Source organism: Heterodontus francisci, chromosome 24 (assembly GCF_036365525.1).
Source record: "Heterodontus francisci isolate sHetFra1 chromosome 24, sHetFra1.hap1, whole genome shotgun sequence".
Taxonomy (NCBI): domain Eukaryota; kingdom Metazoa; phylum Chordata; class Chondrichthyes; order Heterodontiformes; family Heterodontidae; genus Heterodontus; species Heterodontus francisci.
In genome coordinates, this window is record NC_090394.1 from 682,672 (window position 1) to 754,760 (window position 72,089).

Sequence of the window (72,089 nt, forward strand, 5' to 3'; positions counted from 1 at the left end):
AAACTCTCTTGACACTCTGTGACACTCTCTGAAACTCTCCGACACTCTCTGAAACGCTCTGACACTCTCTGAAAGTTTCTGACACTCTCTGAAACTCTCTGAAACTCTCTGAAACTCTCTGACACTCTCAGAATCTCTCAGAAGTTCTCTGGAACTCTCTGACACTCTCTGACACTCACAGATAATTTCTGAAACTCTCTGACACTATCTGACACTTTCTGAAACTCTCTGACACTCTCTGACACTCTCTGACACAGTCTGAAACTCTCTGACTCTCACTGACACTCTGTGACCCTCTCTGAAACCCTCTGACACTCTCTGACACTCTGTGACACTCTCTGAAACTCTCTGACACTCTCTGAAACTCTCTGACACTCTCTGAAACGTTCGGACACTCTCTGAAACTATCTGAAACTCTCTGAAACTCTCTGACACTCTCAGAATTTCTGAGAATCTCTCTGGAATTCTCTGACAGTCACAGATAATTTCTGAAAGTCTCTGACACTATCTGACACTTTCTGAATCTCTCAGACACACTCCGACACACTCAGATCTTCTCAGAAACTCTCTGGCACTCTCTGACAATCTCAAAAAGTCTCTGAAACTCTCTGACACTCTCTGACACTCTCTGACGCTCTCTGAAACTGTCTGACACTCTCTGACACTCTCTGAAGCTCTCTGAAACTCACTGACACTCTGTGACACTCTCTGAAACTCTCTGACACTCTCTGAAACTCTCTGACACTCTCTGAAACTTTCTGACACTCTCTGACACTCTGACACTCTCTGAAGCTCTCTGAAACTCTCTGACACTCTGAGACACTCTCTGAAACTCTCTGAAACTCTCTGAAACTCTCTGACACTCTCAGAATCTCTCAGAAGCTCTCTGGAACTCTCTGACACTCTCTGACACTCACTGATAATTTCTGAAACTCTCTGACACTATCTGACACTTTCTGAAACTCTCTGATACTCTCTGACACTCTCAGACATTCTCTGAAACTCTCTGACTCTCACTGACACTCTGTGACACTCTCTGAAACTCTCCGACACACTCTTGCACTCTCTGACACTCTCTGAAACTCTGTGACTCTCACTGACACTCTGTGACATTCTCTGAAACTCTCTGGCACTCTCTGAAACTCTCAGAAAGTCTCTGAAACTCTCTGAAACTGTCTGACACTCTCTGACACTCACAGATAATTTCTGAAGCTCTCTGACTCTATCTGACACTTTCTGAAACACTCTGACACTCTCTGACACTCTCTGACACTCTCTGAAACTCTCTGACTCTCACTGACACTCTGTGACACTCTCTGAAACTCTCTGACACTCTCTGACACTCTGTGACACTCTCTGAAACTCTCTGACACTCTCTGAAACTCTCTGACTCTCACTGACACTCTGTGACGTTCTCTGAAACTCTCTGGCACTCTCTGACACTCTCTGACTCTCTCTGAAACTCTCAGACTCTCTCTGACACTCTCTGACACTCTCTGAAACTCTCTGAAACTCTCTGACATTCTCTGAAACTCTCTGAACATCTCTGACACTCTCTGACACTCTCTGACACTCTCTGATACTCTCTGAAACACTCTGACACTCTGTGACACTCTCAGACACTCTCTGACACTCTCTGACACTTTCTGAAACTCTCTGACACTATCTGACACTTTCTGAATCTCTCGGACACTCTCTGACACTCTCTGACACTCTCTGAAGCTCTCTGAAACTCTCTGAAACTCTGACACTCTCTGAAACTCTCTGAAGCTCTCTGAAACTTTCTGAAACTCACTGAAGCTCTCTGAAACTCTCTGGCACTCTCTGAAACTCTCAGAAAGTCTCTGAAACTCTCTGAAACTCTCTGAAACTGTCTGACACTCTCTGACACTCTCTGAAGCTCTCTGAAACTCTCTTGACACTCTGTGACACTCTCTGAAACTCTCCGACACTCTCTGAAACGCTCTGACACTCTCTGAAAGTTTCTGACACTCTCTGAAACTCTCTGAAACTCTCTGAAACTCTCTGACACTCTCAGAATCTCTCAGAAGTTCTCTGGAACTCTCTGACACTCTCTGACACTCACAGATAATTTCTGAAACTCTCTGACACTATCTGACACTTTCTGAAACTCTCTGACACTCTCTGACACTCTCTGACACAGTCTGAAACTCTCTGACTCTCACTGACACTCTGTGACCCTCTCTGAAACCCTCTGACACTCTCTGACACTCTGTGACACTCTCTGACACTCTGTGACACTCTCTGAAACTCTCTGACACTCTCTGAAACTCTCTGACACTCTCTGAAACGTTCGGACACTCTCTGAAACTATCTGAAACTCTCTGAAACTCTCTGACACTCTCAGAATTTCTGAGAAGCTCTCTGGAATTCTCTGACAGTCACAGATAATTTCTGAAAGTCTCTGACACTATCTGACACTTTCTGAATCTCTCAGACACACTCCGACACACTCAGATCGTCTCAGAAACTCTCTGGCACTCTCTGACAATCTCAAAAAGTCTCTGAAACTCTCTGACACTCTCTGACACTCTCTGACGCTCTCTGAAACTGTCTGACACTCTCTGACACTCTCTCAAGCTCTCTGAAACTCACTGACACTCTGTGACACTCTCTGAAACTCTCTGACACTCTCTGAAACTCTCTGACACTCTCTGAAACTTTCTGACACTCTCTGACACTCTGACACTCTCTGAAGCTCTCTGAAACTCTCTGACACTCTGAGACACTCTCTGAAACTCTCTGAAACTCTCTGACACTCTCAGAATCTCTCAGAAGCTCTCTGGAACTCTCTGACACTCTCTGACACTCACTGATAATTTCTGAAACTCTCTGACACTATCTGACACTTTCTGAAACTCTCTGATACTCTCTGACACTCTCAGACATTCTCTGAAACTCTCTGACTCTCACTGACACTCTGTGACACTCTCTGAAACTCTCCGACACACTCTTGCACTCTCTGACACTCTCTGAAACTCTGTGACTCTCACTGACACTCTGTGACATTCTCTGAAACTCTCTGGCACTCTCTGAAACTCTCAGAAAGTCTCTGAAACTCTCTGAAACTGTCTGACACTCTCTGACACTCACAGATAATTTCTGAAGCTCTCTGACTCTATCTGACACTTTCTGAAACACTCTGACACTCTCTGACACTCTCTGACACTCTCTGAAACTCTCTGACTCTCACTGACACTCTGTGACACTCTCTGAAACTCTCTGACACTTTCTGACACTCTCTGACACTCTCTGAAACTCTCTGACGCTCAATGACACTCTGTGACACTCTCTGAAACTCTCTGGCACTCTCTGACACTCTCTGACACACTCTGAAACTCTTCGACACTCTCTGACACTGTCAGATACTCTCTGAATCTTTCTGAAGCTCTCTGACAATCTGTGACACTCTCTGAAACTTTCTGGCACTCTCTGACACTCTCTGAAGATCTCTGAAACTCTCTGACACTCTCTGAAACTCTGTGACACTCTCGGAAACACTCTCACACTCTCTGACACACTCTGGCACTCTCTGACACTCTCTGACACTCTCTGATACTCTCTGAAACACTCTGACACTCTGTGACACTCTCAGACACTCTCTGACACTCTCTGACACTTTCTGAAACTCTCTGACACTATCTGACACTTTCTGAATCTCTCGGACACTCTCTGACACTCTCTGACACTCTCTGAAGCTCTCTGAAACTCTCTGAAACTCTGACACTCTCTGAAACTCTCTGAAGCTCTCTGAAACTTTCTGAAACTCACTGAAGCTCTCTGAAACTCTCTGGCACTCTCTGAAACTCTCAGAAAGTCTCTGAAACTCTCTGAAACTCTCTGAAACTGTCTGACACTCTCTGACACTCTCTGAAGCTCTCTGAAACTCTCTGACACTCTGTGACACTCTCTGAAACTCTCCGACACTCTCTGAAACGCTCTGACACTCTCTGAAAGTTTCTGACACTCTCTGAAACTCTCTGAAACTCTCTGAAACTCTCTGACACTCTCAGAATCTCTCAGAAGTTCTCTGGAACTCTCTGACACTCTCTGACACTCACAGATAATTTCTGAAACTCTCTGACACTATCTGACACTTTCTGAAACTCTCTGACACTCTCTGACACTCTCTGACACAGTCTGAAACTCTCTGACTCTCACTGACACTCTGTGACCCTCTCTGAAACCCTCTGACACTCTCTGACACTCTGTGACACTCTCTGAAACTCTCTGACACTCTCTGAAACTCTCTGACACTCTCTGAAACGTTCGGACACTCTCTGAAACTATCTGAAACTCTCTGAAACTCTCTGACACTCTCAGAATCTCTTAGAAGCTCTCTGGAATTCTCTGACAGTCACAGATAATTTCTGAAAGTCTCTGACACTATCTGACACTTTCTGAATCTCTCAGACACACTCCGACACACTCAGATCGTCTCAGAAACTCTCTGGCACTCTCTGACAATCTCAAAAAGTCTCTGAAACTCTCTGACACTCTCTGACACTCTCTGACGCTCTCTGAAACTGTCTGACACTCTCTGACACTCTCTGAAGCTCTCTGAAACTCACTGACACTCTGTGACACTTTCTGAATCTCTCGGACACTCTCTGACACTCTCTGACACTCTCTGAAGCTCTCTGAAACTCTCTGAAACTCTGACACTCTCTGAAACTCTCTGAAGCTCTCTGAAACTTTCTGAAACTCACTGAAGCTCTCTGAAACTCTCTGGCACTCTCTGAAACTCTCAGAAAGTCTCTGAAACTCTCTGAAACTCTCTGAAACTGTCTGACACTCTCTGACACTCTCTGAAGCTCTCTGAAACTCTCTGACACTCTGTGACACTCTCTGAAACTCTCCGACACTCTCTGAAACGCTCTGACACTCTCTGAAAGTTTCTGACACTCTCTGAAACTCTCTGAAACTCTCTGAAACTCTCTGACACTCTCAGAATCTCTCAGAAGTTCTCTGGAACTCTCTGACACTCTCTGACACTCACAGATAATTTCTGAAACTCTCTGACACTATCTGACACTTTCTGAAACTCTCTGACACTCTCTGACACTCTCTGACACAGTCTGAAACTCTCTGACTCTCACTGACACTCTGTGACCCTCTCTGAAACCCTCTGACACTCTCTGACACTCTGTGACACTCTCTGAAACTCTCTGACACTCTCTGAAACTCTCTGACACTCTCTGAAACGTTCGGACACTCTCTGAAACTATCTGAAACTCTCTGAAACTCTCTGACACTCTCAGAATCTCTTAGAAGCTCTCTGGAATTCTCTGACAGTCACAGATAATTTCTGAAAGTCTCTGACACTATCTGACACTTTCTGAATCTCTCAGACACACTCCGACACACTCAGATCGTCTCAGAAACTCTCTGGCACTCTCTGACAATCTCAAAAAGTCTCTGAAACTCTCTGACACTCTCTGACACTCTCTGACGCTCTCTGAAACTGTCTGACACTCTCTGACACTCTCTGAAGCTCTCTGAAACTCACTGACACTCTGTGACACTCTCTGAAACTCTCTGACACTCTCTGAAACTCTCTGACACTCTCTGAAACTTTCTGACACCCTCTGACACTCTGACACTCTCTGAAGCTCTCTGAAACTCTCTGACACTCTGAGACACTCTCTGAAACTCTCTGAAACTCTCTGAAACTCTCTGACACTCTCAGAATCTCTCAGAAGCTCTCTGGAACTCTCTGACACTCTCTGACACTCACTGATAATTTCTGAAACTCTCTGACACTATCTGACACTTTCTGAAACTCTCTGACACTCTCTGACACTCTCAGACATTCTCTGAAACTCTCTGACTCTCACTGACACTCTGTGACACTCTCTGAAACTCTCCGACACACTCTTGCACTCTCTGACACTCTCTGAAACTCTGTGACTCTCACTGACACTCTGTGACATTCTCTGAAACTCTCTGGCACTCTCTGAAACTCTCAGAAAGTCTCTGAAACTCTCTGAAACTGTCTGACACTCTCTGACACTCACAGATAATTTCTGAAACTCTCTGACTCTATCTGACACTTTCTGAAACACTCTGACACTCTCTGACACTCTCTGACACTCTCTGACACTCTCTGAAACTCTCTGACTCTCACTGACACTCTGTGACACTCTCTGAAACTCTCTGACACTTTCTGACACTCTCTGACACTCTCTGAAACTCTCTGACACTCAATGACACTCTGTGACACTCTCTGAAACTCTCTGGCACTCTCTGACACTCTCTGACACACTCTGAAACTCTTCGACACTCTCTGACACTGTCAGATACTCTCTGAATCTTTCTGAAGCTCTCTGACAATCTGTGACACTCTCTGAAACTTTCTGGCACTCTCTGACACTCTCTGAAGATCTCTGAAACTCTCTGACACTCTCTGAAACTCTGTGACACTCTCGGAAACACTCTCACACTCTCTGACACACTCTGGCACTCTCTGACACTCTCAAGAGGAAGAGGGCGGCTTATGTTAGGATGAGACGTGAAGGCTCAGTTAGGGCGCTTGAGAGTTACAAGCTAGCCAGGAAGGATCTAAAGGGAGGGCTAAGAAGAGCAAGGAGAGGACACGAGAAGTCATTGGCGGATAGGATCAAAGAAAACCCTAAGGCTTTCTATAGGTATATCAGGAATAAACGAATGATAAGAGTTAGAACAGGGCCAATCAAGGATAGTAGTGGGAAGTTGTGTGCGGAATCAGAGGAGATAGGGGAAGCGTTAAATGAATATTTTTCGTCAGTATTTACAGTAGAGAAAGAAAATGTTGCCGAGGAGATTACTGTGATACAGCCTACTAGGCTAGATGGGATTGAGATTCACAAGGAGGAGGTGTTAGCAATTTTGGAAAGAGTGAAAATAGATAAGTCCCCTGGGCCAGATGGGATTTATCCTAGGATTCTTTGGGAAGCCAGGGAGGAGATTGCAGAGCCGTTGTTGTTGATCTTTAAGTCGTCATTGTCGACAGGAGTAGTGCCGGAGGACTGGAGGATAGCAAATGTTGTCCCCTTGTTCAAGAAGGGGAGTAGAGACAGCCCTGGTAATTATAGACCTGTGAGCCTTACTTCGGTTGTGGGTAAAATGTTGGAAAAGGTTATAAGAGACAGGATTTATAATCATCTTGAAAAGAATAAGTTCATTTGCGATAGTCAGCACGGTTTTGTGAAAGGTAGGTCGTGCCTCACAAACCTTATTGAGTTTTTCGAGAAGGTGACCAAACAGGTGGATGAGGGTAAAGCCGTGGATGTGGTGTATATGGATTTCAGTAAGGCGTTTGATAAGGTTCCCCACGGTAGGCTATTGCAGAAAATACGCAAGTATGGGGTTGAAGGTGATTTAGAGCTTTGGATCAGAAATTGGCTAGCTGAAAGAAGACAGAGGGTGGTGGTTGATGGCAAATGTTCATCCTGGAGTTTAGTTACTAGTGGTGTACCGCAAGGTTCTGTTTTGGGGCCACTGCTGTTTGTCATTTTTATAAACGACCTGGATGAGGGTGTAGAAGGGTGGGTTAGTAAATTTGCGGATGACACGAAGGTCGGTGGAGTTGTGGATAGTGTCGAAGGGTGTTGTAGGGTACAGAGGGACATAGATAGGCTGCAGAGCTGGGCTGAGAGATGGCAAATGGAGTTTAATGCGGAGAAGTGTGAGGTGATTCACTTTGGAAGGAGTAACAGCAATGCAGAGTACTGGGCTAATGGGAAGATTCTTGGTAGTGTAGATGAGCAGAGAGATCTTGGTATCCAGGTACATAAATCCCTGAAAGTTGCTACCCAGGTTAATAGGGCTGTTAAGAATGCATATGGTGTGTTAGCCTTTATTAGTAGGGGGATCGAGTTTCAGAGCCACGGGGTCATGATGCAGCTGTACAAAACTCTGGTGAGGCCGCACCTGGAGTATTGCGTGCAGTTCTGGTCACCGCATTATAGGAAGGATATCGAAGCTTTGGAAAGGGTGCAGAGGAGATTTACTAGGATGTTGCCTGGTATGGAAGGAAGGTCTTACGAGGAAAGGCTGAGGGACTTGGGGTTGTTTTCGTTAGAGAGAAGGAGGAGGAGAGGTGACTTAATAGAGACATACAAGATAATCAGAGGGTTAGATAGGGTGGATAGTGAGAGTCTTTTTCCTCGGATGAGGATGGCAAACACGAGGGGACATAGCTTTAAGTTGAGGGGTGAAAGATATAGGACAGATGTCAGAGGTAGTTTCTTTACGCAGAGAGTAGTAGGGGCGTGGAACGACCTGCCTGCAACAGTAGTAGACTCGCCAACTTTAAGGGCATTTAAGTGGCCATTGGATAGACATATGGATGTAAATGGAATAGTGTAGGTCAGATGATCGGCGCAACATCGAGGGCCGAAGGGCCTGTACTGCGCTGTAATATTCTAATTCTAATTCTAATTCTAATTCTCTGAAAATCTCTGACACTCTCTGAAACTCTGTGACACTCTCTGAAAGACTCTGGCACTCTCTGACACACTCCGACACACTCAGAAACTGTCAGAAACTCTCAGGCACTCTCTGAAACTTTCTGGCACTCTCTGACACTCTCTGAAGATCTCTGAAACTCTCTGAAACTCTCTGACGCTCTCTGACACTCTGTGGCACTCTCAGACACACTTCTGACACTCTCTGACACTTTCTGAATCTCTCGGACACTCTCTGACACTCTCTGACACTTTCTGAAACTCTCTGACACTATCTGACACTTTCTGAATCTCTCAGACACACTCATACACCCTCTGAAACTCTCTGAAACTGTCTGACACTCTCTGACACTCTCTGACACTCTCTGAAACTCTCTGACTCTCACTGACACTCTGTGACACTCTCTGAAACTCTCTGGCATTCTCTGACACTGTCTGACACAGTCTGAAACTCTTCGACACTCTCTGAGATTCTCTGGCACTCTCTGACACTCTCTGAAACTCTCTGACACTCTCTGAAACTCTTTGGCACTCTCTGACACTCTCTGAAACTCTCTGACACTCACCGACAATCTCAGAATCTCTCAGAAGCTCTCTGGAACTCTCTGAAACTCTCTGACACTCACAGATAATTTCTGCAACTCTCTGACACTATCTGACACTTTCTGAAACTCTCTGACACTCTCTGACACTCTCTGACACTCTCTGAAATTCTCTGACACTCTCTGACACTCACTGACACTCTCTGAATCTTTCTGAAGCTCCCTGACACTCTGTGACACTCTCTGAAACTTTCTGGCACTCTCTGAAGATCTCTGAAACTCTCTGAAAATCTCTGACACTCTCTGAAACTCTGTGACACTCTCTGAAACAATCTGGCACTCTCTGACACTCTCCGACACGCTCAGAAACTGTCAGAAACTCTCAGGCACTCTCTGACACTCTCAGAAAGTCTCTGAAACTCTCTGACGCTCTCTGACACTCTGTGGCACTCTCAGACACACTTCTGACACTCTCTGACACTTTCTGAAACTCTCTGACACTATCTGACACTTTATGAATCTCTCGGACACTCTCTGATTCTCTCTGACACTTTCTGAAACTCTCTGACACTATCTGACACTTTCTGAATCTCTCAGACACACTCCGACAACCTCAGAAAATCTCAGAAACTCTCTGGCACTCTCTGACACTCTCTGAAACTCTCTGAAACTCTCTGACACTCTCTGAAACTCTCTGAAACTGTCTGACACTCTCTGACACACTCTGAAACTATCTGAAGCTCTCTGAAACTCTCTGACACTCTGTGACACTCTCTGAAACTCTCTGACACTCTCTGAAACTCTCTGACACTCTCTGAAACGTTCTGACACTCTCTGAAACTATCTGAAACTCTCTGAAACTCTCTGACACTCTCAGAATCTCTTAGAAGCTCTCTGGAACTCTCTGACAGTCACAGATAATTTCTGAAAGTCTCTGACACTATCTGACACTTTCTGAATCTCTCAGACACACTCCGACACACTCAGATCGTCTCAGAAACTCTCTGGCACTCTCTGACAATCTCAAAAAGTCTCTGAAACTCTCTGACACTCTCTGACACTCTCTGACACTCTCTGAAACTGTCTGACACTCTCTGAAGCTCTCTGAAACTCACTGACACTCTGTGACACTCTCTGAAACTCTCTGACACTCTCAGAATCTCTCAGAAGCTCTCTGGAACTCTCTGACACTCTCTGACACTCACTGATAATTTCTGAAACTCTCTGACACTATCTGACACTTTCTGAAACTCTCTGACACTCTCTGACACTCTCAGACATTCTCTGAAACTCTCTGACTCTCACTGACACTCTGTGACACTCTCTGAAACTCTCCGACACACTCTTGCACTCTCTGACACTCTCTGAAACTCTGTGACTCTCACTGACACTCTGTGACATTCTCTGAAACTCTCTGGCACTCTCTGAAACTCTCAGAAAGTCTCTGAAACTCTCTGAAACTCTCTGAAACTGTCTGACACTCTCTGACACTCTCTGAAGCTCACTGAAACTCTCTGACACTCTGTGACACTCTCTGAAACTCTCCGACACTCTCTGAAACTCTCTGACACTCTCTGAAAGTTTCTGACACTCTCTGAAACTCTCTGAAACTCTCTGAAACTCTCTGACACTCTCAGAATCTCTCAGAAGTTCTCTGGAACTCTCTGACACTCTCTGACACTCACCGATAATTTCTGAAACTCTCTGACACTATCTGACACTTTCTGAAACTCTCTGACACTCTCTGACACTCTCTGACACAGTCTGAAACTCTCTGACTCTCACTGACACTCTGTGACCCTCTCTGAAACTCTCTGACACTCTCTGACACTCTGTGACACTCTCTGAAACTCTCTGACACTCTCTGAAACTCTCTGACACTCTCTGAAACGTTCGGACACTCTCTGAAACTCTCTGACAGTCACAGATAATTTCTGAAAGTCTCTGACACTATCTGACACTTTCTGAATCTCTCAGACACACTCCGACACACTCAGATCGTCTCAGAAACTCTCTGGCACTCTCTGACAATCTCAAAAAGTCTCTGAAACTCTCTGACACTCTCTGACACTCTCTGACGCTCTCTGAAACTGTCTGACACTCTCTGACACTCTCTCAAGCTCTCTGAAACTCACTGACACTCTGTGACACTCTCTGAAACTCTCTGACACTCTCTGAAACTCTCTGACACTCTCTGAAACTTTCTGACACTCTCTGACACTCTCTGACACTCTCTGAAGCTCTCTGAAACTCTCTGACACTCTGAGACACTCTCTGAAACTCTCTGAAACTCTCTGAAACTCTCTGACACTCTCAGAATCTCTCAGAAGCTCTCTGGAACTCTCTGACACTCTCTGACACTCACTGATAATTTCTGAAACTCTCTGACACTATCTGACACTTTCTGAAACTCTCTGACACTCTCTGACACTCTCAGACATTCTCTGAAACTCTCTGACTCTCACTGACACTCTGTGACACTCTCTGAAACTCTCCGACACACTCTTGCACTCTCTGACACTCTCTGAAACTCTGTGACTCTCACTGACACTCTGTGACATTCTCTGAAACTCTCTGGCACTCTCTGAAACTCTCAGAAAGTCTCTGAAACTCTCTGAAACTCTCTGAAACTGTCTGACACTCTCTGACACTCTCTGAAGCTCTCTGAAACTCTCTGACACTCTGTGACACTCTCTGAAACTCTCCGACACTCTCTGAAACTCTCTGACACTCTCTGAAAGTTTCTGACACTCTCTGAAACTCTCTGAAACTCTCTGAAACTCTCTGACACTCTCAGAATCTCTCAGAAGTTCTCTGGAACTCTCTGACACTCTCTGACACTCACCGATAATTTCTGAAACTCTCTGACACTATCTGACACTTTCTGAAACTCTCTGACACTCTCTGACACTCTCTGACACAGTCTGAAACTCTCTGACTCTCACTGACACTCTGTGACCCTCTCTGAAACTCTCTGACACTCTCTGACACTCTGTGACACTCTCTGAAACTCTCTGACTCTCACTGACACTCTGTGACACTCTCTGAAATTCTCTGGCACTCTCTGACAATCTCTGACACAGTCTGAAACTCTTCGACACTCTCTGAGATTCTCTGGCACTCTCTGACACTCCCTGACACTCTCTGAATCTCTCTGAAGCTCTCTGACACTCTGTGACACTCTCTAAAAGTTTCTGGCACACTCTGACACTCTCTGAAGATCTCTGAAACTCTCTGACACTCTGTGACACTCTCTGAAACTCTCTGACACTTTCTGACACTCTCTGACACTCTCTGAAACTCTCTGACGCTCAATGACACTCTGTGACACTCTCTGAAACTCTCTGGCACTCTCTGACACTCTCTGACACACTCTGAAACTCTTCGACACTCTCTGACACTGTCAGATACTCTCTGAATCTCTCTGAAGCTCTCTGACACTCTGTGACACTCTCTGAAACGTTCTGGCACTCTCTGACACTCTCTGAAGATCTCTGAAACTCTCTGAAAATCTCTGACACTCTCTGAACCTCTGTGACACTCTCTGAAACACTCAGGCACTCTCTGACACTATCAGAAAGTCTCTGAAACTCTCTGACACTCTCTGACACTCTCTGACACTCTCTGACACTCTCAGACACTCCCTGACACTCTCTGACACCTTCTGAAACTCTCTGACACTGTCTGACACTTTCTGAATCTCTCGGACACTCACTGACACTCTCTGACACTCTTTGACACTCTCAGACACTGTCTGACACTCTCAGAATCACTCAGAAGCTCTCTGGAACTCTCTGACACTCTCTCACACTCTGTGACACTCTCTGAAACTCTCTGACACTCTCTGACACTCTCTGAAACTCTCTGAAACTCTCTGACACTCTCTGACACTCTCTGAAACTCTCAGACACTCTCAGACTCTCTCTGACACTCTCTGACACTTTCTGAAGCTCTCTGACACTATCTGACACTTTCTGAATCTCTTGGACTCTCTCTGACACTCTCTGACTCTCTCTGACACTCTCTGATACTCTCCGACACTCTCTGAATCTATCTGAAACTCTCTGACACTCTGTGACACTCTCTGAAACGTTCTGGCACTCTCTGACACTCTCTGAAGATCTCTGAAACTCTCTGAAAATCTCTGACACTCTCTGACACACTCTGAACCTCATCGACACTCTCTGACACTCTCAGATACTCTCTGACACTCTCTGAAACTCTCTGACACTCTCTGAAATTCTCTGACACTCTCTGCCACTCCCTGACACTCTCTGAATCTCTCTGAAGCTCTCTGACACTCTGTGACACTCTCTGAACGTTTCTGGCACACTCTGACACTCTCTGAAGATCTCTGAAACTCTTTGACACTCTGTGACACTCTCTGACACTCTCTGACACACTCTGAATCTCTCTGAAACTCTCTGACTCTCTGTGACACTCTCTGAAACTCTCGGACACTCTCTGAAACTCTCTGAACATCTCTGACACTCTCTGAAACTCTCTGACACTCTCTGAAACTCTCTGAAGCTCTCTGAAACTCTCTGAAACTCTCTGACACTCTCTGAACATCTCTGAAACTCTCTGAAAATCTCTGACACTCTCTGACACTCTGTGACACTCTCAGATACTCTCTGACTCCCGCAGACACACTTCGACACACTCAGAAACTCTCAGAAACTCTCAGGCACTCTCTGACACTCTCAGAAATTCTCTGAAACTCTCTGACACTCTCTGAAACTCTCCTACACGCTCTGACACTCTCTGAAGCTCTCTGAAACTCTCTGAAACTCTCTGACACTCTCTGAAACTCTCTGAAACTCTCTGACACTCTCTGAGACTCTCTGAAACTCTCTGACAATCTCTGGCACTCTCAGACACTCTCAGACACTCTCTGAAGATCTCTGAAACTCTCTGACACTATCTGACTCTTTCTGAAACTCTCGGGCACTCTCTGACACACTCTGAAACTTTCTGGCACTCTCTGACACTCTCTGAAGATCTCTGGCACTCTCTGAAAATCTCTGACACTCTCTGAAACTCTGTGACACTCTCTGAAAGACTCTGACACTCTCTGACACTCTCAGACACTCTCTGACACTCTCTGACACTTTCTGAAACTCTCTGACACTATCTGACACTCTCTGAAACTCTCTGAAACTCTCTGACATTCTCTGACACTCTCTGAAACTCTCTGACAATCTCTGGCACTCTCAGACACTCTCAGACACTCTCTGAAGATCTCTGAAACTATCTGAAACTTTCTGAATCTCTCGGACACTCTCTGAATCTCTCTGAAACTCTCCGACACTCTGTCACACTCTCTGAAACTTTCTCGCACTCTCTGACACTCTCTGAAGATCTCTGAAACTCTTTGAAAATCTCTGACACTCTCTGAAACTCTGTGAAACTCTCTGAAAAACTCTGACACTCTCTGACATTCTCAGACACTCTCTGACACTCTCTGACACTTTCTGAAACTCTCTGACAGTATCTGACACTTTCTGAAACTCTCGGACACTCTCTGACACACTCTGCAACTCTGTGTCACACTGTGACACTCTCTGACACTCTCTGACACTCTCTGAATCTCTCGGACACTCTCAGACACTCTCTGACACTCTCTGAAAGTCTCTGACACTCTCTCACACTCTCAGACACTCTCTGACACTCTGTGACAATTTCTGAGACTCTCTGAAACTCTCTGACACTCTCTGAAATTCTCTGAAACTCTCTGACACTCTCTGACACTCTCTGAAACTCTCTGACACTCACTGACACTCTCAGACACACTCTGACACTCTGTGACACTTTCTGAAACTCTCTGACACTATCTGACACGTTCTGAATCTCTCGGACACTCTCTGAATCTCTTTGAAACTCTCCGGCACTCTGTGACACTCTCTGAAACTTTCTGGCACTCTCTGACACTCTCTGAAGATCTCTGGCACTCTCTGAAAATCTCTGACACTCTCTGAAACTCTGTGACACTCTCTGAAAGACTCTGACACTCTCTGACACTATCTGACACTCTCTGAAACTCTCTGAAACTCTCTGACATTCTCTGACACTCTCTGAAACTCTCTGACAATCTCTGGCATTCTCAGACACTCTCAGACACTCTCTGAAGATCTCTGAAACTATCTGAAACTTTCTGAATCTCTCGGACACTCTCTGAATCTCTCTGAAACTCTCCGACACTCTGTCACACTCTCTGAAACTTTCTCGCACTCTCTGACACTCTCTGAAGATCTCTGAAACTCTTTGAAAATCTCTGACACTCTGTGAAACTCTCTGAAAAACTCTGACATTCTCTGACATTCTCAGACACTCTCTGACACTCTCTGACACTTTCTGAAACTCTCTGACAGTATCTGACACTTTCTGAAACTCTCGGACACTCTCTGACACACTCTGCAACTCTGTGTCACACTGTGACACTCTCTGACACTCTCTGACACTCTCTGAATCTCTCTGAAACTCTCTGACACACTGTGACACTCTGTAACTCTCTGAAACTCCCTGATACTCTCTGACACTCTCTGAAACTTTCTGACACTCTCTGACACTCTCTGAACATCTCTGAAACTCTCTGAAAATCACTGACACTCTCTGACACTCTGTGACACTCTCAGATACTCTCTGACTCCCGCAGACACACTTCGACACACTCAGAAACTCTCAGAAACTCTCTGGCACTCTCTGACACTCTTAGAAACTCTCGGAAACTCTTTGACACTCTCTGAAACTCTCTGACACTCTCTGACACTCTCTGACACTCTCTGAAACTCTTTGACACTCTTTGACACTCTCAGACACTGTCTGACTCTCTCTGAAACTCTCTGACACTCCCTGACACTCTCTGAAACTCTCTGACACTCTCTGACACTCTCTGAAACTCGTTGACAATCTTTGACAATCTCAGACACTGTCTGACTCTATCTGAAACTCTCTGACACTCTCTGACACTCCCTGACACTGTCTGAAGCTCTCTGACACTCTCTGACACTCTCTGAAACTCTCTGAAACTCTCAGACACTCTCTGACACTCTCTGAAACTCTCTGACACTCTCTGAAACCCTCTGACACTCTCTGACACTCTCTGACACTCTCTGAAACTCTTTGACACTCTTTGACACTCTCAGACACTGACTGACTCTCTCTGAAACTCTCTGAAGCTCTGACACTCTCTGACACTCCCTGACACTCTCTGAAGCTTTCTGAAACTCTCTGACACTCTGTGACACCCTCTGAAACTCTCTGAAACTCTCGGACACTCTCTGAAACTTTCTGACACTCTCTGAAACTCTCTGAAACTCTTTGTAACTCTCTGACACTCTCAGAAACTCTCAGAAGCTCTCTGAAACTCTCTGACAATCTCTGACACTCTCTGAAACTCTCAGACAATCTCAGACACTCTCTGACACTCTCTGACACTATCTGAGACTCTCTGACACTCTCTGAAACTCTCTGAAACTCTTTGTAACTCTCTGACACTCTCAGAAACTCTCAGAAGCTCTCTGAAACTCTCTGACAATCTCTGACACTCTCTGAAACTCTCAGACACTCTCAGACACTCTCTGACACTCTCTGACACTATCTGAGACTCTCTGACACTCTCTGAAACTCTCTGACACTCTCTGACACTCTCAGACACTCTCTGACACTTTCTGAAACTCTATGACAATCTCTGGCACTCTCAGACACTCTCAGACACTCTCTGAAGATCTCTGAAACTATCTGAAACTTTCTGAAACTCTCTGACACTCTGTGACACCCTCTGAAACTCTCTGAAACTCTCGGACACTCTCTGAAACTTTCTGAGACTCTCTGAAACTCTCTGACACTCTCTGAAATTCTCTGAAACTCTCTGACACTCTCTGACACTCTCTGAAACTCTCTGACACTCTCTGACACTCTCAGACACTCTCTGACACTCTGTGACACTTTCTGAAACTCTCTGACACTATCTGACACGTTCTGAATCTCTCGGACACTCTCTGAATCTCTCTGAAACTCTCCGACACTCTGTGACACTCTCTGAAACTTTCTGGCAATCTCTGACACTCTCTGAAGATCTCTTGCACTCTCTGAAAATCTCTGACACTCTCTGAAACTCTGTGACACTCTCTGAAAGACTCTGACACTCTCTGACACTCTCAGACACTCTCTGACACTCTCTGACACTTTCTGAAACTCTCTGACACTATCTGACACTCTCTGAAACTCTCTGAAACTCTCTGACATTCTCTGACACTCTCTGAAACTCTCTGACATTCTCTGGCACTCTCAGACACTCTCAGACACTCTCTGAAGATCTCTGAAACTATCTGAAACTTTCTGAATCTCTCGGACACTCTCTGAATCTCTCTGAAACTCTCCGACACTCTGTCACACTCTCTGAAACTTTCTCGCACTCTCTGACACTCTCTGAAGATCTCTGAAACTCTTTGAAAATCTCTGACTCTCTCTGAAACTCTGTGAAACTCTCTGAAAAACTCTGACACTCTCTGACATTCTCAGACACTCTCTGACACTCTCTGACACTTTCTGAAACTCTCTGACAGTATCTGACACTTTCTGAATCTCTCGGACACTCTCTGACACAATCTGCAACTCTGTGTCACACTGTGACACTCTCTGACACTCTCTGACACTCTCTGAACATCTCTGAAACTCTCTGAAAATCTCTGACACTCTCTGACACTCTGTGACACTCTCAGATACTCTCTGACTCCCGCAGACACACTTCGACACACTCAGAAACTCTCAGAAACTCTCTGGCACTCTCTGACACTCTCAGAAACTCTCTGAAACTCTTTGACACTCTGAAACTCTCTGACACTCTCTGACACTCTCTGAAAATCTTTGACACTCTTTGACACTCTCAGACACTGTCTGACTCTCTCTGAAACTCTCTGACACAGCCTGACACTCTCTGACACTCTCAGAAACTCTTTGACACTCTTTGACAATCTCAGACACTGTCTGACTCTATCTGAAACTCTCTGACACTCTCTGACACTCCCTGACACTGTCTGAAGCTCTCTGACACTCTCTGACACTCTGAAACTCTCTGAAACTCCCTGACAATCTCTGGCACTCTCAGACACTCTCTGACGCTCTCTGACGCTTTCTGAAACTCTCTGACACTATCTGACACTTTCTGAATCTCTCGGACACTCTCGGAATCTCTCTGAATCTCTCTGACACTCTGTGACACTCTCTGAAAATTTCTGGCACTCTCTGACACTCTCTGAAGATCTCTGACACTCTCTGAAAATCTTTGACACTCTCTGAAACTCTCTGACACTCACTGACACTCTGTGGCACTCACTGACACTCTCTGAAGATCTCTGAAACTCTCTGAAAATCTCTGACACTCTCTGAAACTCTGTGACACTCTCTGAAACACTCTGACACTCTCTGACGCTCTCCGGCACACTCAGAAACTGTCAGAAACTCTCAGGCACTCTCTGACACTCTCAGAAATTCTCTGAAACTCTCTGACACTCTCTGAAACCCTCTGACACTCTCTGGCACTCTCTGACACTCTCTGAAACTCTTTGACACTCTCTGACACTCCCTGACACTCTCTGAAGCTTTCCGAAACTCTCGGACACTCTGTGACACCCTCTGAAACTCTCTGAATCTCTCGGACACTCTCTGAAACTTTCTGACACTCTCTGAAACTCTCTGAAACTCTTTGCAACTCTCTGACACTCTCCGAAACTCTCAGAAGCTCACTGAAATACTCTGACACTCTCTGACACTCTCTGAAACTCTCAGACACTCTCAGACACTCTCTGACACTCTCTGACACTATCTGAGACTCTCTGAAACTCTCTGACACTCTCTGAAATTCTCTGAAACTCTCTGACGCTCTCTGACACTCTCTGAAACTCTCTGACACTCTCTGACACTCTCAGACACTCTCTGACACTCTCTGACACTTTCTGAAACTCTCTGACACTATCTGAGACTTTCTGAATCTCTCGGACACTCTCTGAATCTCTCTGAAACTCTCCGACACTCTCTGACACTCTCTGAAACTTTCTGGCACTCTCTGACACTCTCTTAAGATCTCTGGCACTCTCTGAAACTGTCTGACACTCTCTGAAACTCTGTGACACTCTCTGAAAGACTCTGACACTCTCTGACACTATCAGACACTCTCTGACACTCTCTGACACTTTCTGAATCTCTCTGACACTATCTGACTCTTTCTGAAACTCTCTGACACTCTCTGACACACTCTGTAACTCTATGACACACTGTGACACTCTCTGAAACTCTCTGAATCTCTCTGAAAAGCTCTGACACTGTGTGACACTCTCTGAAACTCTCTGAATCTCCCTGACACTCTCTGACTCTCTCTGAAACTCTCTGAATATCTCTGACACTCTCTGACACTCTGTGACACTCTCAGATACTCTCTGACTCTCTCAGACACACTCCGACACACTCAGAAACTCTCAGAAACTCTCTGGAACTCTCTGACACTCTCAGAAAGTCTCTGAAACTCTCTGACTCTCTCTGAAACTCTCTGACACTCTCTGACGCTCTCTGACACTCTCTGAAACTCTGTGACACTCTTTGACACTCTGACACTCACTGACTCTCTCTGAAACTCTCTGACACTCTCTGAAACTCTCTGAAACTGTCTGACACTCTCTGACAATCTCTGACACTCTCTGAATCTCTCTGAATGACTCTGACACTCTGTGACACTCTCTGAAACTCTCTGACACTCTCTGAAACTTTCTGATACTCTCTGAAACTCTCTGAAGCTCTCTGAAACTCTCTGAAACTCTCTGACACTCTCTGAAACTCTGAAACTCTCTGACACTCTCTGAGACTCTCTGAAACTCTCTGACAATCTCTGGCACTCTCAGACACTCTCAGACACTCTCTGAAGATCTCTGAAACTCTCTGACACTATCTGACTCTTTCTGAAACTCTCGGGCACTCTCTGACACACTCTGCAACTCTATGACACTATGTGACACTCTCTGACACTCTCTGAATCTCTCTGAAAAGCTCTGACACTCTGTGACACTCTCTGAAACTCTCTGAAAGTCCCTGACACTCTCTGACACTCTCTGAAACTTTCTGTCACTCTCTGACACTCTCTGAACATCTCTGAAACTCTCTGAAAATCTCTGACACTCTCTGACACTCTGTGACACTCTCAGATACTCTCTGACTCTCTCAGACACACTCCGACACACTCAGAAACTCTCAGAAACTCTCTGGAACTCTCTGACACTCTCAGAAAGTCTCTGAAACACTCTGACACTCTCTGAAACTCTCTGACACTATCTGACGCTCTCTGACAATCTCTGAAACTCTGTGACACACTTTGACAATCTCTGACACTCACTGACTCTCTCTGAAACTCTCTGACACTCTCTGAAACTCTCTGAAACTCTCTGACACTCTCTGACACTCTCTGAAACTCTCTGACAATCTCTGACACTTTGTGACACTCTCTGACACTCTCTGACTCTTTCTGAAACTCTCTGACACTCTCTGACACTCTCTGACACTCTCTGAAACTCTCTGACACTCTCTGACACTCTCTGAAACTCTCAGAAACTCTCTGACACTCTCTGAAGATCTCTGAAACTCTCTGAAAATCTCTGACACTCTCTGAAACTCTCTGACACTCACTGACACTCTGTGGCACTCACTGACACTCTCTGAAGACCTCTGAAACTCTCTGAAAATCTCTGACACTCTCAGAAACTCTGTGACACACTCTGAAACACTCTGACACTCTCTGACACTCTCCAGCACACTCAGAAACTGTCAGAAACTCTCAGGCACTCTCTGACACTCTCAGAAATTCTCTGAAACTCTCTGACACTCTCTGACACTCTCTGAAACCCTCTGACACTCTCTGACACTCTCTGACACTCTCTGAAACTCTTTGACACTCTTTGACACTCTCAGACACTGACTGACTCTCTCTGAAACTCTCTGAAACTCTGACACTCTCTGACACTCCCTGACACTCTCTGAAGCTTTCTGAAACTCTCTGACACTCTGTGACACCCTCTGAAACTCTCTGAAACTCTCGGACACTCTCTGAAACTTTCTGACACTCTCTGAAACTCTCTGAAACTCTTTGTAACTCTCTGACACTCTCAGAAACTCTCAGAAGCTCTCTGAAACTCTCTGACAATCTCTGACACTCTCTGAAACTCTCGGACACTCTCAGACACTCTCTGACACTCTCTGACACTATCTGAGACTCTCTGACACTCTCTGAAACTCTCTGACACTCTCTGACACTCTCAGACACTCTCTGACACTCTGTGACAATTTCTGAGACTCTCTGAAATTCTCTGACACTCTCTGACACTCTCAGACACTCTCTGACACTCTGTGACACTTTCTGAAACTCTCTGACACTATCTGACACGTTCTGAATCTCTCGGACACTCTCTGAATCTCTCTGAAACTCTCCGGCACTCTGTGACACTCTCTGAAACTTTCTGGCACTCTCTGACACTCTCTGAAGATCTCTGGCACTCTCTGAAAATCTCTGACACTCTCTGAAACTCTGTGACACTCTCTGAAAGACTCTGACACTCTCTGACACTCTCAGACACTCTCTGACACTTTCTGAAACTCTCTGACACTATCTGACACTCTCTGAAACTCTCTGAAACTCTCTGACATTCTCTGACACTCTCTGAAACTCTCTGACAATCTCTGGCACTCTCAGACACTCTCAGACACTCTCTGAAGATCTCTGAAACTATCTGAAACTTTCTGAATCTCTCGGACACTCTCTGAATCTCTCTGAAACTCTCCGACACTCTGTCACACTCTCTGAAACTTTCTCGCACTCTCTGACACTCTCTGAAGATCTCTGAAACTCTTTGAAAATCTCTGACACTCTCTGAAACTCTGTGAAACTCTCTGAAAAACTCTGACACTCTCTGACATTCTCAGACACTCTCTGACACTCTCTGACATGTTCTGAAACTCTCTGACAGTATCTGACACTTTCTGAAACTCTCGGACACTCTCTGACACACTCTGCAACTCTGTGTCACACTGTGACACTCTCTGACACTCTCTGAAACTCTCTGACACTCTCTGACACTCTCAGACACTCTCTGAAACTCTCTGACACTCTCTGACACTCTCTGAAACTCTCTGACACTCTCTGACACTCTCAGACACTCTCTGACACTCTGTGACACTTTCTGAAACTCTCTGACACTATCTGACACGTTCTGAATCTCTCGGACACTCTCTGAATCTCTCTGAAACTCTCCGGCACTCTGTGACACTCTCTGAAACTTTCTGGCACTCTCTGACACTCTCTGAAGATCTCTGGCACTCTCTGAAAATCTCTGACACTCTCTGAAACTCTGTGACACTCTCTGAAAGACTCTGACACTCTCTGACACTCTCAGACACTCTCTGACACACTCTGACACTTTCTGAAACTCTCTGACACTATCTGACACTCTCTGAAACTCTCTGAAACTCTCTGACATTCTCTGACACTCTCTGAAACTCTCTGACAATCTCTGGCACTCTCAGACACTCTCAGACACTCTCTGAAGATCTCTGAAACTATCTGAAACTTTCTGAATCTCTCGGACACTCTCTGAATCTCTCTGAAACTCTCCGACACTCTGTCACACTCTCTGAAACTTTCTCGCACTCTCTGACACTCTCTGAAGATCTCTGAAACTCTTTGAAAATCTCTGACACTCTCTGAAACTCTGTGAAACTCTCTGAAAAACTCTGACACTCTCTGACATTCTCAGACACTCTCTGACACTCTCTGACACTTTCTGAAACTCTCTGACAGTATCTGACACTTTCTGAAACTCTCGGACACTCTCTGACACACTCTGAAGATCTCTGAAACTCTCTGAAAATCTCTGACACTCTCTGAAACTCTCTGACACTCACTGACACTCTGTGGCACTCACTGACACTCTCTGAAGACCTCTGAAACTCTCTGAAAATCTCTGACACTCTCAGAAACTCTGTGACACACTCTGAAACACTCTGAAACTCTCTGACACTCTCCGGCACACTCAGAAACTGTCAGAAACTCTCAGGCACTCTCTGACACTCTCTGACACTCTATGAAACCCTCTGACACTCTCTGACACTCTCTGACACTCTCTGAAACTCTTTGACACTCTTTGACACTCTCAGACACTGACTGACTCTCTCTGAAACTCTCTGAAACTCTGACACTCTCTGACACTCCCTGACACTCTCTGAAGCTTTCTGAAACTCTCTGACACTCTGTGACACCCTCTGAAACTCTCTGAAACTCTCGGACACTCTCTGAAACTTTCTGACACTCTCTGAAACTCTCTGAAACTCTTTGTAACTCTCTGACACTCTCAGAAACTCTCAGAAGCTCTCTGAAACTCTCTGACAATCTCTGACACTCTCTGAAACTCTCGGACACTCTCAGACACTCTCTGACACTCTCTGACACTATCTGAGACTCTCTGACACTCTCTGAAACACTCTGACACTCTCTGACACTCTCAGACACTCTCTGACACTCTGTGACAATTTCTGAGACTCTCTGAAACTCTCTGACACTCTCTGACACTCTCAGACACTCTCTGACACTCTGTGACACTTTCTGAAACTCTCTGACACTATCTGACACGTTCTGAATCTCTCGGACACTCTCTGAATCTCTCTGAAACTCTCCGGCACTCTGTGACACTCTCTGAAACTTTCTGGCACTCTCTGACACTCTCTGAAGATCTCTGGCACTCTCTGAAAATCTCTGACACTCTCTGAAACTCTGTGACACTCTCTGAAAGACTCTGACACTCTCTGACACTCTCAGACACTCTCTGACACTTTCTGAAACTCTCTGACACTATCTGACACTCTCTGAAACTCTCTGAAACTCTCTGACATTCTCTGACACTCTCTGAAACTCTCTGACAATCTCTGGCACTCTCAGACACTCTCAGACACTCTCTGAAGATCTCTGAAACTATCTGAAACTTTCTGAATCTCTCGGACACTCTCTGAATCTCTCTGAAACTCTCCGACACTCTGTCACACTCTCTGAAACTTTCTCGCACTCTCTGACACTCTCTGAAGATCTCTGAAACTCTTTGAAAATCTCTGACACTCTCTGAAACTCTGTGAAACTCTCTGAAAAACTCTGACACTCTCTGACATTCTCAGACACTCTCTGACACTCTCTGACACGTTCTGAAACTCTCTGACAGTATCTGACACTTTCTGAAACTCTCGGACACTCTCTGACACACTCTGCAACTCTGTGTCACACTGTGACACTCTCTGACACTCTCTGAAACTCTCTGACACTCTCTGACACTCTCAGACACTCTCTGAAACTCTCTGACACTCTCTGACACTCTCTGAAACTCTCTGACACTCTCTGACACTCTCAGACACTCTCTGACACTCTGTGACACTTTCTGAAACTCTCTGACACTATCTGACACGTTCTGAATCTCTCGGACACTCTCTGAATCTCTCTGAAACTCTCCGGCACTCTGTGACACTCTCTGAAACTTTCTGGCACTCTCTGACACTCTCTGAAGATCTCTGGCACTCTCTGAAAATCTCTGACACTCTCTGAAAGACTCTAACACTCTCTGACACTCTCAGACACTCTCTGACACTCTCTGACACTTTCTGAAACTCTCTGACACTATCTGACACTCTCTGAAACTCTCTGAAACTCTCTGACATTCTCTGACACTCTCTGAAACTCTCTGACAATCTCTGGCACTCTCAGACACTCTCAGACACTCTCTGAAGATCTCTGAAACTATCTGAAACTTTCTGAATCTCTCGGACACTCTCTGAATCTCTCTGAAACTCTCCGACACTCTGTCACACTCTCTGAAACTTTCTCGCACTCTCTGACACTCTCTGAAGATCTCTGAAACTCTTTGAAAATCTCTGACACTCTCTGAAACTCTGTGAAACTCTCTGACATTCTCTGACACTCTCTGAAACTCTCTGACAATCTCTGGCACTCTCAGACACTCTCAGACACTCTCTGAAGATCTCTGAAACTATCTGAAACTTTCTGAATCTCTCGGACACTCTCTGAATCTCTCTGAAACTCTCCGACACTCTGTCACACTCTCTGAAACTTTCTCGCACTCTCTGACACTCTCTGAAGATCTCTGAAACTCTTTGAAAATCTCTGACACTCTCTGAAACTCTGTGAAACTCTCTGAAAAACTCTGACACTCTCTGACATTCTCAGACACTCTCTGACACTCTCTGACACGTTCTGAAACTCTCTGACAGTATCTGACACTTTCTGAAACTCTCGGACACTCTCTGACACACTCTGCAACTCTGTGTCACACTGTGACACTCTCTGACACTCTCTGAAACTCTCTGACACTCTCTGACACTCTCAGACACTCTCTGAAACTCTCTGACACTCTCTGACACTCTCTGAAACTCTCTGACACTCTCTGACACTCTCAGACACTCTCTGACACTCTGTGACACTTTCTGAAACTCTCTGACACTATCTGACACGTTCTGAATCTCTCGGACACTCTCTGAATCTCTCTGAAACTCTCCGGCACTCTGTGACACTCTCTGAAACTTTCTGGCACTCTCTGACACTCTCTGAAGATCTCTGGCACTCTCTGAAAATCTCTGACACTCTCTGAAAGACTCTAACACTCTCTGACACTCTCAGACACTCTCTGACACTCTCTGACACTTTCTGAAACTCTCTGACACTATCTGACACTCTCTGAAACTCTCTGAAACTCTCTGACATTCTCTGACACTCTCTGAAACTCTCTGACAATCTCTGGCACTCTCAGACACTCTCAGACACTCTCTGAAGATCTCTGAAACTATCTGAAACTTTCTGAATCTCTCGGACACTCTCTGAATCTCTCTGAAACTCTCCGACACTCTGTCACACTCTCTGAAACTTTCTCGCACTCTCTGACACTCTCTGAAGATCTCTGAAACTCTTTGAAAATCTCTGACACTCTCTGAAACTCTGTGAAACTCTCTGAAAAACTCTGACACTCTCTGACATTCTCAGACACTCTCTGACACTCTCTGACACGTTCTGAAACTCTCTGACAGTATCTGACACTTTCTGAAACTCTCGGACACTCTCTGACACACTCTGCAACTCTGTGTCACACTGTGACACTCTCTGACACTCTCTGAAACTCTCTGACACTCTCTGACACTCTCAGACACTCTCTGAAACTCTCTGACACTCTCTGACACTCTCTGAAACTCTCTGACACTCTCTGACACTCTCAGACACTCTCTGACACTCTGTGACACTTTCTGAAACTCTCTGACACTATCTGACACGTTCTGAATCTCTCGGACACTCTCTGAATCTCTCTGAAACTCTCCGGCACTCTGTGACACTCTCTGAAACTTTCTGGCACTCTCTGACACTCTCTGAAGATCTCTGGCACTCTCTGAAAATCTCTGACACTCTCTGAAACTCTGTGACACTCTCTGAAAGACTCTGACACTCTCTGACACTCTCAGACACTCTCTGACACACTCTGACACTTTCTGAAACTCTCTGACACTATCTGACACTCTCTGAAACTCTCTGAAACTCTCTGACATTCTCTGACACTCTCTGAAACTCTCTGACAATCTCTGGCACTCTCAGACACTCTCAGACACTCTCTGAAGATCTCTGAAACTATCTGAAACTTTCTGAATCTCTCGGACACTCTCTGAATCTCTCTGAAACTCTCCGACACTCTGTCACACTCTCTGAAACTTTCTCGCACTCTCTGACACTCTCTGAAGATCTCTGAAACTCTTTGAAAATCTCTGACACTCTCTGAAACTCTGTGAAACTCTCTGAAAAACTCTGACACTCTCTGACATTCTCAGACACTCTCTGACACTCTCTGACACTTTCTGAAACTCTCTGACAGTATCTGACACTTTCTGAAACTCTCGGACACTCTCTGACACACTCTGCAACTCTGTGTCACACTGTGACACTCTCTGACACTCTCTGACACTCTCTGAATCTCTCTGAAACTCTCTGACACACTGTGACACTCTGTAACTCTCTGAAACTCTCTGACTCCCGCTGACACACTTCGACACACTCAGAGACTCTCAGAAACTCTCTGGCACTCTCTGACACTCTTAGAAACTCTCGGAAACTCTTTGACACTCTCTGAAACTCTCTGACACTCTCTGACACTCTCTGACACTCTCTGAAACTCTTTGACACTCTTTTACACTCTCAGACACTGTCTGACTCTCTCTGAAACTCTCTGACACTCCCTGACACTCTCTGAAACTCTCTGACACTCTCTGACACTCTCTGAAACTCGTTGACACTCTTTGAGAATCCCAGACACTGTCTGACTCTATCTGAAACTCTCTGACACTCTCTGACACTCCCTGACACTGTCTGAAGCTCTCTGACACTCTCTGACACTCTCTGAAACTCTCTGAAAATCTCAGACACTCTCTGACACTCTCTGAAACTCTCTGACACTCTCTGAAACCCTCTGACACTCTCTGACACTCTCTGACACTCTCTGAAACTCTTTGACACTCTTTGACACTCTCAGACACTGACTGACTCTCTCTGAAACTCTCTGAAACTCTTTGACACTCTTTTACACTCTCAGACACTGTCTGACTCTCTCTGAAACTCTCTGACACTCCCTGACACTCTCTGAAACTCTCTGACACTCTCTGACACTCTCTGAAACTCGTTGACACTCTTTGACAATCTCAGACACTGTCTGACTCTATCTGAAACTCTCTGACACTCTCTGACACTCCCTGACACTGTCTGAAGCTCTCTGACAATCTCTGAAACTCTGTGACACTCTTTGACACTCTCTGAAACTCTCTGACACTATCTGAAGCTCTCTGACAATCTCTGAAACTCTGTGACACTCTTTGACACTCTCTGACACTCACTGACTCTCTCTGAAACTCTCTGACACTCTCTGACACTCTCTGACACTCTCTGAAACTCTCTGAAACTCTCTGACACTCTCTGACACTCTCTGAAACTCTCTGACAATCTCTGACACTTTGTGACACTCTCTGAGACTCTCTGACTCTTTCTGAAACTCTCTGACACTCTCTGACACTCTCTGAAACTCTCTGACACTCTCTGACACTCTCTGAAACTCTCTGAAACTCTCTGACACTCTCTGAAGATCTCTGAAACTCTCTGAAAATCTCTGACACTCTCTGAAACTCTCTGACACTCACTGACACTCTGTGGCACTCACTGACACTCTCTGAAGACCTCTGAAACTCTCTGAAAATCTCTGACACTCTCTGAAACTCTGTGACACACTCTGAAACACTCTGACACTCTCTGACACTCTCCGGCACACTCAGAAACTGTCAGAAACTCTCAGGCACTCTCTGACACTCTCAGAAATTCTCTGAAACTCTCTGACACTCTCTGACACTCTCCTACACTCTCTGACACTCTCTGACACTCTCTGAAACTCTTTGACACTCTTTGACACTCTCAGACACTGACTGACTTTCTCTGAAATTCTCTGAAACTCTGACACTCTCTGACACTCCCTGACACTCTCTGAAGCTTTCTGAAACTCTCTGACACTCTGTGACACCCTCTGAAACTCTCTGAAACTCTCGGACACTCTCTGAAACTTTCTGACACTCTCTGAAACTCTCTGAAACTCTTTATAACTCTCTGACACTCTCAGAAACTCTCAGAAGCTCTCTGAAACTCTCTGACAATCTCTGACACTCTCTGAAACTCTCGGACACTCTCAGACACTCTCTGACACTATCTGAGACTCTCTGACACTCTCTGAAACTCTCTGACACTCTCTGACACTCTCAGACACTCTCTGACACTCTGTGACAATTTCTGAGAATCTCTGAAACTCTCTGACACTCTCTGAAATTCTCTGAAACTCTCTGACACTCTCTGACACTCTCTGAAACTCTCTGACACTCTCTGACACTCTCAGACACTCTCTGACACTCTGTGACACTTTCTGAAACTCTCTGACACTATCTGACACGTTCTGAATCTCTCGGACACTCTCTGAATCTCTCTGAAACTCTCCGACACTCTGTGACACTCTCTGAAACTTTCTGGCAATCTCTGACACTCTCTGAAGATCTCTTGCACTCTCTGAAAATCTCTGACACTCTCTGAAACTCTGTGACATTCTCTGAAAGACTCTGACACTCTCTGACACTTTCAGACACTCTCTGAAGCTTTCTGAAACTCTCTGACACTCTGTGACACCCTCTGAAACTCTCTGAAACTCTCGGACACTCTCTGAAACTTTCTGACACTCTCTGAAACTCTCTGAAACTCTTTGTAACTCTCTGACACTCTCAGAAACTCTCAGAAGCTCTCTGAAACTCTCTGACAATCTCTGACACTCTCTGAAACTCTCGGACACTCTCAGACACTCTCTGACACTCTCTGACACTATCTGAGACTCTCTGACACTCTCTGAAACGCTCTGACACTCTCTGACACTCTCAGACACTCTCTGACACTCTGTGACAATTTCTGAGACTCTCTGAAACTCTCTGACACTCTCTGAAATTCTCTGAAACTCTCTGACACTCTCTGACACTCTCTGAAACTCTCTGACACTATCTGACACGTTCTGAATCTCTCGGACACTCTCTGAATCTCTCTGAAACTCTCCGGCACTCTGTGACACTCTCTGAAACTTTCTGGCACTCTCTGACACTCTCTGAAGATCTCTGGCACTCTCTGAAAATCTCTGACACTCTCTGAAACTCTGTGACACTCTCTGAAAGACTCTGACACTCTCTGACACTCTCAGACACTCTCTGACACACTCTGACACTTTCTGAAACTCTCTGACACTATCTGACACTCTCTGAAACTCTCTGAAACTGTCTGACATTCTCTGACACTCTCTGAAACTCTCTGACAATCTCTGGCACTCTCAGACACTCTCAGACACTCTCTGAAGATCTCTGAAACTATCTGAAACTTTCTGAATCTCTCGGACACTCTCTGAATCTCTCTGAAACTCTCCGACACTCTGTCACACTCTCTGAAACTTTCTCGCACTCTCTGACACTCTCTGAAGATCTCTGAAACTCTTTGAAAATCTCTGACACTCTCTGAAACTCTGTGAAACTCTCTGAAAAACTCTGACACTCTCTGACATTCTCAGACACTCTCTGACACTCTCTGACACTTTCTGAAACTCTCTGACAGTATCTGACACTTTCTGAAACTCTCGGACACTCTCTGACACACTCTGCAACTCTGTGTCACACTGTGACACTCTCTGACACTCTCTGACACTCTCTGAATCTCTCTGAAACTCTCTGACACACTGTGACACTCTGTAACTCTCTGAAACTCTCTGACTCCCGCTGACACACTTCGACACACTCAGAGACTCTCAGAAACTCTCTGGCACTCTCTGACACTCTTAGAAACTCTCGGAAACTCTTTGACACTCTCTGAAACTCTCTGACACTCTCTGACACTCTCTGACACTCTCTGAAACTCTTTGACACTCTTTTACACTCTCAGACACTGTCTGACTCTCTCTGAAACTCTCTGACACTCCCTGACACTCTCTGAAACTCTCTGACACTCTCTGACACTCTCTGAAACTCGTTGACACTCTTTGAGAATCCCAGACACTGTCTGACTCTATCTGAAACTCTCTGACACTCTCTGACACTCCCTGACACTGTCTGAAGCTCTCTGACACTCTCTGACACTCTCTGAAACTCTCTGAAAATCTCAGACACTCTCTGACACTCTCTGAAACTCTCTGACACTCTCTGAAACCCTCTGACACTCTCTGACACTCTCTGACACTCTCTGAAACTCTTTGACACTCTTTGACACTCTCAGACACTGACTGACTCTCTCTGAAACTCTCTGAAACTCTTTGACACTCTTTTACACTCTCAGACACTGTCTGACTCTCTCTGAAACTCTCTGACACTCCCTGACACTCTCTGAAACTCTCTGACACTCTCTGACACTCTCTGAAACTCGTTGACACTCTTTGACAATCTCAGACACTGTCTGACTCTATCTGAAACTCTCTGACACTCTCTGACACTCCCTGACACTGTCTGAAGCTCTCTGACAATCTCTGAAACTCTGTGACACTCTTTGACACTCTCTGAAACTCTCTGACACTATCTGAAGCTCTCTGACAATCTCTGAAACTCTGTGACACTCTTTGACACTCTCTGACACTCACTGACTCTCTCTGAAACTCTCTGACACTCTCTGACACTCTCTGACACTCTCTGAAACTCTCTGAAACTCTCTGACACTCTCTGACACTCTCTGAAACTCTCTGACAATCTCTGACACTTTGTGACACTCTCTGAGACTCTCTGACTCTTTCTGAAACTCTCTGACACTCTCTGACACTCTCTGAAACTCTCTGACACTCTCTGACACTCTCTGAAACTCTCTGAAACTCTCTGACACTCTCTGAAGATCTCTGAAACTCTCTGAAAATCTCTGACACTCTCTGAAACTCTCTGACACTCACTGACACTCTGTGGCACTCACTGACACTCTCTGAAGACCTCTGAAACTCTCTGAAAATCTCTGACACTCTCTGAAACTCTGTGACACACTCTGAAACACTCTGACACTCTCTGACACTCTCCGGCACACTCAGAAACTGTCAGAAACTCTCAGGCACTCTCTGACACTCTCAGAAATTCTCTGAAACTCTCTGACACTCTCTGACACTCTCCTACACTCTCTGACACTCTCTGACACTCTCTGAAACTCTTTGACACTCTTTGACACTCTCAGACACTGACTGACTTTCTCTGAAATTCTCTGAAACTCTGACACTCTCTGACACTCCCTGACACTCTCTGAAGCTTTCTGAAACTCTCTGACACTCTGTGACACCCTCTGAAACTCTCTGAAACTCTCGGACACTCTCTGAAACTTTCTGACACTCTCTGAAACTCTCTGAAACTCTTTATAACTCTCTGACACTCTCAGAAACTCTCAGAAGCTCTCTGAAACTCTCTGACAATCTCTGACACTCTCTGAAACTCTCGGACACTCTCAGACACTCTCTGACACTATCTGAGACTCTCTGACACTCTCTGAAACTCTCTGACACTCTCTGACACTCTCAGACACTCTCTGACACTCTGTGACAATTTCTGAGAATCTCTGAAACTCTCTGACACTCTCTGAAATTCTCTGAAACTCTCTGACACTCTCTGACACTCTCTGAAACTCTCTGACACTCTCTGACACTCTCAGACACTCTCTGACACTCTGTGACACTTTCTGAAACTCTCTGACACTATCTGACACGTTCTGAATCTCTCGGACACTCTCTGAATCTCTCTGAAACTCTCCGACACTCTGTGACACTCTCTGAAACTTTCTGGCAATCTCTGACACTCTCTGAAGATCTCTTGCACTCTCTGAAAATCTCTGACACTCTCTGAAACTCTGTGACATTCTCTGAAAGACTCTGACACTCTCTGACACTTTCAGACACTCTCTGAAGCTTTCTGAAACTCTCTGACACTCTGTGACACCCTCTGAAACTCTCTGAAACTCTCGGACACTCTCTGAAACTTTCTGACACTCTCTGAAACTCTCTGAAACTCTTTGTAACTCTCTGACACTCTCAGAAACTCTCAGAAGCTCTCTGAAACTCTCTGACAATCTCTGACACTCTCTGAAACTCTCGGACACTCTCAGACACTCTCTGACACTCTCTGACACTATCTGAGACTCTCTGACACTCTCTGAAACGCTCTGACACTCTCTGACACTCTCAGACACTCTCTGACACTCTGTGACAATTTCTGAGACTCTCTGAAACTCTCTGACACTCTCTGAAATTCTCTGAAACTCTCTGACACTCTCTGACACTCTCTGAAACTCTCTGACACTCTCTGACACTCTCAGACACTCTCTGACACTCTGTGACACTTTCTGAAACTCTCTGACACTATCTGACACGTTCTGAATCTCTCGGACACTCTCTGAATCTCTCTGAAACTCTCCGGCACTCTGTGACACTCTCTGAAACTTTCTGGCACTCTCTGACACTCTCTGAAGATCTCTGGCACTCTCTGAAAATCTCTGACACTCTCTGAAACTCTGTGACACTCTCTGAAAGACTCTGACACTCTCTGACACTCTCAGACACTCTCTGACACTCTCTGACACTTTCTGAAACTCTCTGACACTATCTGACACTCTCTGAAACTCTCTGAAACTCTCTGACATTCTCTGACACTCTCTGAAACTCTCTGACAATCTCTGGCACTCTCAGACACTCTCAGACACTCTCTGAAGATCTCTGAAACTATCTGAAACTTTCTGAATCTCTCGGACACTCTCTGAATCTCTCTGAAACTCTCCGACACTCTGTCACACTCTCTGAAACTTTCTCGCACTCTCTGACACTCTCTGAAGATCTCTGAAACTCTTTGAAAATCTCTGACACTCTCTGAAACTCTGTGAAACTCTCTGAAAAACTCTGACACTCTCTGACATTCTCAGACACTCTCTGACACTCTCTGACACTTTCTGAAACTCTCTGACAGTATCTGACACTTTCTGAAACTCTCGGACACTCTCTGACACACTCTGCAACTCTGTGTCACACTGTGAAACTCTCTGACACTCTCTGACACTCTCTGAATCTCTCTGAAACTCTCTGACACACTGTGACACTCTGTAACTCTCTGAAACTCTCTGACTCCCGCAGACACACTTCGACACACTCAGAGACTCTCAGAAACTCTCTGGCACTCTCTGACACTCTTAGAAACTCTCGGAAACTCTTTGACACTCTCTGAAACTCTCTGACACTCTCTGACACTCTCTGACACTCTCTGAAACTCTTTGACACTCTTTTACACTCTCAGACACTGTCTGACTCTCTCTGAAACTCTCTGACACTCCCTGACACTCTCTGAAACTCTCTGACACTCTCTGACACTCTCTGAAACTCGTTGACACTCTTTGAGAATCCCAGACACTGTCTGACTCTATCTGAAACTCTCTGACACTCTCTGACACTCCCTGACACTGTCTGAAGCTCTCTGACACTCTCTGACACTCTCTGAAACTCTCTGAAAATCTCAGACACTCTCTGACACTCTCTGAAACTCTCTGACACTCTCTGAAACCCTCTGACACTCTCTGACACTCTCTGAAACTCTCTGAAACTGTTTGACACTCTCTGACACTCTCTGAAACTCTCAGAAATTCTCTGAAACTCTCTGACACTCTCTGACACTCTCCTACACTCTCTGACACTCTCTGACACTCTCTGAAACTCTTTGACACTCTTTGACACTCTCAGACACTGACTGACTCTCTCTGAAATTCTCTGAAACTCTGACACTCTCTGACACTCCCCGACACTCTCTGAAGCTTTCTGAAACTCTCTGATACTCTGTGACACCCTCTGAAACTCTCTGAAACTCTCGGACACTCTCTGAAACTTTCTGACACTCTCTGAAACTCTCTGAAACTCTTTGTAACTCTCTGACACTCTCAGAAACTCTCAGAAGCTCTCTGAAACTCTCTGACAATCTCTGACACTCTCTGAAACTCTCGGACACTCTCAGACACTCTCTGACACTCTCTGACACTATCTGAGACTCTCTGACACTCTCTGAAACTCTCTGACACTCTCTGACACTCTCAGACACTCTCTGACACTCTGTGACAATTTCTGAGACTCTCTGAAACTCTCTGACACTCTCTGAAATTCTCTGAAACTCTCTGACACTCTCTGACACTCTCTGAAACTCTCTGACACTCTCTGACACTCTCAGACACTCTCTGACACTCTGTGACACTTTCTGAAACTCTCTGACACTATCTGACACGTTCTGAATCTCTCGGACACTCTCTGAATCTCTCTGAAACTCTCCGGCACTCTGTGACACTCTCTGAAACTTTCTGGCAATCTCTGACACTCTCTGAAGATCTCTTGCACTCTCTGAAAATCTCTGACACTCTCATAAAATCTGTGACACTCTCTGAAAGGCTCTGACACTCTCTGACACTCTCAGACACTCTCTGAAGCTTTCTGAAACTCTCTGACACTCTGTGACACCCTCTGAAACTCTCTGAAACTCTCGGACACTCTCTGAAACTTTCTGACACTCTCTGAAACTCTCTGAAACTCTTTGTAACTCTCTGACACTCTCAGAAACTCTCAGAAGCTCTCTGAAACTCTCTGACAATCTCTGACACTCTCTGAAACTCTCGGACACTCTCAGACACTCTCTGACACTCTCAGACACTCTCTGACACTCTGTGACAATTTCTGAGACTCTCTGAAACTCTCTGACACTCTCTGAAATTCTCTGAAACTCTCTGACACTCTCTGACACTCTCTGAAACTCTCTGACACTCTCTGACACTCTCAGACACTCTCTGACACTCTGTGACACTTTCTGAAACTCTCTGACACTATCTGACACGTTCTGAATCTCTCGGACACTCTCTGAATCTCTCTGAAACTCTCCGGCACTCTGTGACACTCTCTGAAACTTTCTGGCACTCTCTGACACTCTCTGAAGATCTCTGGCACTCTCTGAAAATCTCTGACACTCTCTGAAACTCTGTGACACTCTCTGAAAGACTCTGACACTCTCTGACACTCTCAGACACTCTCTGACACTCTCTGACACTTTCTGAAACTCTCTGACACTATCTGACAATCTCTGAAACTCTCTGAAACTCTCTGACATTCTCTGACACTCTCTGAAACTCTCTGACAATCTCTGGCACTCTCAGACACTCTCAGACACTCTCTGAAGATCTCTGAAACTATCTGAAACTTTCTGAATCTCTCGGACACTCTCTGAATCTCTCTGAAACTCTCCGACACTCTGTCACACTCTCTGAAACTTTCTCGCACTCTCTGACACTCTCTGAAGATCTCTGAAACTCTTTGAAAATCTCTGACACTCTCTGAAACTCTGTGAAACTCTCTGAAAAACTCTGACACTCTCTGACATTCTCAGACACTCTCTGACACTCTCTGACACTTTCTGAAACTCTCTGACAGTATCTGACACTTTCTGAAACTCTCGGACACTCTCTGACACACTCTGCAACTCTGTTTCACACTGTGACACTCTCTGACACTCTCTGACACTCTCTGAATCTCTCTGAAACTCTCTGACACACTGTGACACTCTGTAACTCTCTGAAACTCTCTGACTCCCGCAGACACACTTCGACACACTCAGAGACTCTCAGAAACTCTCTGGCACTCTCTGACACTCTTAGAAACTCTCGGAAACTCTTTGACACTCTCTGAAACTCTCTGACACTCTCTGACACTCTCTGACACTCTCTGAAACTCTTTGACACTCTTTTACACTCTCAGACACTGTCTGACTCTCTCTGAAACTCTCTGACACTCCCTGACACTCTCTGAAACTCTCTGACACTCTCTGACACTCACTGAAACTCGTTGACACTCTTCGAGAATCCCAGACACTGTCTGACTCTATCTGAAACTCTCTGACACTCTCTGACACTCCCTGACACTGTCTGAAGCTCTCTGACACTCTCTGACACTCTCTGAAACTCTCTGAAAATCTCAGACACTCTCTGACACTCTCTGAAACTCTCTGACACTCTCTGAAACCCTCTGACACTCTCTGACACTCTCTGACACTCTCTGAAACTCTTTGACACTCTTTGACACTCTCAGACACTGACTGACTCTCTCTGAAACTCTCTGAAACTCTTTCACACTCTTTTACACTCTCAGACACTGTCTGACTCTCTCTGAAACTCTCTGACACTCCCTGACACTCTCTGAAACTCTCTGACACTCTCTGACACTCTCTGAAACTCGTTGACACTCTTTGACAATCTCAGACACTGTCTGACTCTATCTGAAACTCTCTGAAACTCTCTGACACTCCCTGACACTGTCTGAAGCTCTCTGACACTCTCTGACACACTCTGACACTCTCTGAAACTCTCTGACACTATCTGACGCTCTCTGACAATCTCTGAAACTCTGTGACACTCTTTGACACTCTCTGACACTCACTGACTCTCTCTGAAACTCTCTGACACTCTCTGACACTCTCTGAAACTCTCTGAAACTCTCTGACACTCTCTGACACTCTCTGAAACTCTCTGACAATCTCTGACACTTTGTGACACTCTCTGAGACTCTCTGACTCTTTCTGAAACTCTCTGACACTCTCTGACACTCTCTGAAACTCTCTGACACTCTCTGACACTCTCTGAAACTCTCTGAAACTCTCTGACACACTCTGAAGATCTCTGAAACTCTCTGAAAATCTCTGACACTCTCTGAAACTCTCTGACACTCACTGACACTCTGTGGCACTCACTGACACTCTCACAAGACCTCTGAAACTCTCTGAAAATCTCTGACACTCTCTGAAACTCTGTGACACACTCTGAAACACTCTGACACTCTCTGACACTCTCCGGCACACTCAGAAACTGTCAGAAACTCTCAGGCACTCTCTGACACTCTCAGAAATTCTCTGAAACTCTCTGACACTCTCTGGCACTCTCCTACACTCTCTGACACTCTCTGACACTCTCTGAAACTCTTTGACACTCTTTGACACTCTCAGACACTGACTGACTCTCTCTGAAATTCTCTGAAACTCTGACACTCTCTGACACTCCCTGACACTCTCTGAAGCTTTCTGAAACTCTCTGACACTCTGTGACACCCTCTGAAACTCTCTGAAACTCTCGGACACTCTCTGAAACTTTCTGACACTCTCTGAAACCCTCTGAAACTCTTTGTAACTCTCTGACACTCTCAGAAACTCTCAGAAGCTCTCTGAAACTCTCTGACAATCTCTGACACTCTCTGAAACTCTCGGACACTCTCAGACACTCTCTGACACTCTCTGACAATATCTGAGACTCTCTGACACTCTCTGAAACTCTCTGACACTCTCTGACACTCTCAGACACTCTCTGACACTCTGTGACAATTTCTGAGACTCTCTGAAACTCTCTGACACTCTCTGAAATTCTCTGAACTCTCTGACACTCTCTGACACTCTCTGAAACTCTCTGACACTCTCTGACACTCTCAGACACTCTCTGACACTCTGTGACACTTTCTGAAACTCTCTGACACTATCTGACACGTTCTGAATCTCTCGGACACTCTCTGAATCTCTCTGAAACTCTCCGACACTCTGTGACACTCTCTGAAACTTTCTGGCAATCTCTGACACTCTCTGAAGATCTCTTGCACTCTCTGAAAATCTCTGACACTCTCTGAAACTCTGTGACACTCTCTGAAAGACTCTGACACTCTCTGACACTCTCAGACATTCTCTGAAGCTTTCTGAAACTCTCTGACACTCTGTGACACCCTCTGAAACTCTCTGAAACTCTCGGACACTCTCTGAAACTTTCTGACACTCTCTGAAACTCTCTGAAACTCTTTGTAACTCTCTGACACTCTCAGAAACTCTCAGAAGCTCTCTGAAACTCTCTGACAATCTCTGACACTCTCTGAAACTCTCGGACACTCTCAGACACTCTCTGACACTCTCTGACACTATCTGAGACTCTCTGACACTCTCTGAAACTCTCTGACACTCTCTGACACTCTCTGACACTCTGTGACAAATTCTGAGACTCTCTGAAACTCTCTGACACTCTCTGAAATTCTCTGAAACTCTCTGACACTCTCTGACACTCTCTGAAACTCTCTGAAACTCTCTGACACTCTCTGAAGATCTCTGAAACTCTCTGAAAATCTCTGACACTCTCTGAAACTCTCTGACACTCACTGACACTCTGTGGCACTCACTGACACTCTCTGAAGACCTCTGAAACTCTCTGAAAATCTCTGACACTCTCTGAAACTCTGTGACACACTCTGAAACACTCTGACACTCTCTGACACTCTCCGGCACACTCAGAAACTGTCAGAAACTCTCAGGCACTCTCTGACACTCTCAGAAATTCTCTTAAACTCTCTGACACTCTCTGACACTCTCCTACACTCTCTGACACTCTCTGACACTCTCTGACACTCTCTGAAACTCTTTGACACTCTTTGACACTCTCAGACACTGACTGACTCTCTCTGAAATTCTCTGAAACTCTGACACTCTCTGACACTCCCTGACACTCTCTGAAGCTTTCTGAAACTCTCTGACACTCTGTGACACCCTCTGAAACTCTCTGAAACTCTCGGACACTCTCTGAAACTTTCTGACACTCTCTGAAACTCTCTGAAACTCTTTGTAACTCTCTGACACTCTCAGAAACTCTCAGAAGCTCTCTGAAACTCTCTGACAATCTCTGACACTCTCTGAAACTCTCGGACACTCTCAGACACTCTCTGACACTCTCTGACACTATCTGAGATTCTCTGACACTCTCTGACGCTCTCTGAAACTCTCTGACACTCTCAGACACTCTCTGACACTCTGTGACAATTTCTGAGACTCTCTGAAACTCTCTGACACTCTCTGAAATTCTCTGAAACTCTCTGACACTCTCTGACACTCTCTGAAACTCTCTGACACTCTCTGACACTCTCAGACACTCTCTGACACTCTGTGACACTTTCTGAAACTCTCTGACACTATCTGACACGTTCTGAATCTCTCGGACACTCTCTGAATCTCTCTGAAACTCTCCGACACTCTGTGACACTCTCTGAAACTTTCTGGCAATCTCTGACACTCTCTGAAGATCTCTTGCACTCTCTGAAAATCTCTGACACTCTCTGAAACTCTGTGACACTCTCTGAAAGACTCTGACACTCTCTGACACTCTCAGACACTCTCTTACACTCACTGACGCTTTCTGAAACGCTCTGACACTATCTGACACTCTCTGAAACTCTCTGAAACTCTCTGACATTCTCTGACACTCTCTGAAACTCTCTGACAATCTCTGGCACTCTCAGACACTCTCAGACACTCTCTGAAGATCTCTGAAACTATCTGAAACTTTCTGAATCTCTCGGACACTCTCTGAATCTCTCTGAAACTCTCCGACACTCTGTCACACTCTCTGAAACTTTCTCGCACTCTCTGACACTCTCTGAAGATCTCTGAAACTCTTTGAAAATCTCTGACACTCTCTGAAACTCTGTGAAACTCTCTGAAAAACTCTGACACTCTCTGACATTCTCAGACACTCTCTGACACTCTCTGACACTTTCTGAAACTCTCTGACAGTATCTGACACTTTCTGAAACTCTCGGACACTCTCTGACACACTCTGCAACTCTGTGTCACACTGTGACACTCTCTGACACTCTCTGACACTCTCTGAATCTCTCTGAAACTCTCTGACACACTGTGACACTCTGTAACTCCCTGAAACTCCCTGAAACTCTCTGACACTCTCTGAAACTTTCTGACACTCTCTGACACTCTCTGAACATCTCTGAAACTCTCTGAAAATCTCTGAAACTCTCTGACACTCTGTGACACTCTCAGATACTCTCTGACTCCCGCAGACACACTTCAACACACTCAGAAACTCTCAGAAACTCTCTGGCACTCTCTGACACTCTTAGAAACTCTCGGAAACTCTTTGACACTCTCGGAAACTCTCTGACACTCTCTGACACTCTCTGACACTCTCTGAAACTCTTTGACACTCTTTTACACTCTCAGACACTGTCTGACTCTCTCTGAAACTCTCTGACACTCCCTGACACTCTCTGAAACTCCCTGACACTCTCTGACACTCTCTGAAACTCGTTGACACTCCTTGACAATCTCAGACACTGTCTGACTCTATCTGAAACTCTCTGACACTCTCTGACACTCCCTGACACTGTCTGAAGCTCTCTGACACTCTCTGACACTCTCTGAAACTCTCTGAAAATCTCAGACACTCTCTGACACTCTCTGAAACTCTCTGACACTCTCTGAAACCCTCTGACACTCTCTGACACTCTCTGACACTCTCTGAAACTCTTTGACACTCTTTGACACTCTCAGACACTGACTGACTCTCTCTGAAACTCTCTGAAACTCTTTCACACTCTTTTACACTCTCAGACACTGTCTGACTCTCTCTGAAACTCTCTGACACTCCCTGACACTCTCTGAAACTCTCTGACACTCTCTGACACTCTCTGAAACTCGTTGACACTCTTTGACAATCTCAGACACTGTCTGACTCTATCTGAAACTCTCTGACACTCTCTGACACTCCCTGACACTGTCTGAAGCTCTCTGACACTCTCTGACACACTCTGACACTCTCTGAAACTCTCTGACACTATCTGACGCTCTCTGACAATCTCTGACACTTTGTGACACTCTCTGAGACTCTCTGACTCTTTCTGAAACTCTCTGACACTCTCTGACACTCTCTGAAACTCTCTGACACTCTCTGACACTCTCTGAAACTTTCTGAAACTCTCTGACACTCTCTGAAGATCTCTGAAACTCTCTGAAAATCTCTGACACTCTCTGAAACTCTCTGACACTCACTGACACTCTGTGGCACTCACTGACACTCTCTGAAGACCTCTGAAACTCTCTGAAAATCTCTGACACTCTCTGAAACTCTGTGACACACTCTGAAACACTCTGACACTCTCTGACACTCTCCGGCACACTCAGAAACTGTCAGAAACTCTCAGGCACTCTCTGACACTCTCAGAAATTCTCTTAAACTCTCTGACACTCTCTGACACTCTCCTACACTCTCTGACACTCTCTGACACTCTCTGACACTCTCTGAAACTCTTTGACACTCTTTGACACTCTCAGACACTGACTGTCTCTCTCTGAAATTCTCTGAAACTCTGACACTCTCTGACACTCCCTGACACTCTCTGAAGCTTTCTGAAACTCTCTGACACTCTGTGACACCCTCTGAAACTCTCTGAAACTCTCGGACACTCTCTGAAACTTTCTGACACTCTCTGAAACTCTCTGAAACTCTTTGTAACTCTCTGACACTCTCAGAAACTCTCAGAAGCTCTCTGAAACTCTCTGACAATCTCTGACACTCTCTGAAACTCTCGGACACTCTCAGACACTCTCTGACACTCTCTGACACTATCTGAGACTCTCTGACACTCTCTGACGCTCTCTGAAACTCTCTGACACTCTCAGACACTCTCTGACACTCTGTGACAATTTCTGAGACTCTCTGAAACTCTCTGACACTCTCTGAAATTCTCTGAAACTCTCTGACACTCTCTGACACTCTCTGAAACTCTCTGACACTCTCTGACACTCTCAGACACTCTCTGACACTCTGTGACACTTTCTGAAACTCTCTGACACTATCTGACACGTTCTGAATCTCTCGGACACTCTCTGAATCTCTCTGAAACTCTCCGACACTCTGTGACACTCTCTGAAACTTTCTGGCAATCTCTGACACTCTCTGAAGATCTCTTGCACTCTCTGAAAATCTCTGACACTCTCTGAAACTCTGTGACACTCTCTGAAAGACTCTGACACTCTCTGACACTCTCAGACACTCTCTTACACTCTCTGACACTTTCTGAAACTCTCTGACACTATCTGACACTCTCTGAAACTCTCTGAAACTCTCTGACATTCTCTGACACTCTCTGAAACTCTCTGACAATCTCTGGCACTCTCAGACACTCTCAGACACTCTCTGAAGATCTCTGAAACTATCTGAAACTTTCTGAATCTCTCGGACACTCTCTGAATCTCTCTGAAACTCTCCGACACTCTGTCACACTCTCTGAAACTTTCTCGCACTCTCTGACACTCTCTGAAGATCTCTGAAACTCTTTGAAAATCTCTGACACTCTCTGAAACTCTGTGAAACTCTCTGAAAAACTCTGACACTCTCTGACATTCTCAGACACTCTCTGACACTCTCTGACACTTTCTGAAACTCTCTGACAGTATCTGACACTTTCTGAATCTCTCGGACACTCTCTGACACACTCTGCAACTCTGTGTCACACTGTGACACTCTCTGACACTCTCTGACACTCTCTGAATCTCTCTGAAACTCTCTGACACTCTGTGACACTCTGTAACTCTCTGAAACTCCCTGAAACTCTTTGACACTCTCTGAAACTTTTTGACACTCTCTGACACTCTCTGAACATCTCTGAAACTCTCTGAAAATCTCTGACACTCTCTGACACTCTGTGATACTCTCAGATACTCTCTGACTCCCGCAGACACACTTCGACACACTCAGAAACTCTCAGAAACTCTCTGGCACTCTCTGACACTCTCAGAAACTCTCTGAAACTCTTTGACACTCTCTGAAACTCTCTGACACTCTCTGAAACTCTCTGAAACTCTTTAACACTCTTTGACACTCTCAGACACTGTCTGACTCTCTCTGAAACTCTCTGACACTCTCTGACACTCCCTGACACTCTCTGAAACTCTCTGACACTCTCTGACACTCTCTGAAACTCTTTGACACGCTTTGACAATCTCAGACACTGTCTGACTCTATCTGAAACTCTCTGACACTCTCTGACACTGTCTGAAGCTCTCTGACACTCTCTGACACTCTCTGAAACTCTCTGAAACTCTCTGACACTCTCTGACACTCTCTGAAACTCTCTGACAATCTCTGGCACTCTCAGAAAATCTCTGACACTCTCTGACACTTTCTGAAACTCTCTGACACTATCTGACACTTTCTGAATCTCTCGGACACTCTCTGAATCTCTCTGAAACTCTCCAACACTCTGTGACACTCTCTGAAACTTTCTGGCACTCTCTGACACTCTCTGAAGATCTCTGAAACTCTCTGAAAATCTCTGACACTCTCTGAAACTCTCTGACACTCACTGACACTCTGTGGCACTCACTGACACTCTCTGAAGATCTCCGAAACTCTCTGAAAATCTCTGACACTCTCTGAAACTCTGTGACACTCTCTGAAACACTCTGACAATCTCTGACACTCTCCGGCACTCTCAGAAACTGTCAGAAACTCTCAGGCACTCTCTGACACTCTCAGAAATTCTCTGAAACTCTCTGACACTCTCTGAAACCCTCTGACACTCTCTGACACTCTCTGACACTCTCTGAAACGCTTTGACACTCTTTGACTCTCTCAGACACTGTCGGACTCTCTCTGAAACTCTCTGACACTCTCTGACACTCTCTGAAGCTTTCTGAAACTCTCTGACACTCTGTGACACCCTCTGAAACTCTCTGAAACTCTGTGACAATCTCTGAAACTTTCTGACACTCTCTGAAACTCTCTGAAACTCTTTGTAACTCTCTGACACTCTCAGAAACTCTCAGAAGCTCACTGAAACTCTCTGACACTCTCAGAAACTCTCAGACACTCTCAGACACGCTCTGACACTCTCTGACACTATCTGAGACCCTCTGAAACTCTCTGACACTCTCTGAAACTCTCTGAAACTCTCTGACACTCTCTGACGCTCTCTGACACTCACTGAATCTCTCTGAAATTCTCTGACATTCTCGGAAACTCTCTGAAACTGTCTGACAATCTCTGGCAATCTCTGACAGTCTCTGAATCTCTCTGAATCACTCTGACACTCTGTGACACTCTCTGAAACTCTCTGACACTCTCTGACACTCTCTGAATCTCTCTGAATCTCTCTGAATCACTCTGACACGCTGTGACACTCTCTGAAACTCTCTGAAGCTCTCTGAAACTCTATGAAACTCTCTGACACTCTCTTACACTCTCTGAAACTCCCTGAAACTCTCTGACACTCTCTGACACTCTCTGAAACTCTCTGACAATCTCTGGCACTCTCAGACACTCTCAGACACTCTCTGAAGATCTCTGAAACTCTCTGACACTATCTGACTCTTTCTGAAACTCTCGGACACTCTCTGACACACTCTGCAACTCTATGACACTATGTGACACTCTCTGACACTCTCTGAATCTCTCTGAAAAGCTCTGACACTCTGTGACACTCTCTGAAACTCTCTGAAAGTCCCTGACACTATCTGACTCTCTCTGAAACTCTCTGACACTCACTGACTCTCTCTGAAACTCTCTGACACTCTCTGAAACTCTCTGACACTCTCTGAAACTCTCTGAAGCTCTCTGAAACTCTCTGAAACTCTCTGACACTCTCTGACACTATCTGACAATCTCTGAAACTCTCTGACACTCTCTGACACTCTCTGAAACTCTCTGACAATCTCTGGCACTCTCAGACACTCTCAGACACTCTCTGAAGATCTCTGAAACTATCTGACACTTTCTGAATCTCTCGGACACTCTCTGAATCTCTCTGAAACTCTCCGACACTCTGTCACACTCTCTGAAACTTTCTCGCACTCTCTGACTCTCTCTGAAGATCTCTGAAACTCTTTGAAAATCTCTGACACTCTCTGAAACTCTGTGAAACTCTCCGAAACACTCTGACACTCTCTGACATTCTCAGACACTCTCTGACACTCTCTGACACTTTCTGAAACTCTCTGACAGTATCTGACACTTTCTGAAACTCTCGGACACTCTCTGACACACTCTGCAACTCTGTGTCACACTGTGACACTCTCTGACACTCTCTGACACTCTCTGAATCTCTCTGAAACTCTCTGACACTCTGTGACACTCTGTAACTCTCTAAAACTCCCTGACACTCTCTGAAACTCTCTGAAACTTTCTGACACTCTCTGACACTCTCTGAACATCTCTGAAACTCTCTGAAAATCTCTGACACTCTCTGACACTCTGTGACACTCTCAGATACTCTCTGACTGCCGCAGACACACTTCGACACGCTCAGAAACTCTCAGAAACTCTCTGGCACTTTCTGACACTCTCAGAAACTCTCTGAAACACTTTGACACTCTCTGAAACTCTCTGACACTCTCTGACACTCTCTGAAACACTTTGACACTCTTTGACACTCTCAGACACTGTCTGACTCTCTCTGAAACTCTCTGACACTCCCTGACACTCTCTGAAACTCTCTGACACTCTCTGACACACTCAGAAACTCTTTGACACTCTTTGACAATCTCAGACACTATCTGACTCTATCTGAAACTCTCTGACACTCTCTGACACTCCCTGACACTGTCTGAAGCTCTCTGACACTCTCTGACACTCTCTGAAACTCTCTGAAACTCCCTGACAATCTCTGGCACTCTCAGACACTCTCTGACGCTCTCTGACGCTTTCTGAAACTCTCTGACACTATCTGACACTTTCTGAATCTCTCGGACACTCTCTGAATCTCTCTGACACTCTGTGACACTCTCTGAAACTTTCTGGCACTCTCTGATACTCTCTGAAGATCTCTGACACTCTCTGAAACACTCTGACACTCACTGACACTCTGTGGCACTCACTGACACTCTCTGAAGATCTCTGAAACTCTCTGAAAATCTCTGACACTCTCTGAAACTCTGTGACACTCTCTGAAACACTCTGACACTCTCTGACACTCTCCGGCACACTCAGAAACTGTCAGAAACTCTCAGGCACTCTCTGACACTCTCAGAAATTCTCTGAAACTCTCTGACACTCTCTGAAACCCTCTGACACTCTCTGACACACTCCGACACTCTCTGAAGATCTCTGGCACTCTCTGAAAATCTCTGACACTCTCTGAAACTCTATGACACTCTCTGAAAGACTCTGACACTCTCATACACTCTCAGACACTCTCTGACACTCTCTGACACTTTCTGAAACTCTCTGACACTATCTGACTAATTCTGAAACTCTCGGACAACCTCTGACACACTCTGCAAATCTATGACACTCTCTGACACTCTCTGACACTCTCTGAATCTCTCTGAAAAGCTCTGACACTCTGTGACACTCTCTGAAACTCTCTGACACTCTCTGAATCTCTCTGAAAAGCTCTGACACTCTGTGACACTCTCTGAAACTCTCTGAAACTCCCTGACACTCTCTGACTCTCTCTGAAACTTTCTGACACTCTCTGACACTCTCTGAACATATAGAACATAGAACATAGAACATAGAACATACAGCACAGAACAGGCCCTTCGGCCCACAATGTTGTGCCGATCCTTTGTCCTCTGTCAAGGACAATTTAATCTATACCCCATCATTCTCCTTTATCCATATACCTATCCAAAAGCCTTTTGAAAGTCCCTAAAGTTTCTGACTCAACAACTTCCCCGGGCAAGGCATTCCATGCCTCGACCACTCTCTGGGTAAAGAACCTTCCCCTGACATCCCCCTTATATCTCCCACCCTTCACCTTAAATTTATGACCCCTTGTAACGCTTTGCTCCACCCGGGGAAAAAGTTTCTGACTGTCTACCCTATCTATTCCCCTGATCATCTTATAAACCTCTATCATGTCACCCCTCATCCTTCTCCTTTCTAATGAGAAGAGGCCTAGAATGTTCAGCCTTTCCTCGTAAGACTTATTCTCCATTCCAGGCAACATCCTGGTAAATCTCCTCTGCACCCTCTCCAAGGCTTCCACATCCTTCCTAAAATGAGGCGACCAGAACTGCACACAGTACTCCAAATGAGGCCTTACCAAGGTCCTGTACAGCTGCATCATCACCTCACGGCTCTTAAATTCAATCCCTCTGCTAATGAACGCTAACACCCCATATGCCTTCTTCACAGCCCTATCCACTTGAGTTGCAACTTTCAATGATCTATGCACATAGACCCCAAGGTCTCTCTGCTCCTCCACATGCCCAAGAACCCTACCGTTAACCCAGTATTTTGCATTCATGTTTGTCCTTCCAAAATGGACGACCTCACACTTTTCAGGGTTAAACTCCATCTGCCACTTTTCAGCCCAGCACTGCAACCTATCCAAGTCCCTTTGCAGACGACAATAGCCCTCCTCGGTATCCACAACTCCACCAACCTTTGTATCATCTGCAAATTTACTGACCCACCCTTCGACTTCCTCATCCAAGTCGTTAATAAAAATCACAAACAGGAGAGGACCCAGAACTGATCCCTGCGGCACGCCACTGGTAACTGGGCTCCAGGCTGAGTATTTACCATCTAAGACCACTCTCTGCCTTCTATCAGTTAGCCAATTCTTAATCCAACTGGCCACATTCCCCACTATCCCATGCCTCCTGACTTTCTCCATAAGTCTACCATGGGGGACCTTATCAAATGCCTTACTAAAATCCATGTACACCACATCCACTGGTTTACCCTCATCCACTTGCTTGGTCACCTGCTCAAAGAATTCAATCAGGCTTGTGAGGCAAGACCTACCCCTCACAAAACCGTGCTGACTGTCCCGAATATCTGAAACTCTGAAAATCTCTGACACTCTCTGACACTCTGTGACACTCTCAGATACTCTCTGACTCTCTCAGACACACTCCGACACACTCAGAAACTCTCAGAAACCCTCTGGAACTCTCTGACACTCTTAGAAAGTCTCTGAAACGCTCTGAAACTCTCTGAAACTCTCTGACACTCTCTGACGCTCTCTGACACTCTCTGAAACTCTGTGACACACTTTGACACTCTCTGACACTCACTGACTCTCTCTGAAACTCTCTGACATTCTCGGAAACTCTCTGAAACTGTCTGACAATCTCTGGCAATCTCTGACACTCTCTGAATCTCTCTGAATCACTCTGACACTCTGTGACACTCTCTGAAACTCTCTGACACTCTCTGAAACTTTCTGACACTCTCTGAAACTCTCTGAAGCTCTCTGAAACTCTCTGAAACTCTCTGACACTCTCTGACACTCTCTGAAACTCTCTGAAACTCTCTGACACTCTCTGACACTCTCTGAAACTCTCTGACAAACTCTGGCACTCTCAGACACTCTCAGACACTCTCTGAAGATCTCTGAAACTATCTTACACTTTCTGAATCTCTCGGACACTCTCTGAATCTCTCTGAAACTCTCCGACACTCTGTCACACTCTCTGAAACTTTCTCGCACTCTCTGACACTCTCTGAAGATCTCTGAAACTCTTTGAAAATCTCTGACACTCTCTGAAACTCTGTGAAACTCTCCGAAACACTCTGACACTCTCTGACATTCTCAGACACTTTCTGAAACTCTCTGACAGTATCTGACACTTTCTGAAACTCTCGGACACTCTCTGACACACTCTGCAACTCTGTGTCACACTGTGACACTCTCTGACACTCTCTGACACTCTCTGAATCTCTCTGAAACTCTCTGACACTCTGTGACACTCTGTAACTCTCTAAAACTCCCTGACACTCTCTGACACTCTCTGAAACTTTCTGACACTCTCTGACTCTCTCTGAACATCTCTGAAACTCTCTGAAAATCTCTGACACTCTCTGACACTCTGTGACACTCTCAGATACTCTCTGACTCTCTCAGACACACTCCGACACACTCAGAAACTCTCAGAAACCCTCTGGAACTCTCTGACACTCTCAGAAAGTCTCTGAAACGCTCTGAAACTCTCTGAAACTCTCTGACACTCTCTGACGCTCTCTGACACTCTCTGAAACTCTGTGACACACTTTGACACTCTCTGACACTCACTGACTCTCTCTGAAACTCTCTGACATTCTCGGAAACTCTCTGAAACTGTCTGACAATCTCTGGCAATCTCTGACACTCTCTGAATCTCTCTGAATCACTCTGACACTCTGTGACACTCTCTGAAACTCTCTGACACTCTCTGACACTCTCTGAAACTCTCTGAAACTCTCTGACACTCTCTGACACTCTCTGAAACTCTCTGACAATCTCTGGCACTCTCAGACACTCTCAGACACTCTCTGAAGATCTCTGAAACTATCTGACACTTTCTGAATCTCTCGGACACTCTCTGAAACTCTCTGAAACTCTCCGACACTCTGTCACACTCTCTGAAAGTTTCTCGCACTCTCTGACACTCTCTGAAGATCTCTGAAACTCTTTGAAAATCTCTGACACTCTCTGAAACTCTGTGAAACTCTCCGAAACACTCTGACACTCTCTGACACTCTCTGAAACTCTCTGACAATCTCTGGCAGTCTCAGACACTCTCAGACACTCTCTGAAGATCTCTGAAACTATCTGACACTTTCTGAATCTCTCGGACACTCTCTGAAACTCTCTGAAACTCTCCGACACTCTGTCACACTCTCTGAAAGTTTCTCGCACTCTCTGACACTCTCTGAAGATCTCTGAAACTCTTTGAAAATCTCTGACACTCTCTGAAACTCTGTGAAACTCTCCGAAACTCTCTGACACTCTCTGACACTCTCTGACACTCTCTGAAACTCTTTGACACTCTTTGACACTCTCAGCCACTGTCTGACTCTCTCTGAAACTCTCTGACACTCCCTGACACTCTCTGAAACTCTCTGACACTCTCTGACACTCTCAGAAACTCTTTGACACTCTTTGACAATCTCAGACACTGTCTGACTCTATCTGAAACTCTCTGACACTCTCTGACACTCCCTGACACTGTCTGAAGCTCTCTGACACTCTCTGACACTCTCTGAAACTCTCTGAAACTCCCTGACAATCTCTGGCACTCTCAGACACTCTCTGACGCTCTCTGACGCTTTCTGAAACTCTCTGACACTATCTGACACTTTCTGAATCTCTCGGACACTCTCTGAATCTCTCTGAAACTCTCTGACACTCTGTGATACTCTCTGAAACTTTCTGGCACTCTCTGACACTCTCTGAAGATCTCTGAAACTCTCTGAAAATCTCTGACACTCTCTGAAACTCTCTGACACTCACTGACACTCTGTGGCACTCACTGACACTCTCTGAAGATCTCTGAAACTCTCTGAAAATCTCTGACACTCTCTGAAACTCTGTGACACTCTCTGAAACACTCTGACACTCTCTGACACTCTCCGGCACACTCAGAAACTGTCAGAAACTCTCAGGCACTCTCTGACACTCTCAGAAATTCTCTGAAACTCTCTGACACTCTCTGAAACCCTCTGACACTCTCTGACACTCTCTGACACTCTCTGAAACTCTTTGACACTCTCTGACACTCCCTGACACTCTCTGAAGCTTTCCGAAACTCTCGGACACTCTGTGACACCCTCTGAAACTCTCTGAAACTCTCGGACACTCTCTGAAACTTTCTGACACTCTCTAAAACTCTCTGAAACTCTTTGTAACTCTCTGACACTCTCAGACACTCTCTGACACTCTCTGACACTACCTGAGACTCTCTGAAACTCTCTGACACTCTCTGAAATTCTCTGAAACTCTCTGACACTCTCTGACACTCTCTGAAACTCTCTGACACTCTCTGACACTCTCAGACACTCTCTGACACTCTCTGACACTTTCTGAAACTCTCTGACACTATCTGAAACTTTCTGAATCTCTCGGACACTCTCTGAATCTCTCTGAAACTCTCCGACACTCTGTGACACTCTCTGAAACTCTCTGACACTCTCTGACACTCTCAGAAACTCTTTGACACTCTTTGACAATCTCAGACACTGTCTGACTCTATCTGAAACTCTCTGACACTCTCTGACACTCCCTGACACTGTCTGAAGCTCTCTGACACTCTCTGACACTCTCTGAAACTCACTGAAACTCCCTGACAATCTCTGGCACTCTCAGACACTCTCTGACGCTCTCTGACGCTTTCTGAAACTCTCTGACATTATCTGACACTTTCTGAATCTCTCGGACACTCTCTGAATCTCTCTGAAACTCTCTGACACTCTGTGATACTCTCTGAAACTTTCTGGCACTCTCTGACACTCTCTGAAGATCTCTGAAACTCTCTGAAAATCTCTGACACTCTCTGAAACTCTCTGACACTCACTGACAGTCTGTGGCACTCACTGACACTCTCTGAAGATCTCTGAAACTCTCTGAAAATCTCTGACACTCTCTGAAACTCTGTGACACTCTCTGAAACACTCTGACACTCTCTGACACTCTCCGGCACACTCAGAAACTGTCAGAAACTCTCAGGCACTCTCTGGCACTCTCAGAAATTCTCTGAAACTCTCTGACACTCTCTGAAACCCTCTGACACTCTCTGACACTCTCTGACACTCTCTGAAACTCTTTGACACTCTCTGACACTCCCTGACACTCTCTGAAGCTTTCCGAAACTCTCGGACACTCTGTGACACCCTCTGAAACTCTCTGAAACTCTCGTACACTCTCTGAAACTTTCTGACACTCTCTAAAACTCTCTGAAACTCTTTGTAACTCTCTGACACTCTCTGAAACTCTCAGACACTCTCTGAAATTCTCTGAAACTCTCTGAAACTCTCTGACACTCTCTGAAACTCTCTGACACTCTCTGACACTCTCAGACACTCTCTGACACTCTCTGACACTTTCTGAAATTCTCTGACACTATCTGACACTTTCTGAATCTCTCGGACACTCTCCGAATCTCTCTGAAACTCTCCGACACTCTGTGACACTCTTTGAAACTTTCTGGCACTCTCTGACACTCTCTTAAGATCTCTGGCACTCTCTGAAACTGTCTGACACTCTCAGAAACTCTGTGACACTCTCTGAAAGACTCTGACACTCTCTGACACACTCAGACACTCTCTGACACTCTCTGACACTTTCTGAATCTCTCTGACACTATCTGACTCTTTCTGAAACTCTCGGACACTCTCTGACACACTCTGTAACTCTATGACACTCTGTGACACTCTCTGACACTCTCTGAATCTCTCTGAAAAGCTCTGACACTGTGTGACACTCTCTGAAACTCTCTGAAACTCCCTGACAATCTCTGACTCTCTCTGAAACTCTCTGAATATCTCTGACACTCTCTGACACTCTGTGACACTCTCAGATACTCTCTGACTCTCTCAGACACACTCCGACACACTCAGAAACTCTCAGAAACTCTCTGGAACTCTCTGACACTCTCAGAAAGTCTCTGAAACTCTCTGACTCTCTCTGAAACTCTCTGACACTCTCTGACGCTCTCTGACACTCTCTGAAACTCTGTGACACTCTTTGACACTCTGACACTCACTGACTCTCTCTGAAACTCTCTGACACTCTCTGAAACTCTCTGAAACTGTCTGACACTCTCTGACAATCTCTGACACTCTCTGAATCTCTCTGAATCAGTCTGACACTCTGTGACACTCTCTGAAACTCTCTGACACTCTCTGAAACTTTCTGACACTCTCTGAAACTCTCTGAAGCTCTCTGAAACTCTCTGAAACTCTCTGACACTCTCCGAAACTCTCTGAAACTCTCTGACACTCTCTGAGACTCTCTGAAACTCTCTGACAATCTCTGGCATTCTCAGACACTCTCAGACACTCTCTGAAGATCTCTGAAACTCTCTGACACTATCTGACTCTTTCTGAAACTCTCGGGCACTCTCTGACACACTCTGCAACTCTATGACACTATGTGACACTCTCTGACACTCTCTGAATCTCTCTGAAAAGCTCTGACACTCTGTGACGCGCTCTGAAACTCTCTGAAAGTCCCTGACAATCTCTGAACATCTCTGAAACTCTCTGAAAATCTCTGACACTCTCTGACACTCTGTGACACTCTCAGATACTCTCTGACTCTCTCAGACACACTCCGACACACTCAGAAACTCTCAGAAACTCTCTGGAACTCTCTGACACTCTCAGAAAGTCTCTGAAACACTCCGGCACTCTCTGAAGCTCTCTGACACTATCTGACGCTCTCTGACACTCTCTGAAACTCTGTGACACACTTTGACACTCTCTGACACTCACTGACTCACTCTGAAACTCTCTGACACTCTCTGACACTCTCTGAAACTCTCTGAAACTCTCTGACACTCTCTGACACTCTCGGAAACTCTCTGACAATCTCTGACACTTTGTGACACTCTCTGACACTCTCTGACTCTTTCTGAAACTCTCTGACACTCTCTGAAACTCTCTGACACTCTCTGACACTCTCTGAAATTCTCTGCAACTCTCTGACACTCTCTGAAGATCTCTGAAACTCTCTGAAAATCTCTGACACTCTCTGAAACTCTCTGACACTCACTGACACTCTGTGGCACTCACTGACACTCTCTGAAGACCTCTGAAACTCTCTGAAAATCTCTGACACTCTGAAACTCTGTGACACTCTCTGAAACACTCTGACACTCTCTGACACTCTCCGGCGCACTCAGAAACTGTCAGAAACTCTCAGGCACTCTCTGACACTCTCAGAAATTCTCTGAAACTCTCTGACACTCTCTGAAACCCTCTGACACTCTCTGACACTCTCTGACACTCTCTGAAACTCTTTGACACTCTCAGACACTGACTGACTCTCTCTGAAACTCTCTGAAACTCTGACACTCTCTGACACTCCCTGACACTCTCTGAAGCTTTCTGAAACTCTCTGACACTCTGTGACACCCTCTGAAACTCTCTGAAACTCTCGTACACTCTCTGAAACTCTCTGACACTCTCAGAAACTCTCAGAAGCTCTCTGAAACTCTCTGACAATTTCTGACACTCTCTGAAACTCTCAGACACTCTCTGACACTCTCTGACACTATCTGAGACTCTCTGACACTCTCTGACACTCTCTGAAACTCTCTGACACTCTCTGACACTCTGTGACAATTTCTGAGACTCTCTGAAACTCTCTGACACTCTCTGAAATTCTCTGAAACTCTCTGACACTCTCTGACACTCTCTGAAACTCTCTGACACTCTCTGACACTCTCAGACACTCTCTGACACTCTGTGACACTTTCTGAAACTCTCTGACACTATCTGACACGTTCTGAATCTCTCGGACACTCTCTGAATCTCTCTGAAACTCTCCGACACTCTGTGACACTCTCTGAAACTTTCTGGCACTCTCTGACACTCTCTGAAGATCTCTGGCACTCTCTGAAAATCTCTGACACTCTCTGAAACTCTGTGACACTCTCTGAAAGACTCTGACACTCTCTGACACTCTCAGACACTCTCTGACACTCTCTGACACTTTCTGAAACTCTCTGACACTATCTGACACTCTCTGAAACTCTCTGAAACTCTCTGACATTCTCTGACACTCTCTGAAACTCTCTGACAATCTCTGGCACTCTCAGACACTCTCAGACACTCTCTGAAGATCTCTGAAACTATCTGAAACTTTCTGAATCTCTCGGACACTCTCTGAATCTCTCTGAAACTCTCCGACACTCTGTCACACTCTCTGAAACTTTCTCGCACTCTCTGACACTCTCTGACTCTTTCTGAAATTCTCTGACAGTATCTGACACTTTCTGAAACTCTCGGACACTCTCTGACACACTCTGCAACTCTGTGTCACACTGTGACACTCTCTGACACTCTCTGACACTCTCTGAATCTCTCTGAAACTCTCTGACACTCTGTGACACTCTGTAACTCTCTGAAACTCCCTGACACTCTCTGACACTCTCTGAAACTTTCTGACACTCTCTGACACTCTCTGAACATCTCTGAAACTCTCTGAAAATCTCTGACACTCTCTGACACTCTGTGACACTCTCAGATACTCTCTGGCTCCCGCAGACACACTTCGACACACTCAGAAACTCTCAGAAACGCTCTGGCACTCTCTGACACTCTCAGAAACTCTTGGAAACTCTTTGACACTCTCTGAATCTCTCTGACACTCTCTGACACACTCTGACACTCTCTGAAACTCTTTGACACTCTTTGACACTCTCAGACACTGTCTGACTCTCTCTGAAACTCTCTGACACTCCCTGACACTCTCTGAAACTCTCTGACACTCTCTGACACTCTCTGAAACTCGTTGACACTCTTTGACAATCTCAGACACTGTCTGACTCTATCTGAAACTCTCTGACACTCTCTGACACTCCCTGACACTGTCTGAAGCTCTCTGACACTCTCTGACACTCTCTGAAACTCTCTGAAACTCTCTGACACTCTCTGACACTCTCTGAAACTCTCTGACAATCTCTGGCACTCTCAGACACTCTCTGACACTCTCTGACACTTTCTGAAACTCTCTGACACTATCTGACACTATCTGAATCTCTCGGACACTCTCTGAATCTCTCTGAAACTCTCCGACACTCTGTGACACTCTCTGAAACTTTCTGGCACTCTCTGACACTCTCTGAAGATCTCTGAAACTCTCTGAAAATCTCTGACACTCTCTGAAACTCTCTGACACTCACTGACACTCTGTGGCACTCACTGACACTCGCTGAAGATCTCTGAAACTCTCTGAAAATCTCTGACACTCTCTGAAACTCTGTGACACTCTCTGAAACACTCTGACACTCTCTGACACTCTCCGGCACACTCAGAAACTGTCAGAAACTCTCAGGCACTCTCTGACAATCTCAGAAATTCTCTGAAACTCTCTGACACTCTCTGAAACCCTCTGACAATCTCTGACACTCTCTGAAACTCTTTGACACTCTCTGACACTCTCTGACACTCCCTGACACTCTCTGAAGCTTTCTGAAACTCTCGGACACTCTGTGACACCCTCTGAAACTCTCTGAAACACTCGGACACTCTCTGAAACTTTCTGACACTCTCTGAAACTCTCTGAAACTCTTTGTAACTCTCTGACACTCTCCGAAACTCTCAGAAGCTCACTGAAACTCTCTGAATCTCTCTGACACTCTCTGAAACTCTCAGACACTCTCAGACACTCTCTGACACTCTCTGACACTATCTGAGACTCTCTGAAACTCTCTGACACTCTCTGAAATTCTCTGAATCTCTCTGACACTCTCTGACACTCTCTGAAACTCTCTGACACTCTCTGACACTCTCAGACACTCTCTGACACTCTCTGACACTTTCTGAAACTCTCTGACACTATCTGACACTTTCTGAATCTCTCGGACACTCTCTGAATCTCTCTGAAACTCTCCGACACTCTGTGACACTCTCTGAAACTTTCTGGCACTCTCTGACACTCTCTTAAGATCTCTGGCACTCTCTGAAAATCTCTGACACTCTCTGAAACTCTGTGACACTCTCTGAAAGACTCTGACACTCTCTGACACTCTCAGACACTCTCTGACACTCTCTGACACTTTCTGAATCTCTCTGACACTATCTGACTCTTTCTGAAACTCTCGGACACTCTCTGACACACTCTGCAACTCTATGACACTCTGTGACACTCTCTGACACTCTCTGAATCTCTCTGAAAAGCTCTGACACTGTGTGACACTCTCTGAAACTCTCTGAAACTCCCTGACACTGCCTGACTCTCTCTGAAACTCTCTGAAAATCTCTGACACTCTCTGACACTCTGTGACACTCTCAGATACTCTCTGACTCTCTCAGAAAGTCTCTGAAACTCTCTGACTCTCTCTGAAACTCTTCTGACACTCTCTGACGCTCTCTGACACTCTCTGAAACTCTGTGACACTCTTTGACACTCTCTGAAACTCACTGACACTCTCTGAAACTCTCTGACACTCTCTGAAACTCTCTGAAACTGTCTGACACTCTCTGACAATCTCTGACACTCTCTGAATCTCTCTGAATCACTCTGACACTCTGTGACACTCTCTGAAACTCTCTGACACTCTCTGAAACTTTCTGACACTCTCTGAAACTCTCTGAAGCTCTCTGAAACTCTCTGAAACTCTCTGACACACTCTGAAACTCTCTGAAACTCTCTGACACTCTCTGAGACTCTCTGAAACTCTCTGACAATCTCTGGCACTCTCAGACACTCTCAGACACTCTCTGAAGATCTCTGAAACTCTCTGACACTATCTGACTCTTTCTGAAACTCTCGGGCACTCTCTGACACACTCTGCAACTCTATGACACTATGTGACACTCTCTGACACTCTCTGAATCTCTCTGAAAAGCTCTGACACTCTGAGACACTCTCTGAAACTCTCTGAAAGTCCCTTACACTCTCTGACTCTCTCTGAAACTTTCTGACACTCTCTGACACTCTCTGAACATCTCTGAAACTCTCTGAAAATCTCTGACACTCTCTGACACTCTGTGGCACTCTCAGATACTCTCTGACTCTCTCAGACACACTCCGACACACTCATAAACTTTCAGAAACTCTCTGGAACTCTCTGACACTCTCAGAAAGTCTCTGAAACACTCTGACACTCTCTGAAACTCTCTGACACTATCTGACGCTCTCTGACACTCTCTGAAACTCTGTGACACACTTTGACACTCTCTGACACTCACTGACTCTCTCTGAAACTCTCTGACACTCTCTGACACTCTCTGAAACTCTCTGAAACTCTCTGACACTCTCTGACACTCTCTGAAACTCTCTGACAATCTCTGACACTCTGTGACACTCTCTGACACACTCTGACACTATCTGAGACTCTCTGAAACTCTCTGACACTCTCTGAAACTCTCTGACACTCTCTGACACTCTCTGACACTCTCTGAAACTCTCTGACACTCTCTGACACTCTCAGACACTCTCTGACACTCTGTGACACTTTCTGAGACTCTCTGAAACTCTCTGACACTCTCTGAAATTCTCTGAAACTCTCTGACACTCTCTGACACTCTCTGAAACTCTCTGACACTCTCTGACACTCTCGGACACTCTCTGACACTCTGTGACACTTTCTGAAACTCTCTGACACTATCTGACACTTTCTGAATCTCTCGGACACTCTCTGAATCTCTCTGAAACTCTCCGACACTCTGTGACACTCTCTGAAACTTTCTGGCACTCTCTGACACTCTCTGAAGATCTCTGGCACTCTCTGAAAATCTCTGACACTCTCTGAAACTCTGTGACACTCTCTGAAAGACTCTGACACTCTCTGACACTCTCAGACACTCTCTGACACTCTCTGACACTTTCTGAAACTCTCTGACACTCTGTGACACTCTCTGAAACTTTCTGGCACTCTCTGACACTCTCTGAAGATCTCTGGCACTCTCTGAAAATCTCTGACACTCTCTGAAACTCTGTGACACTCTCTGAAAGACTCTGACACTCTCTGACACTCTCAGACACTCTCTGACACTCTCTGACACTTTCTGAAACTCTCTGACACTCTCAGACACTCTCAGACACTCTCTGAAGATCTCTGAAACTCTCTGACACTATCTGACACACTCTGCAACACTATGACACTATGTGACACTCTCTGACACTCTCTGAATCTCTCTGAAAAGCTCTGACACTCTGTGACACTCTCTGAAACTCTCTGAAAGTCCCTGACACTATCTGACTCTCTCTGAAACTCTCTGACACTCACTGACTCTCTCTGAAACTCTCTGACACTCTCTGAAACTCTCTGACACTCACTGACTCTCTCTGAAACTCTCTGACAATCTCTGACACTCTCTCAATCTCTCTGAATCACTCTGACACTCTTTGACACTCTCTGAAACTCTCTGACACTCTCTGAAGCTCTCTGAAACTCTCTGAAACTCTCTGACACTCTCTGACACTCTCTGAAACTCTCTGACAATCTCCGGCACTCTCAGACTCTCTCAGACACTGTCTGAAGATCTCTGAAACTCTCTGAAACTATCTGACTCTTTCTGAAACTCTCGGACACTCTCTGACACACTCTGCAACTCTATGACACTATGTGACACTCTCTGACACTCTCTGAATATCTCTGAAATGCTCTGACACTCTGTGACACTCTCTGAAACTCTCTGAAAGTCCCTGACACTCTCTGACTCTCTCTGAAACTTTCTGACACTCTCTGACACTCTCTGAACATCTCTGAAACTCTCTGAAAATCTCTGACACTCTCTGACACTCTGTGACACACTCAGATACTCTCTGACTCTCTCAGACACACTCCGACACACTCAGAAACTCTCAGAAACTCTCTGGAACTCTCTGACACTCTCAGAAAGTCTCTGAAACACTCTGACACTCTCTGAAACTCTCTTACGCTATCTGACGCTCTCTGACAATCTCTGAAACTCTGTGACACACTTTGACACTCTCTGAAACTCTCTGAAACTCTCTGACACTCTCTGACACTCTCTGAAACTCTCTGACAATCTCTGACACTCTCAGACACTCTCTGACACTCTCTGACACTTTCTGAAACTCTCTGACAGTATCTGACACTTTCTGAATCTCTCGGACACTCTCTGAATCTCTCCGAAACTCTCCGACACTCTGTGACACTCTCTGAAACTTTCTGGCACTCTCTGACACTCTCTGAAGATCTCTGACACTCTCTGAAAATCTCTGACACTCTCTGAAACTCTCTGACACTCACTGACACTCTGTGGCACTCATTGACACTCTCTGAAGATCTCTGAAATTCTCTGAAAATCTCTGACTCTCTCTGAAACTCTGTGACACTCTCTGAAACACTCTGACAGTCTCTGACACTCTCAGGCACACTCAGAAACTATCAGAAACTCTCAGGCACTCTCTGACACTCTCAGAAGTTCTCTGAAACTCTCTGACACTCTCTGAAACCCTCTGAAACTCTCTGACACTCTCTGAAACTCTTTGACACTCTTTGACACTCTCAGACACTGTCTGACTCTCTCTGAAACTCTCTGACACTCTCTGACACTCCCTGACACTCTCTGAAGCTTTCTGAAACTCTCTGACACTCTGTGACACCCTCTGAAACTCTCTGAAACTTTCGGACACTCTCTGAAACTTTCTGACACTCTCTGAAACTCTCTGAAACACTTTGTAACACTCTGACACTCTCAGAAACTCTCAGAAGCTCACTGAAACTCTCTGACAATCTCTGAAACTCTCAGACACTCTCAGACACTCTCTGACACTCTCTGACACTATCTGAGACGCTCTGAAACTCTCTGACACTCTCTGACACTCTCTGAAACTCTCTGACACTCTCTGACACTCTCAGACACTCTCTGACACTCTGTGACACTTTCTGAAACTCTCTGACACTATCTGACACTTTCTGAATCTCTCGGACACTCTCTGAATCTCTCTGATACTCTCCGACACTCTGTGACACTCTCTGAAATTTTCTGGCACTCTCTGACACTCTCTGAAGATCTCTGGCACTCTCTGAAAATCTCTGATACTCTCTGACTCTCTCAGACACTCGCTGACACTCTCTGACACTTTCTGAAACTCTCTGACACTATCTGACTCTTTCTGAAACTCTCGGACACTCTCTGACACACTCTGCAACTCTATGACACTCTGTGACACTCTCTGACACTCTCTGAATCTCTCTGAAAAGCTCTGACACTCTGTGACACTCTCTGAAACTCTCTGAAACTCCCTGACACTCTCTGAATCTCTCTGAAACTTTCTGACACTCTCTGACACTCTCTGAACATCTCTGAAACTCTCTGAAACTCTCTGACACTATCTGACACTTTCTGAATCTCTCGGACACTCTCTGAATCTCTCTGAAACTCTCCGACACTCTGTGACACTCTCTGAAACTTTCAGGCACTCTCTGACACTCTCTGAAGATCTCTGGCACTCTCTGAAAATCTCTGACACTCTCTGAAACTCTGTGACACTCTCTGAAAGACTCTGACACTCTTTGACACTCTCAGACATTCTCTGACACTTTCTGAAACTCTCTGACACTATCTGACTCTTTCTGAAACTCTCGGACACTCTCTGAAACACTCTGCAACTCTATGACACTCTGTGACACTCTCTGACACTCTCTGAATCTCTCTGAAAAGCTCTGACACTCTGTGACACTCTCTGAAACTCTCTGAAACTCCCTGACACTCTCAGACTCTCTCTGAAACTTTCTGACACTCTCTGACACTCTCTGAACATCTCTGAAACTCTCTGAAAATCTCTGACACTCTGTGACACTCTCAGATACTCTCTGACTCTCTCAGACACACTCCGACACACTCAGAAACTCTCAGAAACTCTCTGGAACTCTCTGACACTCTCAGAAAGTCTCTGAAACTCTCTGACACTCTCTGAAACTCTCTGACACTCTCTGACGCTCTCTGACACTCTCTGAAACTCTGTGACACTCTTTGACACTCTCTGACACTCACTGACTCTCTCTGAAACTCTCTGACACTCTCTGAAACTCTCTGAAACTGTCTGACACTCTCTGACAATCTCTGACACTCTCTGAATCTCTCTGAATCTCTCTGACACGCTGTGACACTCTCTGAAACTCTCTGACACTCTCTGAAACTTTCTGACACTCTCTGAAACTCTCTGAAGCTCTCTGAAACTCTATGAAACTCTCTGACACTCTCTTACACTCTCTGATACTCCCTGCAACTCTCTGACACTCTCTGACACTCTGTGACACTTTCTGAAACTCTCTGACACTATCTGACACTTTCTGAATCTCTCGGACACTCTCTGAATCTCTCTGAAACTCTCCGACACTCTGTGACACTCTCTGAAACTTTCTGGCACTCTCTGAAACTCTCTGAAGATCTCTGGCACTCTCTGAAAATCTCTGACACTCTCTGAAACTCTGTGACACTCTCTGAAAGACTCTGACACTCTCTGACACTCTCAGACACTCTCTGACACTCTCTGACACTTTCTGAAACTCTCTGACACTCTCTGACACTCTCTGAAACTCTCTGACAATCTCTGGCACTCTCAGACACTCTCAGACACTCTCTGAAGATCTCTGAAACTCTCTGACACTATCTGACTCTTTCTGAAACTCTCGGACACTCTCTGACACACTCTGCAACTCTATGACACTATATGACACTCTCTGACACTCTCTGAATCTCTCTGAAAAGCTCTGACACTCTGTGACACTCTCTGAAACTCTCTGAAAGTCCCTGACACTATCTGACTCTCTCTGAAACTCTCTGACACTCACTGACTCTCTCTGAAACTCTCTGACACTCTCTGAAACTCTCTGAAACTGTCTGACACTCTCTGACAATCTCTGACACTCTCTGAATCTCTCTGAATCACTCTGACACTCTGTGACACTCTCTGAAACTCTCTGACACTCTCTGAAGCTCTCTGAAACTCTCTGAAACTCTCTGACACTCTCTGACACTCTCTGAAACTCTCTGACAATCTCTGGCACTCTCAGACACTCTCAGACACTCTCTGAAGATCTCTGAAACTCTCTGAAACTATCTGACTCTTTCTGAAACTCTCGGACACTCTCGGACACACTCTGCAACTCTATGACACTATGTGACACTCTCTGACACTCTCTGAAAGTCCCTGACACTCTCTGAACATCTCTGAAACTCTGAAAATCTCTGACACTCTCTGACACTCTGTGACACACTCAGATACTCTCTGACTCTCTCAGACACACTCCGACACACTCAGAAACTCTCAGAAACTCTCTGGAACTCTCTGACACTCTCAGAAAGTCTCTGAAACACTCTGACACTCTCTGAAACTCTCTGACACTATCTGACGCTCTCTGACAATCTCTGAAACTCTGTGACACACTTTGACACTCTCTGAAACTCTCTGAAACTCTCTGACACTCTCTGACACTCTCTGAAACTCTCTGACAATCTCTGACACTCTCAGACACTCTCTGACACTCTCTGACACTTTCTGAAACTCTCTGACAGTATCTGACACTTTCTGAATCTCTCGGACACTCTCTGAATCTCTCCGAAACTCTCCGACACTCTGTGACACTCTCTGAAACTTTCTGGCACTCTCTGACACTCTCTGAAGATCTCTGACACTCTCTGAAAATCTCTGACACTCTCTGAAACTCTCTGACACTCACTGACACTCTGTGGCACTCATTGACACTCTCTGAAGATCTCTGAAATTCTCTGAAAATCTCTGACTCTCTCTGAAACTCTGTGACACTCTCTGAAACACTCTGACAGTCTCTGACACTCTCAGGCACACTCAGAAACTATCAGAAACTCTCAGGCACTCTCTGACACTCTCAGAAATTCTCTGAAACTCTCTGACACTCTCTGAAACCCTCTGAAACTCTCTGACAGTCTCTGAAACTCTTTGACACTCTTTGACACTCTCAGACACTGTCTGACTCTCTCTGAAACTCTCTGAAACACTCTGACACTCTCTGACACTCCCTGACACTCTCTGAAGCTTTCTGAAACTCTCTGACACTCTGTGACACCCTCTGAAACTCTCTGAAACTCTCGGACACTCTCTGAAACTTTCTGACACTCTCTGAAACTCTCTGAAACACTTTGTAACACTCTGACACTCTCAGAAACTCTCAGAAGCTCACTGAAACTCTCTGACACTCTCTGAAACTCTCAGACACTCTCAGACACTCTCTGATACTCTCTGACACTATCTGAGACTCTCTGAAACTCTCTGACACTCTCTGACAGTCTCTGAAACTCTCTGACACTCTCTGACACTCTCAGACACTCTCTGACACTCTGTGACACTTTCCGAAACTCTCTGACACTATCTGACACTTTCTGAATCTCTCGGACACTCTCTGAATCTCTCTGATACTCTCCGACACTCTGTGACACTCTCTGAAATTTTCTGGCACTCTCTAACACTCTCTGAAGATCTCTGGCACTCTCTGAAAATCTCTGACACTCTCTGACACTCTCAGACACTCGCTGACACTCTCTGACACTTTCTGAAACTCTCTGACACTATCTGACTCTTTCTGAAACTCTCGGACACTCTCTGACACACTCTGCAACTCTATGACACTCTGTGACACTCTCTGACACTCTCTGAATCTCTCTGAAAAGCTCTGACACTCTGTGACACTCTCTGAAAGTCTCTGAAACTCCCTGACACTCTCTGAATCTCTCTGAAACTTTCTGACACTCTCTGACACTCTCTGAACATCTCTGAAACTCTCTGAAACTCTCTGACACTATCTGACACTTTCTGAATCTCTCGGACACTCTCTGAATCTCTCTGAAACTCTCTGACACTCTGTGACACTCTCTGAAACTTTCTGGCACTCTCTGACACTCTCTGAAGATCTCTGGCACTCTCTGAAAATCTCTGACACTCTCTGAAACTCTGTGACACTCTCTGAAAGACTCTGACACTCTTTGACACTCTGTGACATTCTCTGACACTTTCTGAAACTCTCTGACACTATCTGACTCTTTCTGAAACTCTCGGACACTCTCTGACACACTCAGCAACTCTATGACACTCTGTGACACTCTCTGACACTCTCTGAATCTCTCTGAAAAGCTCTGACACTCTGTGACACTCTCTGAAACTCTCTGAAACTCCCTGACACTCTCAGAATCTCTCTGAAACTTTCTGACACTCTCTGACACTCTCTGAACATCTCTGAAACTCTCTGAAAATCTCTGACACTCTCTGACCCTCTGTGACACTCTCTGATACTCTCTGACTCTCTCAGACACACTCCGACACACTCAGAAACTCTCAGAAACTCTCTGGAACTCTCTGACACTCTCTGAAGACCTCTGGCACTCTCTGAAAATCTCTGACACTCTCTGAAACTCTGTGACACTCTCTGAAAGACTCTGACACTCTTTGACACTCTCTGACATTCTCTGACACTTTCTGAAACTCTCTGACACTATCGGACTCTTTGTGAAACTCTCGGACACTCTCTGACACACTCTGCAACTCTATGACACTCTGTGACACTCTGTGACACTCTCTGAATCTCTCTGAAAAGCTCTGAGACTCTGTGACACTCTCTGAAACTCTCTGAAACTCCCTGTCACTCTCAGAATCTCTCTGAAACTTTCTGACACTCTCTGACACTCTCTGAACATCTCTGAAACTCTCTGAAAATCTCTGACACTCTCTGACACTCTGTGACACTCTCAGATACTCTCTGACTCTCTCAGACACACTCCGACACACTCAGAAACTCTCAGAAACTCTCTGGAACTCTCTGACACTCTCAGAAAGTCTCTGAAACTCTCTGACACTCTCTGAAACTCTCTGACACTCTCTGACGCTCTCTGACACTCTCTGAAACTCTGTGACACTCTTTGACACTCTCTGACACTCACTGACTCTCTCTGAAACTCTCTGACACTCTCTGAAACTCTCTGAAACTGTCTGACACTCTCTGACAATCTCTGACACTCTCTGAATCTCTCTGAATCTCTCTGACACGCTGTGACACTCTCTGAAACTCTCCGACACTCTCTGAAACTTTCTGACACTCTCTGAAACTCTCTGAAGCTCTCTGAAACTGTATGAAACTCTCTGACACTCTCTGAAACTCTCTGAAACTGTCTGACACTCTCTGACAATCTCTGACACTCTCTGAATCTCTCTGAATCTCTCTGACACGCTGTGACACTCTCTGAAACTCTCTGACACTCTCTGAAACTTTCTGACACTCTCTGAAACTCTCTGAAGCTCTCTGAAACTCTATGAAACTCTCTGACACTCTCTTACACTCTCTGATACTCCCTGCAACTCTCTGACACTCTCTGACACTCTGTGACACTTTCTGAAACTCTCTGACACTATCTGACACTTTCTGAATCTCTCGGACACTCTCTGAATCTCTCTGAAACTCTCCGACACTCTGTGACACTCTCTGAAACTTTCTGGCACTCTCTGAAACTCTCTGAAGATCTCTGGCACTCTCTGAAAATCTCTGACACTCTCTGAAACTCTGTGACACTCTCTGAAAGACTCTGACACTCTCTGACACTCTCAGACACTCTCTGACACTCTCTGACACTTTCTGAAACTCTCTGACACTCTCTGACACTCTCTGAAACTCTCTGACAATCTCTGGCACTCTCAGACACTCTCAGACACTCTCTGAAGATCTCTGAAACTCTCTGACACTATCTGACTCTTTCTGAAACTCTCGGACACTCTCTGACACACTCTGCAACTCTATGACACTATATGACACTCTCTGACACTCTCTGAATCTCTCTGAAAAGCTCTGACACTCTGTGACACTCTCTGAAACTCTCTGAAAGTCCCTGACACTATCTGACTCTCTCTGAAACTCTCTGACACTCACTGACTCTCTCTGAAACTCTCTGACACTCTCTGAAACTCTCTGAAACTGTCTGACACTCTCTGACAATCTCTGACACTCTCTGAATCTCTCTGAATCACTCTGACACTCTGTGACACTCTCTGAAACTCTCTGACACTCTCTGAAGCTCTCTGAAACTCTCTGAAACTCTCTGACACTCTCTGACACTCTCTGAAACTCTCTGACAATCTCTGGCACTCTCAGACACTCTCAGACACTCTCTGAAGATCTCTGAAACTCTCTGAAACTATCTGACTCTTTCTGAAACTCTCGGACACTCTCGGACACACTCTGCAACTCTATGACACTATGTGACACTCTCTGACACTCTCTGAAAGTCCCTGACACTCTCTGAACATCTCTGAAACTCTGAAAATCTCTGACACTCTCTGACACTCTGTGACACACTCAGATACTCTCTGACTCTCTCAGACACACTCCGACACACTCAGAAACTCTCAGAAACTCTCTGGAACTCTCTGACACTCTCAGAAAGTCTCTGAAACACTCTGACACTCTCTGAAACTCTCTGACACTATCTGACGCTCTCTGACAATCTCTGAAACTCTGTGACACACTTTGACACTCTCTGAAACTCTCTGAAACTCTCTGACACTCTCTGACACTCTCTGAAACTCTCTGACAATCTCTGACACTCTCAGACACTCTCTGACACTCTCTGACACTTTCTGAAACTCTCTGACAGTATCTGACACTTTCTGAATCTCTCGGACACTCTCTGAATCTCTCCGAAACTCTCCGACACTCTGTGACACTCTCTGAAACTTTCTGGCACTCTCTGACACTCTCTGAAGATCTCTGACACTCTCTGAAAATCTCTGACACTCTCTGAAACTCTCTGACACTCACTGACACTCTGTGGCACTCATTGACACTCTCTGAAGATCTCTGAAATTCTCTGAAAATCTCTGACTCTCTCTGAAACTCTGTGACACTCTCTGAAACACTCTGACAGTCTCTGACACTCTCAGGCACACTCAGAAACTATCAGAAACTCTCAGGCACTCTCTGACACTCTCAGAAATTCTCTGAAACTCTCTGACACTCTCTGAAACCCTCTGAAACTCTCTGACAGTCTCTGAAACTCTTTGACACTCTTTGACACTCTCAGACACTGTCTGACTCTCTCTGAAACTCTCTGAAACACTCTGACACTCTCTGACACTCCCTGACACTCTCTGAAGCTTTCTGAAACTCTCTGACACTCTGTGACACCCTCTGAAACTCTCTGAAACTCTCGGACACTCTCTGAAACTTTCTGACACTCTCTGAAACTCTCTGAAACACTTTGTAACACTCTGACACTCTCAGAAACTCTCAGAAGCTCACTGAAACTCTCTGACACTCTCTGAAACTCTCAGACACTCTCAGACACTCTCTGATACTCTCTGACACTATCTGAGACTCTCTGAAACTCTCTGACACTCTCTGACAGTCTCTGAAACTCTCTGACACTCTCTGACACTCTCAGACACTCTCTGACACTCTGTGACACTTTCCGAAACTCTCTGACACTATCTGACACTTTCTGAATCTCTCGGACACTCTCTGAATCTCTCTGATACTCTCCGACACTCTGTGACACTCTCTGAAATTTTCTGGCACTCTCTAACACTCTCTGAAGATCTCTGGCACTCTCTGAAAATCTCTGACACTCTCTGACACTCTCAGACACTCGCTGACACTCTCTGACACTTTCTGAAACTCTCTGACACTATCTGACTCTTTCTGAAACTCTCGGACACTCTCTGACACACTCTGCAACTCTATGACACTCTGTGACACTCTCTGACACTCTCTGAATCTCTCTGAAAAGCTCTGACACTCTGTGACACTCTCTGAAAGTCTCTGAAACTCCCTGACACTCTCTGAATCTCTCTGAAACTTTCTGACACTCTCTGACACTCTCTGAACATCTCTGAAACTCTCTGAAACTCTCTGACACTATCTGACACTTTCTGAATCTCTCGGACACTCTCTGAATCTCTCTGAAACTCTCTGACACTCTGTGACACTCTCTGAAACTTTCTGGCACTCTCTGACACTCTCTGAAGATCTCTGGCACTCTCTGAAAATCTCTGACACTCTCTGAAACTCTGTGACACTCTCTGAAAGACTCTGACACTCTTTGACACTCTGTGACATTCTCTGACACTTTCTGAAACTCTCTGACACTATCTGACTCTTTCTGAAACTCTCGGACACTCTCTGACACACTCAGCAACTCTATGACACTCTGTGACACTCTCTGACACTCTCTGAATCTCTCTGAAAAGCTCTGACACTCTGTGACACTCTCTGAAACTCTCTGAAACTCCCTGACACTCTCAGAATCTCTCTGAAACTTTCTGACACTCTCTGACACTCTCTGAACATCTCTGAAACTCTCTGAAAATCTCTGACACTCTCTGACCCTCTGTGACACTCTCTGATACTCTCTGACTCTCTCAGACACACTCCGACACACTCAGAAACTCTCAGAAACTCTCTGGAACTCTCTGACACTCTCTGAAGACCTCTGGCACTCTCTGAAAATCTCTGACACTCTCTGAAACTCTGTGACACTCTCTGAAAGACTCTGACACTCTTTGACACTCTCTGACATTCTCTGACACTTTCTGAAACTCTCTGACACTATCGGACTCTTTGTGAAACTCTCGGACACTCTCTGACACACTCTGCAACTCTATGACACTCTGTGACACTCTGTGACACTCTCTGAATCTCTCTGAAAAGCTCTGAGACTCTGTGACACTCTCTGAAACTCTCTGAAACTCCCTGTCACTCTCAGAATCTCTCTGAAACTTTCTGACACTCTCTGACACTCTCTGAACATCTCTGAAACTCTCTGAAAATCTCTGACACTCTCTGACACTCTGTGACACTCTCAGATACTCTCTGACTCTCTCAGACACACTCCGACACACTCAGAAACTCTCAGAAACTCTCTGGAACTCTCTGACACTCTCAGAAAGTCTCTGAAACTCTCTGACACTCTCTGAAACTCTCTGACACTCTCTGACGCTCTCTGACACTCTCTGAAACTCTGTGACACTCTTTGACACTCTCTGACACTCACTGACTCTCTCTGAAACTCTCTGACACTCTCTGAAACTCTCTGAAACTGTCTGACACTCTCTGACAATCTCTGACACTCTCTGAATCTCTCTGAATCTCTCTGACACGCTGTGACACTCTCTGAAACTCTCTGACACTCTCTGAAACTTTCTGACACTCTCTGAAACTCTCTGAAGCTCTCTGAAACTCTATGAAACTCTCTGACACTCTCTTACACTCTCTGATACTCCCTGCAACTCTCTGACACTCTCTGACACTCTGTGACACTTTCTGAAACTCTCTGACACTATCTGACACTTTCTGAATCTCTCGGACACTCTCTGAATCTCTCTGAAACTCTCCGACACTCTGTGACACTCTCTGAAACTTTCTGGCACTCTCTGAAACTCTCTGAAGATCTCTGGCACTCTCTGAAAATCTCTGACACTCTCTGAAACTCTGTGACACTCTCTGAAAGACTCTGACACTCTCTGACACTCTCAGACACTCTCTGACACTCTCTGACACTTTCTGAAACTCTCTGACACTCTCTGACACTCTCTGAAACTCTCTGACAATCTCTGGCACTCTCAGACACTCTCAGACACTCTCTGAAGATCTCTGAAACTCTCTGACACTATCTGACTCTTTCTGAAACTCTCGGACACTCTCTGACACACTCTGCAACTCTATGACACTATATGACACTCTCTGACACTCTCTGAATCTCTCTGAAAAGCTCTGACACTCTGTGACACTCTCTGAAACTCTCTGAAAGTCCCTGACACTATCTGACTCTCTCTGAAACTCTCTGACACTCACTGACTCTCTCTGAAACTCTCTGACACTCTCTGAAACTCTCTGAAACTGTCTGACACTCTCTGACAATCTCTGACACTCTCTGAATCTCTCTGAATCACTCTGACACTCTGTGACACTCTCTGAAACTCTCTGACACTCTCTGAAGCTCTCTGAAACTCTCTGAAACTCTCTGACACTCTCTGACACTCTCTGAAACTCTCTGACAATCTCTGGCACTCTCAGACACTCTCAGACACTCTCTGAAGATCTCTGAAACTCTCTGAAACTATCTGACTCTTTCTGAAACTCTCGGACACTCTCGGACACACTCTGCAACTCTATGACACTATGTGACACTCTCTGACACTCTCTGAAAGTCCCTGACACTCTCTGAACATCTCTGAAACTCTGAAAATCTCTGACACTCTCTGACACTCTGTGACACACTCAGATACTCTCTGACTCTCTCAGACACACTCCGACACACTCAGAAACTCTCAGAAACTCTCTGGAACTCTCTGACACTCTCAGAAAGTCTCTGAAACACTCTGACACTCTCTGAAACTCTCTGACACTATCTGACGCTCTCTGACAATCTCTGAAACTCTGTGACACACTTTGACACTCTCTGAAACTCTCTGAAACTCTCTGACACTCTCTGACACTCTCTGAAACTCTCTGACAATCTCTGACACTCTCAGACACTCTCTGACACTCTCTGACACTTTCTGAAACTCTCTGACAGTATCTGACACTTTCTGAATCTCTCGGACACTCTCTGAATCTCTCCGAAACTCTCCGACACTCTGTGACACTCTCTGAAACTTTCTGGCACTCTCTGACACTCTCTGAAGATCTCTGACACTCTCTGAAAATCTCTGACACTCTCTGAAACTCTCTGACACTCACTGACACTCTGTGGCACTCATTGACACTCTCTGAAGATCTCTGAAATTCTCTGAAAATCTCTGACTCTCTCTGAAACTCTGTGACACTCTCTGAAACACTCTGACAGTCTCTGACACTCTCAGGCACACTCAGAAACTATCAGAAACTCTCAGGCACTCTCTGACACTCTCAGAAATTCTCTGAAACTCTCTGACACTCTCTGAAACCCTCTGAAACTCTCTGACAGTCTCTGAAACTCTTTGACACTCTTTGACACTCTCAGACACTGTCTGACTCTCTCTGAAACTCTCTGAAACACTCTGACACTCTCTGACACTCCCTGACACTCTCTGAAGCTTTCTGAAACTCTCTGACACTCTGTGACACCCTCTGAAACTCTCTGAAACTCTCGGACACTCTCTGAAACTTTCTGACACTCTCTGAAACTCTCTGAAACACTTTGTAACACTCTGACACTCTCAGAAACTCTCAGAAGCTCACTGAAACTCTCTGACACTCTCTGAAACTCTCA